Source organism: Pinus tabuliformis, chromosome 5_2 (assembly GCF_031772625.1).
Source record: "Pinus tabuliformis cultivar Carrire ecotype Pingquan chromosome 5_2, CPIR1, whole genome shotgun sequence".
NCBI lineage: Eukaryota > Viridiplantae > Streptophyta > Pinopsida > Pinales > Pinaceae > Pinus > Pinus tabuliformis.
Genome location: NC_142306.1, coordinates 141,600,617 through 141,672,705, shown reverse-complemented (window position 1 = coordinate 141,672,705; position 72,089 = coordinate 141,600,617). Strand labels below are relative to the sequence as shown.

The 72,089-nt window shown below is 35.0% G+C and overlaps 3 pseudogenes; 2 read left to right on the top strand and 1 right to left on the bottom strand.

The window, feature by feature from the left end:
- The first annotated feature begins 16,999 nt into the window (after nucleotides 1–16,999).
- On the top strand, nucleotides 17,000–61,700 carry LOC149157906 (pathogen-related protein pseudogene; annotated as a pseudogene).
- On the top strand, nucleotides 48,362–51,310 carry LOC149157908 (uncharacterized; annotated as a pseudogene).
- On the bottom strand, nucleotides 56,197–59,185 carry LOC149157907 (uncharacterized; annotated as a pseudogene).
- Nucleotides 61,701–72,089: the final 10,389 nt, after the last annotated feature.

Genomic DNA, 72,089 nt, shown 5'->3' with positions numbered 1-72,089 from the left:
TTATATTTGAACGGTTTTATTTATTTTTAATGATTTAAGTGTATGTGTGTGTATGTACGTGTGTGTGTGTGTATGTGCGTGTGTGTGCGCCGTTAAACACAGTATTATATTAGAGATACATAAAGTTCAAAGTTGCAACTTCACAACATCAAACTACTTAAAAGGCTCAATTTCATATCATATTTTAACAAAAGAGAAACTATATTAAAGGTCTTAGTTGTATACCTCAATATGGAAGTCCCAATATCAAACAAAATTTAACTTCCATGCATACCTAGATGTAGTTTGGATGATTTTACATATGCTCAGAACCAATAGTCTCCATAATCACTGCAACTACATTCAAATCAAGGATGAGAAAGATAGAAGCATTAACTGAATTAACTGAAGAGATGGGAGACTCAGTACCCTTAGAATTTGCTTATTGTAGTTCTTCAATTTGACTTCTAAAACTATTAATCTCATCTTTATCATTTTGAATATGTTATCTCAACTCTATATGGATGTCAATGGTAGAGTAAATTTGCAACACCAATTGATGGTACTTAGTTTATTACTGGAACAAATCCTCTTGAAGGTCCTTAAGTTTTGAAGCAAGAAGGGGGGAATTTCTCTTTCTATTCATGTTACCTTTGTATGCCAAGATCTTCATAACCTACACAATAATTTACAACTAGAGAGCCACCATAGGCGTTAATGATATGGCCAAAATCCAAAACCAAAAGAAATTCTCAACCACCAAAATGGAATGGAACCAGGGGCCATGTTTGCAAACAAATTTGATCCAAATGAAACTAGGAGGGAATGCCTACAAAAGGATATGACCAACTACAACACCATCAAGATGATAGCGGGATCCCAATCAATTTTTATAGTCCAACACATTGAAGCTCCCAAAACTTGTAACCGCCGTCCTTGTGCAAGGAAAAATATGACAACCCAATGCATCCATGTATACCCATAAATATTTGGAATACTTTAGTTTATTAACACAATCCTTATTCACTTCCACCTCAAGGAATGAGTCCATATATTGCAACATGTAACCCCTCCTATACATCAAATTTTCCATGAACTTTTTGTAATTTATTCTCTTAGAGGTGTACCATCCCACAAATTCCTTTGCTAGGTGAATGTCCTACCCATCATATTCCATGATTGAAATTGTGAGACACAACGTACCAACTAATAGGGAGGGCATGAACTTAACTCCTACAACCACCAACTAACATGAACCTACATTTTCACCTATTGTCATGTCAGGATCAAACGATGAGACTCATGACCATTGATTTATAAGAGTCCATCTTCATGCATTATTTCCAAACTTGCTAACATATTTGCTTTAGAATTGTTTTGCCTAAATACATACATTACTTGAAAATCAACCATAGAACCAAAGCTAATCTAATCCTTTTGAATATGGCATTAAGTTTGAGACCTAATGTAGATGAGTTAAAATGAATATGATAAACTATGACTTTGGAATCCTCCACAATGACTAGAGTATGAGTATGAAGAAAAGTATTTAAAGAACTCCCTAAAGGAGGTGTAAGCCTCTGCTTGGTTTTTGGATACCTTTCCAAAATTCTAAAAATAAAATAGTTCTAGTTGTCCTTTGAAATGCACTAATAATCTACCTATCCTTTATATACAATTTCATATTTGTATTTATTTCGTAATAACATATAAAATATTTTCATTTAAAATAAAGAAAAAATATTTATAAAAAAATAATATCATAAAAATATAGTTAAGTGATAAGTATTAATCCTAAATAACAATTACAAATTAAAAAATTCCATAAAATATAATTTATTAAAGCTTTATAATATTTTATATTTATGTACTATTTATTAATATGAATTAATAAAAAATAAAATAAAAATTAACATATATTTGATGAGATTCATGTTTTTAATAATTATTTTATATAATTTAACTCAATTATATTTAATGTAAATGTGTGATATATAAATTCATTCATTTTTCAAATACCAAACTCTTTTGTACTCTAGATATAGATATAGACATATTAAGGCATATTAACAATGTGAAAAGATTGAATTTCTATTTACTCTTCCTAATTGTTCACCATTATTCTTATTATTTTTTTCTTTCCCCCTAATCAACATAAGTTTTATCTTTCTAATTTTTCTCTTTTATCACTCTTATTATTGTTTCATTTCCACTTGATCAACCTAAGTTTTATCTCCCTTATTTTTCTCTTTTATCACAAATTTATATCCCTGCAGTGTTTCTAAAAGTAAAAGAGTAGCTAATCTTTATAATTTTATATGGAGCACATTTTCATTTTTTTTAATAGCAGTAATTATATATAAGTTTATAACTACAAAAGTTATTGGGCATAAACCATGTTGGAGGTAAAAGTAAATGCCGTGTTTCAAATAAGCTAGTCACTATATCTTGATAAGTAGATAGTTTTTAAAAGGAAAAGTGAAAATATGCCTAAATTTTAATAACATGTGTTAAATATATTGTGTTTAATGTTTGATTGAAAAGTATCTTAAATAAGAAATCTAAGAACAACTCGGTAAAGCAATTGCCAACAACATATTAACTCATTCCACCATGATTATGAAGCTTCCAATAAATGCCATGCTTGAAAACACACTTGAAAAATGACCTATCACATATTTTAACCATTACATCCATTTTAATATAAATAATTTAACATTTACACTTATTTAAGTTTCAAATTTTTGAAATTAAACTAACCATTATTACCATTAATAAAACTTTTATAAGATGTATTCCAAAACATTTTATCCATTTCCTCACTTGGTCTCTATATAGATTGTGTTAGAAAAATTGAGAGAGAAAAGAAAGCAATTAAACACGCACTATGTTTTATTCATTTCACAAAAGTTACATATATAGTATATAGATCATTGACTTTGACAAATCTGGATCACGACTATAACTCATACATAGGAAACAAGAACATTTGGACTTACTCCTCGTGACTCATAGTGACAACTACACATGACATGGAAACATTACTTTCAACACCCTCCCTTAATGCTTACATGGAAGCATTACTTTCAACACCCTCCCTTAATGCTTACATGGAAAACGTTGAAAACACATATTACAATAATAATATTAATCTTTGTTTGACTGGTCTTCATCAGCACTTACACCCACTCTGAAATCTCACAAACACCGCTCTTTCTTCACTACCACATCTTCGAGTTGTCACTTGATCCATTTAAGACATAACCGCTTTAGACCATCTTTGATGTACTTTGTAGAATTGACGCTTCTCAACCTCCCAGAGCACGACGCGTCAGTCTTGATACTGAACCATCCTATGGACATACCTCCATCTGTTGAACGCATGGTCTTTTGTTGTATTCCCCGGTTATCTAGGAAGGTTGTTTGGGTACTGAATGTATTCAAAAGTCAATTATACAAGGTGACCTCTTAAACACATAATCAAATTAACCTGTAAGTTGATGTTCCTATCTCCACACGATGCCACCAGCTTATAATAGATTATACATAATCAAATTAGTGATATGTTCTTGTGTCACCATATGCATCAAGAACCACCAATTTGAAAATATGTTAATTTGTTCTATAATTGGTTCTTCATTTGATTTTTCACATTACACTTGGACAATAAAACTGCAACACACACGACATAATAAGACTGCATATAGATTCATAAATCTTAAAAGAGTTTGAGAGACTTAGAAGTGTATTATTCCTCACTCTCAGGTTCTCCAATTTTTTTACTTTTAAATAAAAACATAAATATCACACTACCACTCATAACAACACCATTTTTATTTTATTCTATTATTAATATAACTATGCCACCATCTTCAAAGCATATCTTGAACCTAAAATCGCCCAAATATTAAAGCTTTTCGATCAGAAATACTTGCTCCGTAAAATTGGTTCTTCTACTCTCCTTAACCCTACAATTACACAGGTAGTCACTATGTTGAGTTATGTCCAACATCACGAGCTGCCAGATCCACGAATCCACACAACATAATATTTGCCATCAGATATGTGACCTTCATTAGAGGAATTTCGAGGTCTAAAATGGGCCTTCTAAGAAAAAAGTACAACCAAAATAAACTTTATAAGAACCAATAGGATTCAATATGATGATGTCAACCATGGGGGATGATTCATCGCTTTTGGAGTAAAAAGATAAAAATATTAAAAAAATAATAAAATAAGACAACTATGTTTTCAACTCGTGTTTTCAACTTATCTCCCTAATGTTTTACTCAAATTTCAAGTGGGAGTACTCGATGGATGCAAAATTTAATTCCTCATCCAAATAGTACCCATGTTGCATACTTTCAATGGACCTTGCTACACGAAAAATGAGAAATACATGAAAACACGTTATTACAACCACGTTTTTCATGTATTTCTCATTTTTTGTGTAGCAGGGTCCATCGAAAGTATGCAACATGGGTATTCCTTGGATGAGGAATCAAATTCTGCATCCAATGAGTGTTCCCATTCGAAATTTGAGTAAACCCATAGGGAGATAAATTGAAAATACAAGTTGAAAAAGCAGTGTTTTCTTTTTTCCCTCTAAAATTTGATGATGTAATCTAATCTTATTTTATTATTTCCACTATTATTTTATAATTTCCTTAGGAGGCCCATTTTAGACCTCAAAATTTCCCTAATGTGGTCTCGATCTCTGGAATGGTGATTGAACCAACTGACTTATGAAAGCTCCCTGACATATTCATCTATGCAGTAGCTAACGCGGTGGAATGACCATTCGTTAGATAATTTAGAGTTAACTGAATCTTCAATAGTCGTAATTCTCTTCCTCGTGGACGCAATGCCCCAAACTTTAATCCAAATCTCTCCCGTGAGCACATTCAGAGATGGATCCACACAATGCATCAATCGTGAATATTGCATAATACCCATGACTTGTGGCATCATGGCATCAATGACACATTGCATAATAGTGGCAACACCATCCAAATTATCAATTAATGAAATTTTGTGTTCGAATCCTGGCATAAATGTGATTTCTTCAAAAAAACTGTCTACAACTCTTTCACAACATGTTTGGATTCCTTTCTTTAGCTCGCAGCGACTTGATGAATCTGGTTGATGGGCACAACACACAGTCAATTGAAGGCAACAACAGTTCCAAAGTAATATAATGTACAAGAAAAACGATCTTGAAGTTATTGAAATAAGTGGCAGGATAGACCAAAAACTCGACATTGATGGTCCTCATCCTCTCTGTGCGCAACTCGATGATGCCTACGAACAGAACCAGATCAAGAAGCATACACTCGGCTCTCCAAAAAATGTTACACAGACAACAAATAGCAAAGATCCCTCAATTAGATTCTTAATAGATGTGAAATATTTATCACCCCACTTTTTGCCTCAAAAATACATGATATGGCAGCAATAGATCGAATTCAAATAAGCTCTGTTCCTTTTTTAAAGAAGATACTTAGCTTTGATCTTATTTTTCTGCAAGTAGGCAGCTCTCTAACTTACACACATACAAACACACATCTGAAATCACTCACACAGACAACAAAACTATTTAATCTTCTCACACAGTAGTATATCACATAAGCCTACTCTATGTATAGAGAATTAGCATTGTTCAACATTCCATGATCACAACCCCTCTCTTGAGAGAGTCAGGGTTGAACTTGCTCTAATACCATGTTAGAAAAAATTAGAAGAAATTGAGAGAGTGATTGCACCCACAACACAAATCACACTCACTTCACATTTTATTGATCACAACAGCTACACATATATAAGACATAAATCTCTCACTTCAACAAATCTAGATCCTAAGAAAGTGGATCTATGACATGGATATTACACGACTCCAACTCATAACATAGCAATCAATAGCTTCTAGATTAACACCTCGGGACTCACAATGACAACTACACATGACATGGAAGCATTACTTCCAACTGATGAACTTTTTATGTAGACCTATGAACTTTATATATATATATATATATATATATATATATATATATATATATATATATATATATATATGATTAGAGGGTTTTTTTGAAGTATTAAGAAAGTTGTATTAAATAATTTAATTAAAAATTAAATGGAAAATGATAAATACATAGTTTTTATAGATTTATAACTAATGTAATTATATAAATTAAATGTTCTATACATGTTAGTAGCCATCAAAGAACTTACTTTATAATACATCTCACATTACTTAATTTAACTAAATCATAATTGTATTTTAAATTTATTATTATTATTATTATTATTATTATTATAAAAAAATTAATATATGAGTTAAACATCTGTATTTTTATAAAAACATGTAACAAATCCTTAACCATAGAGATTTATCTCCTCTGTACCATGGAGATTCTTCACTTGTAAATAGACTTTGTTATGACATCATGGGTCAATATCATGTCTTTCTAATAACAATACCCAAAAAACAATAACACTTGTTCATATAACATTTTTTAAAATAAAATTGCAAAAATAACAAAACTATTTTTAAAATAAATCTCAATCTTTATTATTAAAAATATTTTAAAATATTTCATAAAAATCAAATCAATGCCATCCACCTAACAATTATTAATAATTAGATTAAAATTATAAAAATTCTACTCCAAAATAAAAACAAACATCATTAATTATAAATTCAATTATAAATATTTATATTTAAATAATTAACTATCATTTATTTTAAAATCATTTTAATATTTCAATACAACAATATTTAAATATATCTATTTTAATTCATAATAAAATTATTTCTTTAAAAAATTACTAACAAATATAATATCATATTTTCCCATAAATAATTTCAAAAAAAATTAAAATTCCTTTTATAATATTGTATAAAAAATATGATATCATATCACATCATAATATATTGGAAACATTATCATTTTACCTAAAGCCAAACAATGTATATATTGAATGTCTCCAAAATGTTTCCCTTCTTTAATATTGTATAATAATTATGATTAATATCACATCATGATATATGGATAAATTATCAATTCATGAAAAATTATCATTTTGCCTAAAGGCCAAGCAATGTACATGTTAAATATGTCTCCAAATAATTTTTCTAATCTTTATGAAAAATGAAAATTATTATTATTTATAATAGGTTGAAAATGTGCAACATTTCAATTGTATATTTAAAAATATATATAATTCCCACACATTCATAATTTTGATTTGAATTCCTAACATGAATTTTATATAAATTATAAAATTAAATTAAGAAAAAAAACAAACAATTATAGATAATTTAGAAAATTAAAATAGGTTGATCGTCCATCTAGTCAGAGTTAATGGAGAATGAAATCGATGGTGTTTCCCGTGTGGTCTCAAATGTACAAACAATTAATTTCCAGTAATAAAAAGTACTTAAAGTATGTAAATATGTCAATTTATTAGTTTATTTATGTTTGATAGTTAATGGTAGGTTAATGTACCTTAATACATAAATATGTTAATTTATTAACTTATTTATGTTTGAAGTTAATGTAGCTTAACACACTTTAAGATTAATCACTCTATTTTTTATGGAATTAATTGAAGAAGTAAATTTCCCTGCATGGAATCTTTTTCATATAAATCTTATTTCAAGAATCATAATTATCATTCTACTTTAATTTCATTTTTGGAATTGGTATTTTGCAAGAGAAAAATGTTATGAATGAGATATAGATAAAGAGTTATGAAACCTAATAGGTTAGGTTTTATTTGATATTAGATAAAGAGTTATGAAACCTAATAGGTTAGGTTTTTTTTGAAATTAGATATATGTAATGAGAAAATGTATTCACATATCAAAAAGAACTTCAAATAAAAGAAATTTTATAATGAATTAAATCATTTTTATGAGTGTTTTTATTATATAATGGTCTTTTTATATGAAAATAGGTCTTTGAAAAATTTGAACTCAGTTTATAGTCTTTGGCACTGTGTTCTGGATATATCTGTGTCTCATATATATACATTTGTCTCATATAAACATACTTGTGTGACTAGCAAGAGTGGATACCTCTGTGCCTCTCGCATAAATATACATCTGCGGTGATGAGACAGAGCAAATGTTGTAGAATCAGACCAAGGGTATAAACTTTGCAGTGTTGATCAGTCAAAGTATCAGTGGATTAAAGGACATTATAGTGAATAAACCTCTGTGGTGGTACACTTCGGTAAGATGTCTTTTTCAGTTACTCTCTCTACACTTCGTCTGCGATCTTCAGCATATTTGAACTGTGTCTACAGTCTTCGACATTGTGGCTCTCACATTTGAACTTTGTGGCATATATATGTGGCTGTCACATTTGAACTTTGTCTACGGTCTTTGACATATTTGATCTATCTGCAATCTTCGGCATGTTTCAACTATGTCTACGGTCTTTGACACTGTGTTCTAAATATATATGCGGCTCTCACATATATACATTTGTATTGCATAAACATACTTGTGCAGCTAGCAAGGCTAGATACCTTTGTGGCTCTTGCATAAATATACCTCTAAGGTGAGAGACATAGCAAATGTTGCAGAATCAGACCAAGGGTATAAACTTTGCGGTGTTGATCGGTCAAAGTATCAGTGGATTAAAGGACACTATTGTGAATAAACCTCTGCGATGATTCACTTCAGTATATTGTCTGCTTCAGTTACTCGCTTTGCCCTTCATTTGTGGTCTTTGACATATTTGAATTCCATCTACGGTCTTCGGCACTGTGTTCTGAATATATATGTGGCTCTCACATTTGAACTTCGTATATGGCCTTCAACATATTTGATGTATTTGTGGTCTTTGGCATATTTGAACTCTGCCTGCGGTCTTCAACACTATGTTCTAAATATATATGCATCTCTCATATATGCATTTGTCTCGCATAAACATACCTATGAGGCCAGCAAGAGTGGATAACTTTGTGGCTCTCGCATAGATATACCTTGCAGTGATGAGACAAAGCAAATGCTGCAGAATCGGACCAAGGGTATAAACTTTGCGGTGTTGATCGGTCAAAGTATCAGTGAATTGAAGGACACTATAGTGAATAAATCTATGTGGTGATTCACTTCGGTATATTGTCTACTTCAGTTACTCGCTCTGTGGTGATTTATACGAGCCTGTGTGGTGATTCACTTCATCTCTGTGGTGCGAAACTTATTTTCTGATTATGTGGTGCGGTGATTTGATACAATACCTCTGCAATGCGGTCTGGCTGGTGTGGATACATCTTGGTTGTGGATACATTACTATTGGTTCTCTGACGCTAAATACAATTCTAGCAGGTGCATACGTTTCTTCTTATTTTCTTTTTTTAAGTTTTGCTTATTTACACTATGAGTACTTCCCTACACATTTCTAAGACCCCCTCTAGCAAAGGGAGACCAAGTAAAATTACTCTAGAGATCTTTTATGAGTACATTGAATCTTTAGAGAGATAAAGAGAAAAAGAGAAAACCAATTTAAACTAGAATGAACCACAATGTTTGATAAGAATCACGAATCTTCAAAAAATAAAATAATCACACTCGAGATTGAACTCCAAGGAATAAAATGTAGGATTCAATAAATGGAACATAATAAATAATCAATGGTTAAAGAAAATGACACCTTGAAAAGCAAGATTAAAAATCTAAAAGAACAACTAAATAATAACCCAACCCTAAATAAAACAAAGAATAAATTAGATATTAAACCCATAAAAGTGGAAATTAACAAATTGATTGAACTCAACCATGAGCGCCATAAAAGAGCCTTACATATTATAATTGTTGGTATAGAAGAACAAAATAATGATGACACATTAGAAATAGTAAAAGAGCAATTAAAAACAAAATTTCAAATTCAAACAACTTATCTTACAGAAGAAATACGGGTAGGAAAGATACTTGGGCATAAACACAAACTAATCCAAGTTAAGGTAAGTTGTAATGACCATAAATTAGATATACTCAGGAAATCCCCAAGCCTAAAAGGAACATGAATCTTTATAAATGAAGATATTATTTCAGAAGACCTAGCTGAACTTAGGAAAGAAGTCAAAAAGCTCAAGGAGGCAAGAAAATAAGGGTAATGAGTTATCATTAAGAATAAGAAAGTTATTATTAGAGATAGAGTCCAAAATACGAGTGATAAATAGGGACTAGCATCACCTTGAATCCTCTACTGGAATTGTTGCGGTTTTCCATGGTGTAAAGGACCTATGTTAAGTTGGATCCTGGGGGATATTAATCTTATTCTTTTAGTTGAAACTTGGGAACATGACGGATCTAGGGTCCCTCACCTTGACAAATTCATTCTTTGGTCAGCTTGGAATAAGAAATACTCCTGGACGGATCTTGGTGGTATAACCTATTATATAAGTAGCATGGTCTCTTCTCACATCCAACTTCATAAAATTGACCCCTTCAATCATTACATTTGGATCAATATCTTTGATTCTAACACCAATAGGATTTTTCTTGAAATCTACTATTTCACTCATATCGACTATACATCCTACAAGAAAAACAACTTGGATAATAATTGTCCTTTCAATACCTTAGAAAAAGACATCCACAATGTATAGAATGAAGGTAATATCCTTTTACTTGGTGACTTCAATGCTAGAACTTTTACTAACCAAGATATTATATTAAGTAACAGCTCTAACCCTGACCTCTTGTGGCTTGATGAATATGGTAACTTAGCTAATAGATTGAAGAGAAACTTTGAAGACATAAATGAGAAATTATTCGACACCTAGCTCCTCAAGCTTTATAGTTATTAGCACTTGATCATTTTCAATTGTATTAACAAGTGGCCTTCCTCCAGTCAAATGACATGTTTCCATGGGCTGGGTAGTAGTTTCGTGGACTATGCAATTTCTGACACCCATGTCTTCAACCATATTACAAACTTTGAGCTACTTAATGATTACGAGCCTGACTCTGACCACAGGCCTTTGTCTTTAACCCTCAATATTGTTATACATACCAGTCACATGCAGGAGACTAGTGAAAGCCAAAGACACACTCGCTTTGATATAAGTAATATAGACCTTTTCTTAAAGGATTTAGAAAGGGATTTAGGCTCCCTAAGTTATAATAACAACATTGATCAAATTTATTACAATTTTACTGCTACCCTTTCCATTACCATTAAAAAATTCTCTATTGAGGTTTCGTATAAGCAAAATAACAAAACTTCCAACCCTTATTATGACAAAGACTGTAAAATTGCCAGGAAAGTGATTAAATACACTCCTAATGAAATTGTAAAGCTCTGAAATATAAGTATGCACAAAGCTCTCATCAAAAGGAAGAATAGGTCATATATTAATAAGAGACGAGCATCTTCTCCACCTTTCTAAAGTTACGCCCGTAAAGTTTTGGCAGAATGTGCTTGTCTGTAAAACAAAAGATAATCATTCGGTCCCTTTAGAAAATTGGAACAACTATCTTAATAAGTTGTATGCCTCTCCGGACACCATGGGCACCATCTTAAACACTTGTATTAAGGAATATATTTTTTCTCTCGAAGAGATTGAGTCTGCGATTGATAAGCTTGCTAATGGGAAAGCTAAATATATTAAAGAATAGCAAGCCAATATTTTTAAAATGGGAAGATCTATCCTCATTCCCCATCTCCACAAGATTCTCAATTTAACAGTAAAGCATGGCTTCCATAAGCCTTGGATGTAAAGCCTTATTGTTCCTATCTTTAAAAATGGGGACAAAAGTATTCCCACTAGCTACAAGACCATTACGATTAGCCACACCCTAGCCAAACTATATGGGCTCATTTTGGAAAAGAAGATTAGACTTTGGATTGAAAACCATGGTAAAAGAGCTAAAGGCAAAGCTGGTTTTAGGAGACATCACTCGACTATCGACCATCTTGTAACTCTTAAGATTATTGCCAAGGAATGTCGCAATAGTAAAGTTGATCTCTTTTGTTGTTTTGTGTACTTTAGAAAAGCAGTCGACGTTGTTCCTCGGGATAAGCTTTGGGAAAGACTTTAAGAGATAATGGTTCCTCCTAAGTTGAGGATTGTTGTGATTCGCCTCTACGAGGCTGTTGTTTCCAATCTTAAGACAAATGAAGGGTGGTCTAAAAAAATTAAATGAAATATTGGGGTTAAGAAAGAGTGTCCCCTATCCCCTACCCTTTTTGGAATTTACATCGATAAGCTAGAGGAGTGGTTGGAAACTGCGGGTTGCAATGGAATCGACCTTGCTAGTATAATCGTTACTCTTCTCCTTTATGATGATGATATTGTTCTTCTTGAAAAAATCCATGATGACTTAGACAAATGACTTAAGGCTCTTAATGACCACTGCTCCAAGATGGGTATGACAGTTAATACCAACAAGACTTAAAGTCATGATAATTAAATCCAAAAATATCACCCATGGTAATTATGTCTATGATAACTATTGCTTAGAGCATATTTCTTCTTATAAATATTTGGGTATTGACAGCCCTTGTCAACTCAATTGGAATTACAACATTGAGAAAAGGGTTCTTAGAGGTTGGAAAGTTTATTATGAGCTTGAAAACAATTATAAGTTGGTCAATCTTTGTATTTGGAGTAAAATATGGTTCCTCTTTGAGACTCTCATCACTCTTGTTATATTATATGGATGTGAAGTTTAGGGTTACAGTATATCCAGAGAGTTATGGAGAAAGATTGAGATGATTCAAAAGCAATTCATAACATACGACCTCAAGATCAAGGGAAATACTCCCTATCCTATCCTCCTAATCAAAGTTGGCCTTTCCCCCATTGAAAGCGCGACTATGTTTAGATATCTGATCTATAAGAAGAATCTTTACAACATGGGATCCAAGAGGCTTCCCAAAATTGCTTCTAACTTTAGTCAAAACCCCCACCTTCGCCTCAAGTGTGGATGGCGTAAGGATGCCCAGTCTTGGCTTAACCATTGGGGGCTAATGGAGGCGATCATCATGGGAAGAAATGATAGTGTCAAAGATACTATTACCTCCAAATTTAAGGATAAGTTATGGGATGATAAGGAGCTACAGGGTAAAACGAAGCTAAGATACTATAATGAAGTGATCAACCCCACCCTTTGATAACCAAAATTGTCTCTTTATTTTGACTAGCACTAAGAAAAAAATGAACATTGCTAGAATAGGAACTAATTCTCATGAGCTTTGAATTGAAACCAAGCGGTGGTCTACTCCCAAGGCTCCCTAGGATGATAGAATCTGTCAAATTTGTGATACTAAGAGGGTGAAAGATGAAAAGCACTTCCTTTTAGACTGCCTGACTCTTACTCACATCTGCTCTCAATTCCCTAACATCTGCCACACTTCCAATTTTCTTGACTTGCTAAGCTAGCCCAACTATAGTGATTTTGGATCGTTTCTTTCCCTTACTTTTTATCATAGAAATCAGAGTTTGAAGAATCGCAATTAGATTCTTCTTCTTTTCTTAAGGTCCGATAGACAACATTGGTCTTAGTGGATGTTAATCATCATCATCATCATCATTATAATAATAATTATATACTCAATTTAGGCATCTCCATCAACATGCCCAATAATATCTCCATGATAACTCACCTTTAGACTATGAAATCTTCATTCATAACTTCTCTTTATGTCGTCATGTTTGATTCATGCATACTTTTTTATTCTTGGTCTATTACATCAAATTCATTGAACTTCTTAATTTAAATGTATTTATAGTCATAATTATGAGTTGTGGCTTCATAGTCTCTTTAACGAATACTTATTCTTCAATCTTTTTAATTATGTTCTTTATCTCCATATTTAAAAATCTTTATCATTAACTTTCTTCAATTTTGTCGCATTTACTTTTTTACCTATAAAATAAAATACATTTAAGAGATTATCATCAACTACAATTAATTAAACAATAACAACTTTATCAATTTACAATACACAAAATTCTTTTATTAAATTAAACATAAGACCATTTACAATATATATAATCTATATTTTTTTTTTTATACTTCTTTGCTTCACTTTGAAGGTATACCAATCTCTTGAGAATGATGAATAGATAACTAAATATTGAAAATTAACACATTAATGTACTAATCTCCAAATTGTACTATGTTTTAATTTGGTGTGGAATTCACTCTTAAATCTATCTACATCTACACCTATTTTCTACCTTGAGGGAGAGCCGCCGGAAGTCAATAAAATACTAGAAGTAGTATCAGCGAGTGTCCCATTTTTTTTAAAGGTTCACATTTACGAGAAAATGACAATTCAAAAGTTTAAGAAAAAATAAATAAAAATTTTCTACCAATTTCATAAAATAAAATATTATAAAACCATAAAATAAAATATTATAAAACCATAAAATAATGGCTATATTTCCTAACGAATAATTCATTCATTAATGAAAAATTATGTTTACTCGTATTAGCTCTGACGTAATATAGGGTACCTATTCACAAAATCAAACTTATTACATAGCTCATTTTCAAAGAATCCCACCAAAGTGTTGATATATGCACAATTTTAAGTATTATTTAATAAAAAAATATTTATATATATTTTTTAATAATAAAAAACATTAATTTTTTTTTAATTTTTATATGTTTTGTGTTGTAGATATTATTGCTCAAATTTAATGTCTTAAATATTATTTTTATAATAATGTATTTATTTATCTTTTTAATTAATTTTGAGTTATGTAGGTAAATATTAACAAATTTATAAATTTAGTAGCAATTTTAATTATGATTTAATGACAAATTTATAATATATTTAATTTTTTTGCCTTTACAATCAGTATGTGTTATGTAATAAAATTTAAAACTTGTTATCAATATTAATTACAAATGTATGGTTCAATGATAATTTTGAAAAACAAAGGATAAACATGAAGTCAATTCAATGATATAAATCATTTTCCTTCACATTAACATATTTTATTTCTGGATGGATACAATGATATAGATTATTTTTCTTCACAATGACATATTTTATTTATGGATGGATATCTAACGTGTTGATTCATCCATGATTTATCCATATCTTTTTCTTCATATTCAATGAGGTCATTTTTCATTTTTCATATTTATATTGCAAATGTATGATTCAATGATAATTTCATTTCCTTTGTTTTTTTTGCCTTTACAATTCGTCATGTGTTATATATGTGTATACATTGTAATAAATTTGGAAACTTGTTAACAATATTAATTACAAATGTGTGGTTGAATGATCATTTTGAAAAACAAGCAATAAACATCAAGTTAATTCAATGATATAGACAATTTTTCTTCACATTGACATATTTTATTCCTGGGTAGATATCTAACGTGTTGATCCATATCTTTTTCTTCATGTTCAATGAGGTCATTTTTTTTATATTCATATATTTCATTTATATAAAGATATATATCATGTTAAATCATAGTTGGTAACTCTAAATGTGTCATATACCCTAGATATTTACTATTTGTTATTATTTGAACACTTACTATGTGATTTTGGTATCTCTATCATTGTAATAAATATTTAATGTAAAAAATATATATTTAATTAATACTTGAACATAAATTTCTCAACAATTTACTAATCTCATTAAAACAATGGATAATTTGAAATAATGTTTCTTTATTTTCACAAAACTATGCTTATTATTTTCATTGGAATAAAAATTGCACTAGGCTTACTAAAATTTTCTAACATCTATGTTGTTGAGTTATAGATAACAAAATGGATGTTATCAACATTATACAATCTAAAATCGATATTATAACATTGATGATTGTATCTCTATTCATCCAATTTTCTACATCATTAAATCCTCATTCTTGTATTTTTCACAATGATTTTTCTCTTTCTCGATTTTATGTATCTTTATCTCACTCTTTCATTTTCTTCTTATTTTTTCAAGCAACATTGATATTAGTGTAATGATAAATTGAAAACCCCAGATGTTGAAAATGCTCGGTAGTTCTCTTTTAGTCTAGATTGAATATTAATTTCAAGATCAACAAGATGTACCATTTACAACATTAGTAATATTTTTTATAAGTGGTGAGAAATTTAAGAAAAATATGGAGAATATATAGTTTGAGTGGGCTTAATGGTTAAGAATACATATTACATTTTAAGAGCTCGTAAATTCAAATCTAAAGTGGGGTAGAGTATATATACCTCCCTAAATTTTAGGACAAAGTATATCCCTAAACATTAGAATAAGGTATAATATGTACATCTTTATTGATTCCTAAGGAAAGTGAAATCTAACAATATAATTTTGAGAAAATACCTACCAAGTTGCACAATTCAATTCAAACTTTTTTTTTCTACAAGTAGGAAAACTTATCATAACTCAGTTGTCAAACCAGCAATGAGGACAGCCGTAATTGGTTGTTATCCCATAATACAAGCTAACTCATTACTTTTATTCAAGGAAAATCATGCCAAATGGAACAACGAGCTTGGTCCGTAAGGGAGCAAGCTTTCACTCCTACCAAATTCTTATGGGTCTTGGACGGTTAACCTATTTCCTTAAGTCAGAGGAAGACAAGCTCTTAGCAAAGCAGAAACAGTTTTATAACACACTTCAAACCCAACCATTCGATTCAAACTGAAAAATATAATAAATATCTACCATATTTTTTTTAAAATACACTCAAAAATATACTTCAAAATGAGCCAAAACGTTTAGCTAGTATATTTGATATAGTCACATAGTGCGATTTAACCTACCCAATCATTAATTGCCTCGATTTGAACGTGTCCAACACTGATTTAATGAATTATGATTTTGATGACTTCACCATGATTCTGCATGGTAAAGGAAAAAGGAATTTACAAAAGGAATAGGGTGTAAAACGTGAGAGGACTGGCCGACAAACCTAACCTATTTCTGGTTCGTTGGGCTTATAAATCTTGGGTTGTGTCAATAATGGGAGCTCAAACATCCCCATCTCATCTTCTCTTATTTGACCAACCAACAAATCAGGATGTCTACTGCATCTCATGATGAAGTAGCAGCAACAATAGCAGCACAAGTTGAATTGGATCCTTATCGTCTTCATATGTATGGGGGGGCTGAGAAGCATATAGCATGGAGGCATGGAGCTCCACCCTCTTATGATCAGGTCAACAAGTTATTTGAAGAAGGCCAAACTAAGGTTTTCTTTTGTATTCTCATTCTAAATCTGTTTGTCTTCTACCATTTAGTTCCTGAGTTTGATATGATTTTAAAGATGTAGTAACCATTTAAATCCATATGTATAGGTATGGCCAAAAGTTTCCTTGGAAGAAAATGTCCAGAGGTTGGTCAAAGCATGGGAGATGGAGTTATCTCATAAGACAAACATACAAGATTTCAAATCAATTGACTCTTCCATCTTCTCTATAATTTCCCTCAACCAGAGTGGCATGTCTCTCCACTAGGCGTTCTCATGAACTCTCACTCATGTGGGAAAATTCCCTCAACGAGAATGGCATGTCTCTCCACGAGACTTTCTCTCTATAGGAACTCTCACCCAAATGGGCATTCCTTCAGCATGACAATCTAATAAAATATCACAAGATGTGGCATCAAGTATCCCTCAACATAATGGTAATAAGGGATCTCAACTACAAAAACATCATCTAAGCAAATCAAGAGAAAAACATGGCATCACTGCATCATTTACCTCCACTTTCGGGGATGTCCAAAAAATGAAAATCTCAATTGATGAAATGGACTATGCCATTGAATTTGTGGCATGAAATCATGTCAAATGACTATAAACTTTTCCCCTTTCTAACACCATCAAATTATGGACCCTCGGGAATCTTGAAGATTCCCTAAAAGATTCCTTCTTGAAGATGGCCGAAAAATCCGTTGCTCAGATGAATATTCTTAGCACACCATTGCACTCCCTTCGAAATTCTGTGAAAGATGACTATAAAGTCGGTATCATTTTGTCTCTGTCAAAAATTAGCCTCCAAGGGAATCTTTTAGATTCCTCAAGATTCCTTGTTGTTGGACACCTGAATTTTTGTTGCTCAAATGGGGAAACAGACCACGCAATTGGACTCCTGGAGAGAAAATGTACAAAAATGATTATCAACTTGTCAAATTCTGACGCTGGCACCACTCGCCCTCTAAGGGAATCTTTCTGGCATCTCCATGATACCCTAGCTCCTAGTTCTGTTGCATCTGGTTTGCTTGTGGTTCCACATGTACATGCTCCTATGTCTCTATTTGAATGGAAAAATGAGGGTTTAAGTAATGTTTTCGAGCGGAGCTTCCAAGCTCACTATCATGGCGTGTCAGTTGTGCGGCTAAGTATCACAGTGAGGTCGACGGTTCCAACCCCCCACCCCCCGACCACATATCAAACTTGGCATGTTTTTTTAACATATATTTTCAGCAGTTTATGATAATTAGGTTGGAAGTTACATAATGTAGTCATTGTTTGTGACTCAATCATGGGGTTTACAATATAACGCAGCAACAATTGGTAATGTTTAACTGTCGGTGTTTTATAGTATGGTGCATGGTAACATATGCGTTGATGGCGGTCAACATTGTCACAATATGGTAGTTCAACATATGTTGTAATTTGGTTAGGTGTTGTTCCGCCAGCAGACCGGGCGACTATTAAGTTGGGCGGTTCGACCCCCACAGGAACATATGTGGCATACTATTACGGTTGGTGGGTCTGCCACTGCATTAAATATAACATGGTGGTTATTTGTTGGCTCTAGGGTTGTGTGATGGGTTAGGTGGTAGGTCTGCGCACTTCAGCATTCTCCCTTTTATTACATAAACATATATTGACCATTGGGGTGGGCGGGCCTCACCCACACTTTTTTTTATTATTTGTTTTGATTTTTATGATAAACTAAACAAACAAAAAATTCGTCGATTTCAAGGGTCACTCGACAAATTAATGATTCAACAAATTCACCATTTTCGGTGGTTAGATTTCGTGCACCAGGATTCTGCCAAATTTTTTCCTTGTTAAGATTGTCACTTGGCCAAGTTTGACCAAAACTTTGACTAGCTATAACTTAAGCATACGAACTCGGATTTGAGTGTCGTTAACACCGTTGGAATAAGGGTGATGAGCACTACGATCTAGTCTTGATTGCACTTCAATATGAGGAGTTTGATTTTTTATCTTTTCCATAGCCACTGTTGAATTCTGAGTGTGTTTGGAGCCATCTAGATCAATGGGTAAAATAATTGAGCATAAAGGTAAGTTAATTCATGTTACAAAAATTATTAATGACCATAATTATGGTATAGTCATTAAAAATATAAGTCTAAAAGGGCTAGAAATAATTATAAATGAAAACCTCTTTCTAGAATACCAAGTGCAAAAGGATAAAAAATTAATGAAGGAAAATTAATAACAATTAGCAATAGAAAAGTTATTATTAGGGATGGGAACCAAAGGATAATAGCAAATAGGAATTTGAGACACTTAAGATCCTTTTTTGAAATTGTTATAGATTTCCATGGAGCAAAAGGCATATGTTAAGGTAGATCTAAAGTGAAATTGATATTGTATGGCTTATTGAAACTAGGGAGCATGGACAATCTAAGGTCTCTAATAAAAGGATCTCTTGTATGTTTCGTATAGAACAAGAAATCATATTTCCGAAGGATTAGAGGCATAGCTTTTTACATAAAAAGGAACATGTTTCCTAACATTAGGCTTCACAAAGAATACCCTTTCATTTAGTGCATGTGGATGGATATTTTCATGTATTACGCTAAGAAGATTTATATAGCAATATGTTATTGTTTCCTATTAATTTTATGTTTTATGATAAAAACTCTAGATAAACATTGTACTCACAATGACTTAGAACAATATATTTAGTCTAAGAAACGAAGGCATTATCCTCTTGTTAGGATACTTCAATACTATAAAACTTAATTAAGTTACCATTTTAAGGAAAGATTCCAAGCCTAGTCCTCTATGGCTAGATGAGGACTCTATGGCTAGATGAGGACCTTATTTTTCCTAGTGGATGCAAAAGAAACTATGAAGGCTTGATTGAGAATTTGTTTGGTACCTAGCTAATCAAACTCTATAGTTCTCAAGATCTAATAATTTGGCATGGTCCAATGAAGTGGTTAAACCCCAACCAAATTACTTGTATTCATAGGATTGGCAATAGTGTTATTGATTGTGTGATATTCGATATCCTTGTATACAAAAAAGTAGTAAACTTCAACATCTTAAATGACCATGAGCATGCCTCTTATCATGGACCTTTAACCCTATCTTTAAACTTTGTCATGCATAAAATCCTCACTGAAGACAATTTTGATAGTCAAAAGCACTTGATCTTCGATAAAGATAAAATTTATTTTTTTAATGGAATTAAATACCAAATTTAATCTCCTAAGAAATAAGGGTTATTGAAGAGCCTCTAATATAAATTTATGACAATACTCTCTACCTTCATTAGTATTTCTCTCTTAAGGTGATGTGTCAAAAGAAAAATAGAATAACCAATCCTTGGTATGATAAAGAGTGTAATATTGTTAAACAAGTATTTAGGGATGCTTCTAACTATTCCTTAAAATTCGATAACATAAATGGGTTTCTCACACACATTGTAGCATGATTTCTTTTTGATGCTAGAGGCCATCTAAAGCCTATTTGTTGATGTATTTTTGGTTCAAAGATGGATTGCAGTCAATTCTATTTTGGTTATGTTCACCCTTACATGCTATGTAAATGAGAACTTTTGCATATTTGTGTATAATTGGTTCGAGTTCATATGGATGCACATGAATGTATATGTTTTTCTTTAAAATATGAATATTTTATGTATTTTTGGTAAATTTGGTTCGATCACTGGTTCAATTCTGATAACATTGGTAGAGTGTGGCCTTTGGAGATTCACCATATGTCAAAGATATTGACTCGAATGATGGTGAACCAAGACTAGTCTGTTTACCATGCATTAGATGGACCGAAATTATGGTGACTAGTTGATGCTAATGGTGTACCATGTATCAGGAGTACCGACTAGGCTTATGGTGATGATACACCATAGGTTAGAGGTACTGACCAGAATTATGATAACTTGTTGATGTTATTGATTTACCATGTGTCGAAGTTATTGACTAGGATTATGGTAATTGGATGATACTGATGATGATGAATAGTTATAACCTTTTCTTAGAGAAATTTTGTCAGTGAGAGAACACCTAGATAGTCATTACAAATAAATGATTAATTATCTCAATCCTTCTCTTTATGAATCAACGACTCTTTAATTTAAACAAGGGACGATCTTGGACGTCTCATGCATGGGGTAGTGTGAGCCTAGGCAGATGGAGGGTGATGCATCAAAATTTAAAGACTAGATTAACGGCATGGAATATTGAATTATCCCAGCATGAATGTGAATTTCGGAATTAAATGCTACTATAGCAGACTATATCAATCTTAACTTTGTAATGGATCATTTTGTTTAGGAATCACATAAGGAGAGTTACTAAATTGAAGATCTTGAGTGGGCTGGTGGATGAAGTATAATGGAAATTTGGGGTTATAAATGGTGGATGTGTGCCCCTCTCCTCTCTGTATTGCAATTTTAAGTTTATCTTTGCATGAAAGAAAGGATTTTCTATGGGCAGGGTTCTGCAATGGAGCAACATCCATGCATAGATAAAGAGGATATTGTTTATCATATTTCCCAACTAGCCACTGATATGGAATTTATTACCACTCTTATTTCAAGGAAAGCAGACATGATTCTATATGAATCAAAGCACACTTTACTCTGTTGAACCAAAAGTTAAGTCTACTATAAACCAAGTTGGAATGACTACAGTCGACCTACAACCTTTTGATTGCTAAGGTGGATGACTTGACAAATTCCTCTTAAGCAAAGGAGATTGGGGTTTTGAAAGAGATATTTGAAGAATATGATGACATGCAGAATGCATCGTCAACCCAACAAGCAGAGGTAGATTCAAGAGTGACTAGCGACCTCGAAGGTTGCTCCTCCTCCTCACTCTAGACCTCGTACCCTAAGAAGTGAAGGCACTCCTTCCCTAGGATAAATGTTGTTGGATAGTTTATTTTTTTATAGATTTATCTTATGTTTTGTAAGTATGTATAAATTTTAAGAATCTTTTGGAGGATCTATAATCAATCAAATAAAAATTGTAGTTTGTAGATGTTAATCTAAAAGAATATTTCCTTTTGGAAAATTTGGAAAGTCAAAAAAGAAAAATATGTTACAGATGTAAAAAGTTATAAAAAGTTATGGCTTTCAATCCAGATTGGCTAAATAAAAAATATATGTTTCTTAAAAAAACTCAACTACCTTAAATAAGAAATCCAAGAACAACTTGGTACTCCAATCGCCAACAACAGACCAATTCATTACACCATGATTATGAATCTTCCACTAAATGACATTATCAAAAACACACTTGACAAATGCATAATCCATGTATTTCACCCATTACATCCATTTTAATATAAAAATTTAACATTTGCACCTATTTAAATGTCAAAAAAAATGAAACACTTGAAATCAATATTATTACAATAAATAAAACACTATAAGATGTATTCGAAAATATCTTATCCATTTCCTCACTTGGCCTCTATATAGACTTATCGGCTTTTTATATAGATATGATCAAAGGTTATTAAATAAGATTAGGGTTCTTAGTTTTTTTTAAATTAAAGGGTTAAAAGAGTTTTATAAAACAATTTAATTAAAAATTAAATAGAAAATGATAAAACGATTCATAACTAATTTAGTTATACATGAAGTATAGAACATCATATCTAAAGAGATGAGGGATTCTTGGAGCTCTGCAACCCTAATGACCTTGCGGCCATGAGGTAGGCGGCACAGAAAACCTCGAAAACAAGCAAACAGGCACGAAAAACAAAGCGGACAGGAGGCTCAAAAATGGCAGAGGAGACTAGGATGGGAGAGATCCCCTCCTACAGAGATGCAACAGTGGGTGAAGGAACAAGTAATAGTAAACCGGAGGATGAGAAAAGGACATCGGGACCAGTCCTTGGAGCAAAATGGCAAGCCGGGAGCAAAGGTAAATGCCTACCATGTGCAACAGAAAGGTTAATATTTGTTATCCCTATGAACAAACTCGAGTGTTACCGAAGTTACATGAAAGACCATGCATTGATATGCAATTTTATCAGTGTCTGGCCGTCTGAGAAAGACTTGACAAGAAGGATCCAGCAGAAATGGCAACCAGGCGGCCACATTGAGCTGAAGCTAGCTACACACTGATTCTTCACAGTAATATTCTCTAACCTGCAAGACAAAGAAATTTTTTTTGAAAATGGCCCATATTTCCATAACAATGCAGGTTTATTTATGAGATATTGGGAGCAATGTTACAACCCAGACAAAGAGAAATTCCTAGCAACACCAGTATGGGTTAGACTGTTTGGGTTACCTATGGATTTTTGGGACCCAGAAATCTTGGAAGGAAAACGAAATTCCATAGGTAGCTTTGTTAAAATAGCGGAATCAACTAAGAAAGGAAGATATACCTCCTATGAAAGAATCTGCATATACATGAACATTATGAATCCCATACCAAGAGCAATAGAACTAGAATACCACGAAGAGGTATGGCAGCAGGTTCTGGATTATGAACATATACCTTTTAGATGCAAAAAATTCCATGAATATCGGAACCTCTGCAAGGAATGTCCCTTAAATGCAGAAGAGGAGGAAAGAAAGACTAAGAAACAAAGGAAAAACACAAAAGATAATGAAGGGTTTCAAGAGATTAAAACTAGGAAAAGACCTGCAAAGGACACCCCTAGGGAAGGAAGAAAAGAGTAGCCAGTTAGAGAAAAAGAGGCGAACAGGTTTGAAATACTGTAGGTAGAAGAAGAAGATGAAGAAACATGAGGCATGGACTACCAAGAGGAGAAAGAACAGGAAGGAAGAATAAATCAAGAGGCAAACAACACCAAACAGAAAACCCAAAGAGAAACAGGGGAAAAGGGGAGAAAAGAAAAGGAGGATAAAGAGGAGAACGAAATAATGGAAATAGATATGGGTAAAGGGGAAGACTCAACAATAGAAGAAGAAATTCTGAGGAAATTATTGGACAAATGGAGGAACCTGGATGAGAGGTTTATCCCAGAAGAGGATAAAAAATTATACAAGGAAATCTTCAAAAAATATAAAGAAAAACAGGAGCAAGGAACTACAGGCATGAATGGGCAGTTAGGAACACAACATGATAACAGCCAAGAACAACAAAGTAAGGGAAGAGGAGGAAAAAAATAAGGAAGAAAGAATCTCCAGGAATCAATACAAGTAATGGGAGAAATGTTAGTTAATACAGGAAGAGCAGTACCGCTCTCAGCGGTCTTCCACCAAACCAACCAACCTACCCAATGATAATCACATCATGGAATATCAGGGGGCTTAACAACAAGGGTAAGAAAAGGTACCTGGTAGAAAGGATCAAAAAAAAAAAACCCCAAATTATGATGCTTCAAGAAACAAAAATAATGGGGGGGGGGGGGGGGGGGGGGAATGGAGGATATTCTAAATAAAATCAAACCTACCTATAAATGCATGACACTAGATGCAAAAGGAAGTGCAGGTGGTATTGCATTTTTGTGGAACCCTGCAGAAGTTATTGCAAACCACTGGATAGGAATGAAGAGGATCCTCTCAGGGAGATTCAGATTGATAGGACACAGAGAGTGGTTCTTAGTTTCGGCAGTTTATGGGCCACACATACTGGTGGAAAGAGAGGCCTTCCTAACACAGCTGCAACGGTTGGGCAACATGCACATAGAAAAATTGTGGGTGATAGTGGGGGATTTCAATATGGTCACCTCCATTGAGGAAAAGAAGGATGGCCTACAACGGGAGGATGCAGACATGGAAAGATTGAGGGAAACCCAGGTAGCACTAAAAATGATGGATATAAACACCATCAATGGCAAATACACTTGGAATAACCAAAGAGGAGGCAGTAGACAGATAGCTTCCAGATTGGATAGGTTTCTAGCAACAGAACACTTTCTTGGGAAAGACATATTCTACGAAGCAACTATCCTACCATGCCAAGGATCAGACCATTGGTCGATAAAGCTGGAAATTGTCATGAATACTCAAAACTAGCACAAACCGTTCAGGTTTGAAGCCTTTTGGCTGCGAGATCCAACCATCATAGAAAAGATGGAAAACTGGTGGCAAAACAATGAAAGGGAAATAAAAGGAAAGAACAAGATGCACACATTCCAACTGAGATTAAATGAGCTAAAAGGAAAAATCAAGCACTAGAACAAAGAAGAATTTGGCAACATTTTAAAGGACCAAGAGAATCTCAAAACAGAAATGACAAGGATACAATAGAAAATAACAGAAGATGGGAGAACAGAGGAGTTAGCGTAGGAAGAAGGAGGCAGGGAAAATTTTAAGAACCCCCCCTAAATTTATAAATATAATAAATGGGCGAATCTCCATGGTATATAGGAAAAATGGAAGGCGATTTTATCAATAATATAATATGTATATATAATTTTTTGGCGAATCTCTCACCAGGCATGGCCAATATTTTACTCAATTATAAAATCTTGTAAGATCTTGGTGAGTCTTTCACTAAATAATAAAACTTTGTAAAGTCCTAGTGAATCTTAGCATAGGCTACATGCTGGTTTAATTCCCCCATTTAAATAGGCTACATTCCAGGTGAATACCATGGGTCAATACCATGTGCCATTTTGGTGAATACCATGGGTCAATACCATGTGCCATTTTTATTTTTATTAATTCTAATATTAGGGTTAATAATGGTTTTTTGCATGGTATTAATAACAATCTAGTCCATGGTATTTGTCCCATAGTATTTTGGCCATAGGTTTCACCTAAATATAACCCATTTTTTGAGTGTTCGTAAATATAAGGTGACTTATGGAGTAAATATAAAAAAATGTTTTATTTGTTTACCATACCTCTCGTTTATTTATATTTTTATTAATTTACCATACCTCTTTTACAAATATGGTATTTGGCCCATAGGATTCACTTAAATAAAACCTCTTTCTTGAGCCTTCATAAATATAACGAGGGTTATGGACTAAATATAAAAAGAGGTTTTATTTATTTACGATACATCTAGTTTATTTATATTTTTATTTATTTACCATACCTTTTGAGTAAGTATAAAAAGACGTTTTATTTATTTATTTATTTTCTCGTTAATACTATGCTATGCTATTATTTACATTAAAACAGAAAAACGGTTACAGCCATGAAGTCATATGCCAGAGGCCGGGGATGGCACTCTGGACTTACAGTGCTCAAAAAACCACCCATACACGGTCCACACCACTAGATTGATTACCCACACAGGGGCCTTGACATGAAAGCAAATCACCCACACAGGGGCAGCATCCTTGAGACTAGACACCCACGCAGGGGTGCTACCACAGAAATTGAATGCCCACGCAGGGGCTTTAGACCTTAGTGTAACAATGATAGCAGAAGTAGTCATTCCATTCAGGGGCGTGGAGGAGAAAAAGAAAATCTTCATCAAACTCCCTCGCAGGGGCGTGGAGACACACTGAATAGTAGAATTCGCATACAAAACAGAGACATTCAAAACATACCGGCTGCCATAGCGGCTTACCTGACGTTCCATAACAAAATCAGAGCAACGTAGACAAGGAAGAGAGTGAGCGAGCGGACGACTAATCTTCCGGCTCCTCCTCATATATCCACCATAATCCTTCCGGGGGGGCAATCGGCCTTGGCTTTCTTTGACGAAGGCGCTGACTGAGTCGCTGGAGGGTCGATGTCTGGCCTCGGGCGGTCCTCCGGCAATCCTTCAGTAGCCCTGGAGCTCTCGGCCTGATGAAGCTGTGGGCGGGGCTGCTCCCCGACCTCCTCCACCGGTTCTTCCAGAAAAAGGACAGAGACATGGGCATTAATGCGCGAATTGGCCTGGGAGCTGTTAAAGGAGAAAACCGCGGTTCCAAACGCAGGAAGAGGATTGGAACCCGCTTCAGGATTGCCAGAACCCGCTTCAGGAATGCCAGAATCCATGAACTGGCGCGATTGCGAGGGATTAGCTTCTTCAACTCGATGACATAAATAGCGGCAACAGCGAGAAGAGACATTGTCGATGGATGGGCGCGAAGTTCCGCCTCTACCAGAGCCTCGACGGCTGATGAGGCGTTGCCGGAGCTTAACCATGGTGGCCTTGGATACCAGATAGCGAAACGGAGCAGGGTGAGCAGAAATGCACCCGTCGCCCACACTAGCAAGCTTGCTCCCAAATCCAAGTGCAGCGGGGTGCCTTGAGCCAAACCTCCATAAACTGACAACCATAATCCCAATTCCCCCCACTGTAAATGATCCTCTGCAAAATATTCCTTACCTTCATTGTATTTATGCTTCTCTGCACTGTCTCGGCCCTCTCCTACCATAACTGCACACAGCAACCAAGGCTGTAATCCGGACCAGGCATTAAATTGCCGTCCCTTCCCTCATCAGCACCCACGCTTGCAATCCCCGACGACTGCTTGCAGTGAATGCCCAACTTAACCTTGGTACCGCCTATGGTGACCAGGTGGCGGTCCCATCTCCTCGCCCGTGGCACCCGCATCCGGGGAAAGACGTTTTATTTATTTACCATACCTCCACTTTACTTATATTTTTATTTGTTTACACCCTTACATGTATATAAGGTGACTTATGGAGTAATATAAAAAATGTTTTATTTATTTACCATACCTCTCATTTATTTATATTTTTATTAATTTACCATACCTCTTTTATAAATATGGTATTTGGCCCATAGGATTCACTTAAATAAAACCTATTCTTGAAAATGGGCGAATGGATTCACTTAAATAAAACCTATTCTTGAAAATGGGCGAATGGAAGGTTGTAAGTCCTAATTTCAAGGGCTAAATTTACCTTTTTTACCCTCTCCCTTAAAATAAGGTGGGTTATTTGAGGCGATTTGTAAAAATGTACTATGATACAAAATATTCACCCACTAAAAATTTAAAACCCCTTAATTTTGCCAAAGGGCGAACATTCGCCCCTAAAATTATCCTTGGAAGGAGGGGTGCTAACAAGAAGGGAGGAAAGAAGAAAACAAGAGGAAATTCTATGGAGGCAAAAGTCAAGAGTTCAATGGTTGAAAGAGGGTGAAAGGAGTACAAAATCCTTCCATAGAGCCATGCAGCGACATAGGCAGTAGAACAAAATTTTCTCCCTAAAAAATACCCAAGGTAATAGGGTAACTCAGAAGGAGGAAACGGAAAATTTACTGATACAGCACTTCAAAGGCATATTGACGAAGACACAAAGCAATAGAGAAGAGCAGATAGAAAAAATAAGTCAACACATTCCTAAAAAGGTAAACAAGAAGCAAAACATGGCTCTCCTAAGGGTAATTACTGAGAAAGAGGTAGAGGATACAGTAAAGACATTGGAAAAAAACAAAGCCCCAGGCCTAGATGGATTTACAGCAGAGTTCTTCCAAGAAACATGGAGTTTCATGAAACAATACATTGTAGACGTAGTGGAAGAATCAAGATGTAATAAAAGAATGCATCCAGCATGGAATGCAACTTTTATAGCATTAATTCCAAAGGTAGAAAAGGCTAAGGAGCCACATGGCTTTAGACCAATAGCCCTATGTAATGTAATCTATAAGATTCTAGCCACCATAATGGTAAAAAGATTACAACCAATTCTCCCAGAGCTGATAGCAAAAGAACAAACAGGGTTTGTGAGAGGAAGACAGATAGTGGATGGGGTCATAGTCGCTCAAGAGGCAATACATTCATTAAAGAAGTCGTGAACTAAAGGAATGATGATTAAACTTGACTTAGCTAAAGCCTACGACAAACTCAGCAAAGCATATGGGTTTGATGACAGATGGATAGCGTGGATAATGTCCATGATATCCACTCCAAGCATGTCAATACTACTGAATGGAACCCCAACAGACACTTTTAAGCCATCCCGTGGACTCAGACAGGGAGACCCACTATCACCATTCCTGTTTATAATAGTAGCTGATGGCTTAGGCAGATTAATTAAAGCAAGAGTAAGCATCGGGGATCTTAAATGTCTCAGAATATTGGGGGAACAATTAACTCTTACACATCAACAATTTGTAGATGATGTAATGATGTGCAATCAAGCAAATCTTAAAGAAGCAAAGAAACTGGTTGAAATCCTAGCAGAACTCACAAATGCATCAGGAGGAGAGGTAAATAAGGATAAAATAGAGATATTCTTCTTTAACACCCCAATGGTGGCCCAAGCATTCTTAGCCAGAACCATGGGGTTAAGAATTGGCAAGCTCCCAACTAAATACCTGGGAGTACAACTGAGTGACTAGCAGAGAAAAATTGTGAATTGGAAAGGATTGATAGGGAAAATTCAAAAAAAAATGGACAATTGGACGTTTAGAACACTCAATATACCGAGTCATCTCATCCTACTGAAGTCATTCCTCCAGGCTATGCCAGTTTATTAGATGGCTAGTCAACCGATCCCTAAGACCATTTGCCAGAAAATGGTGGAAATTTCAAAAAACTTCCTTTGGCAACATCCAAGCAAAACCAAATAATGGGCCTTGCTCTCATGAACATGGCTAAGCAAATCAATTGCAAAAGGGGGCTTAGGCCTGATAGATCCCTACATATTAAACCAAGTCATGGGAGCAAAATTATGGTGGAGGTGGATTCAGGAAGGGGCAGATTTATGGAAATTATTATGGGGAAAGCAATATGGGTTGGCAAGGTCACCCGAAGGCAAACTCCAAACCCAACAAGAAAAGAAAGGTTCAGCCATATGGAACCTTGCCAGTTGTAACATGGACTTGATAAGAGACCACAGTTTTTGGGAAACTAGAGAGGGGGACAAAGCACCCTTCTGGCAGGAGGCATGGCAACAGAGAGGAGCCTTGAATCAGGAACCTTAGATCTGAGACATCCAACAGTACACCACACAAGCAGAGGAAGATGCCATCAGAAATTATTGGCTCCTTGACTAGGACGGTTACTGGAGAAAATGGAAGATGAAGAGAAACTGGCCCGAAGCACCAGAAACAGAACAATGGACAAATTACCAAAATGAAATGGCAACAAGGAAAATCGCAATTAAAGGACCAGATATAATAAGATGGGGTAAACGCATAAAATGCATGTTTACTATCTTAGAAGGATATCATATCAAGGCAGGAAGAATCAGAAATCCAGAGATAAAAAAAGGGAACATAATATGGCAGTTAAAAACTTGGCCAAAAGTGGCATTTTTTACCTAGACAGTGATGCACGAGTGCGCCTTGACCGGGGACCAACTGAGAAGGAAGGGGATGCTCATACGCTCGTGTTGTGCCCTATGCCAAACCCAAGAAGAAACCATGGATCACATCGTAAACTCCTGTAGCATCAGCAACAACCTGTGGCAGAACCACCACCAGCTTTTCGAGTCACTGAAAGGAACATAGGTAGTATAAAAGCAACAATAGAAAAGTGGAGCAGCAAGCCATGCTGCAACACTATACTGAAGCGTGCCTGGAATCTGTCCATTGGTTTCCTCCTATGGAATCTATGGAAGGCACGAAACTGGGTTATATTCGGAGAAGAAAAAAAAGACAAAGAAGAAATATGGAGCCAAACCATGAAGAACATAAGAGAAACAGTAATTCTTGAAAATTGGATCGAAGAAGATTAGAAGACAGAGGCAACCGAGACCCGCATTATGAACCGCCTACAAATCAAAGTAAAAAATACAAACAGGACAGAGAAGGAACATAAGGTAGGCAATTCAAGAGCTGAAGAAATCTATAGGAAACCACCACAGGGCTTCACTAAGCTGAACTTTGATGGCACGGCAAAAGGTAACCTAGGGGAGGCTGGCATAGGAGGGATATTCAGAAATGATGAAGGGGAGATTAGACGAGACTACGCAATGAACTGTGGGATTGCCACTAACAACGAGGCGGAATTCCACGCGCTAAACAGGGGAATAGCAATAGCGATTAGGGAAGGATACCAAAGTCTACAGATCAAAGGCGACTCGATGTTGGTGATAGAAACAATTAAACAACTCCAGGAAGGAATACCAACCGAAAAACAAAGCAAAAGTTGGCGGACAACATGGATAATAACCGAAATCAGTTAGCAGGTAAGGAAGGTCACATACATTATACCATCCCATGTGAAAAGGAAAGGAAACGCCCTGGCGAACCTCCTTGTGAATTGCGGATTCCATAACAGAGAGCAGCAGTTGGACGCGAGCGTGGATGAAATTTACCAGAAAGAAGAAATGAGACATGTAATTTAGGCAGCAGAAGAAGACAGGCGCCAAAGTGAGTGTCTAGAGAAGTCGCTTGGAGTGGACGAGAGGGACGAAGGACAAAGTCAGGAGCAAGTGGGACAGAACAGGTCTGACATGGAAGAGCAAAGGACAGACAAAAGGACGGAGAGGAGTAGGATGACGAAGGGGGGTAGAGGGAGGACAGGCCTGGAAATATCGGGGGCAGAGATGGAAAGGTATGGAAGAAGCGAGGGCAGGACAACAAGTTCGAGGATGGGCAACATAATAGTGCCAAATGGCAGAACGGAGTTAGCAAACGGATGGCAAGAGCAGCGAGGAGAGGAAAGTATTAAATGAAGGACGGAGGACAGGACATTTGGGTAGCATCCCAAGGCAGATGGGAAGGGAAGCGGGCCAAGACAGGAGGGAAGGGTGGAAAACTGGTGGTAAATTTACGAAAGGAAAATAGCAATGGGATAAAGCCAAAGGAAAAGGAAAATCTTACACTTTGCATGCGGACGCGTAAGAAGAAAGGTGGTGAGAGTGAAAGAATAGGTAGCAAACGAGAGTCGAAGGAGACAACGAAGCGAAGGAAGGTAAATGGGTATGTGAAATCTCATCCTCAATCCTGTGAAGAAATAACCAGATTAAATTATAGAGTAAGCATAAAGATAGTTATGCAGATCTGGGTTAACAATAGAAATTATGGTAGAATTTATAGAGATAAGAAAGAATGTGACAGTGAAGAACCCTTGGGGGGCCGGAAAGAAGGGGAAGAGTATGGGTAAGGTGAGGGAGAGAAAGGATGCGCATGGTCCAATTTTTCAAAACGCTCTTAGTAGAATTGATGCCTTAGTAAATAACAGACCAGGTAGTATGCATGTTGTATGGAATAACGACAGTGGGAAAGGGAAAACCCAAAATCCTGGGAGGAATGAGTGGCACCTCTTGGTGAGGGGGGAAACTGTTACAAGCCATGAAATGGCATCTAATTCCGAGAAAACCAACACTGGGAAAGGGGCATGAAAACCAATTAGTGCAAGGGGTGACCCCTTGAGAAAGACTGAGCACTCAACCAACGAAAAGTTTTTTAGAATGCATAACGTAAGTTGGGGTAAACAAGGACACCCCAAAGCCAAAAGAACAAAGGAAGCTATCGTTTTGCATAAATAGGAAGGAAACCAGAGGGAGGAACCTTAGAGAGGAATAAAATGTTGGAGCAGGACCAAGAAGAGGGGGGTAGGAAAACCCAGGATGAAAATGCAAATTCAATTACTAATACTGACACTTGTACTCATTCTATGATAGGTCCAACCCTAGGAAAGGGTGTAATCGCAATCCAGAATGCACAACTACAAGCAGAGAGAGCTAAGGAGCGGAAGAGAAGAAGAATGGCTCCTAGGCGTAGTAAGAGGATAATTAAAAAAGAACAAGGCACCAACAATGTAGGGAAGAAAAGGGGTCGGCAATCGGACGGAGCACAAATGAAGAGAATCATTGACTCCTTTATGGAGGGTAATCCGAAGGAGGTAAGAGAACAAATCTGGAGCTGGGAGAGAGATCTGCGAAATAACCTTAGGTGCAGAGACTTCCCCATGGATGAGTGGGAAGGCATGCTGCAGGACCCGGGGACCTCAAACGGCCATCAATCACTCTTCAAAAGGACTCTGAAACAATATTGGATCATGAAACATGTTCTAGCTCGCGCCATGACACTTCATCAGGAACACATGGAAGGGGAAGTCCTGGATAAGAAGGAAATAAGAAAGGAGCCAGACCCTGTTCGAATGGAAATTCTGAAAGACCTTGCGACAATCCAGATTCAAACCTACAGGAATAATCTTGCATTGGGCCGAATTGAGCAGACTCTATCAGAAATAAAGTTGAAATTGTTCAAGGGACATGAGCTACCAGGTCCTGGGGTGAAGGAGCTAAGTTTTGGAGCAAAGGTTTCAATTAAGATAGCATCCTCTGATGAGGATTAGTTTACTTTGTCTTCTGTCTTTGAATGTAGTTAAAATGCAGAAAAGAAGCAATTTTGTTATGTTTTGTAAAGACGATAGGGATAATCTCTCGAGAAGTAGGTGGTGTGTAATGAACTTATTCAAATTTTGGAGTGGGTATAATGCTAACTAGTGGTCACCTAGTTTCCTTCGGGCAGGTGACTGACCGGAGAACATGTTTGTAAAAAAATTTCAAAAAGTAAATATAGAGAGCACTACATTGTTTACAAAATAAAATAAAAAAATAACTAATTCAGTTATATAAATTAAATGTTTGATAAACATTAATAGGCATCAAAGTATTTATTTTGCAAGACATTTTATATTACTTTAAAAAATTTAAAAATAAATAAACATAAAATTTAATTAAAATATAATTGTATTTTAATTTGATTATTATTAATAATTATTATAAAAAAAATATTATGAAGAAATGAGCTCTGTGGTTCCTAGTTCTCGGCGGCTAGGGTTTCCCTAGCTATCGCAACTCTTTAAGTTCATATCCGAAGGTTTTTCATAGATTCGAAGACTGAATCGTGGTTCGTTGGTCGGCTCGTTGGATGTGTGTGGTCACTGGAAACTAGTTTCTGCAGATCAAGATTCCTTGGAAACTAACGTTGTTGCTTCAGTGGGATGTATAGTTTGTTCAAGCTCGTTTCTTGATAGGCGTGATATTGCAGGCCTAGGGACATCAATTTGAGCTTGTATTGTGGGAGGCGTTGTAGATTTGGAGCAAGACTCCCTTTGTTGGACAATTTGTTTCTATTCACCATGCCATGGAGGAAGTGGTTTCCTTAAGAGCCATGTTGCAAGCACAAAAACCACAAAGGTCCTTTTCTCCCCCAAAAAGAGTTGGGAAGAAATTAGTTAAGATCCTTGTAGTGGAACTCTCTCCTTCATATACATGCAAGAGAGCTTTAGCTCTCTAAAAAAAAAATGTTTGTTAGTAAGTTTATGGGCTTGTGGTCGAATCCAAAAGCTATTGAAACCAAGATCGTGGAACAATAGGCCCCCAAGATTTATGGTAAATTAACTTTATTTCTAGTAGGTAGAGGCTTTTATGTCTTTTTTCTTCTCAACAAAATGGAAACAGATTTGATTTTCATGTTAGGATCGTATTTCATGGGGTCTAGAGGCATCTTCATCACTCCATGGACTCTGGATTTCAGTCCAGATTTTGAGATTACCGTCATGTTGGTGTGGTTTCGACTGCCACACCTCCCTCTTCATCTTTTCTTGGGGGGAGCGGGGGGGGGGTTGTTTTGGGGTGTTATGGACTAAAAGACATAGGAAACAAGCTTGGTCGTTATCTGGATAAAGCGAACCACAAGGAGGTCAATTTTCTTATGATGGAATATGTGTTGAGGTAAGGCTCAATGAAGGTTTATTGGAGGCCCCAAAGATAAATCTATGAGAATTGAGCCATTTCCAGGAATTAGACAATGAGTGGATTCCTTTCAAGTGCAATGAATGTCATACTCATGGGAACTTTGCCAAAAATTTCCCCCAACAAAAAAAGGACAAGCAAGCCCAAGCCCCTATTTCTAAAGAGGCTAGTTTCCAACTAGCACAAAATGAAAGAAGGAATCGACAAAACAAAGTTGCAACCACAAAAAAATCTGCCAAAGCAGATCTCGTGCTAGAACCTTCCTTCAACAAAAATTCTTTCGAGGCTCTTCAAGATCCAGAACAAGATGGAAATACCCCTTTGGATAAAACCCCAATTGAGTGTCAGGGAAATACAGAAATGTCGGTAGAGAGTGCAGTGCAAGCTCCTTCATGGGTCGCCTCTCCAAATTCAGAGTTATACTTTTGAGGAAATAACATTGGCATTGAAACCCTCCAGACTTGTGGAGATGAAGAGATCTATCCCAAAGATTTACCAAAAAGTTATGATAGTTAGAGAAGCTCATGAAAAATCATGAACGAGAGCAGCACTGAAAAATCCCTCTCCTCAAATACAGTGGAACCACCTCTCACAAGAGGTAGGAATTCCAATAAAGAAAAGCGAGAACATGAAACATATGCTAACTTGACTTAAGGATCCCAACTCCACGTGAACGCTTTGTTTAAAAAGCCTCTCAACTAACTCAATGTACTATTTTTGTATACTCTTATGCTTGAAATATGTAAATTTACTCTTATAAACATGTAGAGGACTCAATTGTAGTTTTGTGGAAATTAATGGGATTTGTCTCCCATGAATTTAGTCAGTACCTTAGTGGAAGATCCCATGGAAGAAAATTATTGAAATTTAATGAAGTTCCTGAATATTTGTTGTGACCAAACATGGATTTAATACAATATTTACTCACTTTTATTTGAAAAAAAGATTATAAAAATAATTAATATATGAGTTAAACATATGTACTTTTAAAAAAACATGTAACAAAATTCTTAATTATGGAGATTCATCCCCTCTTTATCATGAAGATTCTTAACTTGTAAATAGGCATTTTTACAGTATTATGGGTCAATATGATGACTTTCTAATACCAATACCCAAAAACCATAACTAATATTCATCTGACATAGATTCATATGACATCATTTTAATTAAAATGGTAGAAAAGAACATGATTACTACTAATATTCATATAACATAGGTCATATGACATCCCTTTAATTAAAATGGTAGAAAGAGTACAATTACTTTAAAAATAAATCTCAACCTTTGATCTGTGATTATTACTAATTTTTTTTGTGGCAACGTGAGTCCTAAGATGAATGGTATGCCTAATCCATGGCTTGAGTAGTCGTGACCCAGGGGTATCTAAACCATCAAAATCACCCATGGATCACACCTATCCTGGAGAACATCAACCCTTAACATGGATGGATTTTTTTCTCACATAGTTTTGAACTGGTGACATTTACATCATGGAGTGCCTAAACAAAACACCCTTACTAAAAATATTTTAAAATATTCCATGAAAATTAAATTGCTAACATCCACTTAATAACTATTGATAATTAAATTAAAATTATAAAACCCTGCTCCAAAATAAAAATACTCATCAAGAATTATAAATTCAGCTATAAATATTTATTTTTAAATATTTAACCATTATTTATTTTAAAATTATTTTAATTAATTTAATAAAATATTATTTCAATTTATTTATTTTAATTCATAATAAAATTAATTCCTTCAAAATTTACAAATAAATATAATATTTTTCTTTATAAATTTTATTAAAATAAATTTATAAAATAATATACATGTTTAAAAGTCATTTTGTATAATATTATATAAAAATTAAGATATAATATCACAACATGATAAAGAGTTTAGATTATCCATTCGTGAAACACTATCGTTTTGCCTAAAAGATGTACATGTTGAATATGTCTCCAAAATCATTCCAACCTTTAATCTTCATTTAAAATGGGAAATTGGGAATTATTATTATGTGTATTAACAGTGGTTAATAATGTTAGTGAGTTAAATAAGAAAAGTGTGAAATTATTAAATTATTAGCTTAATGTTTTGTAATAATTTTTTTTAACGGATAAGTGATATAAATGATTTTTCCATATTATAATATATTTATAAGAAAATGTAATTGTATTTTTAATTTGAGTTTATTTTTTAAATTTAAATTTATTAATAAAATAAATAAATGAATCTATTTTATTTAAACTATTATTAAAAATAATAACTGCAAGAAAATGTAATTGTGCTTTTTAATTTGAGTTTAGATTTTAAATTTGAATTTATTAATAAATTATTAATAAAATAAATAAATAATCTATTTTATTTTAAATTATTATTAAAAATAATCGTCGTTTTGTATGCTACAACATATGCATGCAGATGCTTGCGAGCTAATGTTGTACAGTTATATGCTTCTTGTTTTAAGAGAAGACAGAATTTATGTTAATGTGGTTTTTTTTTTAACTAATAAAGTATTTAATAATATATTTGATGGTATATTATAATAAGAGGATTGTACAAAATGGCATAAATATAGTATAGATGTTATTTTTATAATTTTTTGAAATTTATATTTTTATATATTATTTTTCTGTTTAATAGTTTTAAAATAAATTCCAAAATAAATCTCATACAAATAAATTCCAAAATAAACTTCATAAAAATTGTTTGTTCAATAAATTAGTCTATTTCAAAAATAAATTTTTGAAGTTCAAAAATTCAAAAAAAAAAAAATTGAAAATTTTCAATTTAATATAATAATTTGTGATTAATTTTATTAAAAAAATAATAATATTATTTTTTACTAAAACACAATTGCAATATAACTTACTGTTAGTAAGTATAAAAATTAATAATAAATTATTACACTTAAATATATGTACATGTAAATTAAATAAACATAAAATTATTTGACAATATAATCTAGAAAACTAGCCTCAGTTACTTGTAAATCTAATTAGAGCAAATGGGGAATGAAATCAATGATGTCCCCAGTGGTCTCACATGTGCAAACAACTTTAAACCTATGAAAAGTATGTAAGTATTCATAGTGTTAATTTATTTACTTATCTATATATGAGGTTGATGTACGTTGACATACCTTAAAATTATCCATAAATATATCGACCCTCTCTTGATGTAAATACTCAAGTAGTGAATTTATTTACATGGAATCATAATTAACAATTTAACTTCATTTTTGGAGTGGGTATTTTGCAAGAGGAAAATGTTATGGATGATAAGATATAAGGAAAGAGTTAAAAAATATAATAAGTTTTATTTTTATTTTTTGGGATTTAGATATATAGTAATAAAATTTATTTATATATTAAATAAAAAATATTATAAATTTATAGAAAAAAAATTATAAAATGGAAATTTTATATTTTTATATGTTTTTATTATATAGTTGATTTTTATATGATAATTGGTGATTATAACAACTATATAATAATTATATTCAATTTAGTCATTTTCATCGACATGTTTAATAATATTTCCATAATAACTTAACTTTAGCTATGAAATGAAAAGAACAGAGAGATGTGTGCACGCACAAGCAATTATCTTTTCTATTATATAGAATCATTCAATTACATCATGTATTTATTGTATTAATGACATCCAACTATTTCTAAGATGAGGGATTGTTGTTGAGAAAATATCTTAACTATCTAATTCACTCAACAAACTAATCTTACCTATTTTCTAAAGTAAGTGTTATTTCCAAGTCTCCCCTTTAACTCTTAAATTATTATACAAATTACACACATTAGTTTGATATGGTCTTCATCAACAATTACATTCACTCTAAGATCTTGCACGCATTCCCATTTTTTCACCACCACATGAGCTACGACTTGATCTCCATTTGAAACATACCCGCCTCTGACCATCGTTGATGAATTGTGGAGAATTGACATTTCTTGACTTCCCCGAATAACAACCCAGATATTGAATATCTCTATGGACAAGTTTCCATCCTAGTAGTATCCACCGAAATACACACTTCTAATTATATAGGTAACCTGTCTAAGTACAGAGCTTATCGAGCAGTCAATTATGCAACTCACTTCTAATTATATAGGTAACATGTGTAAGTACAGAGCTTATCCAGCACTCAATTATGCAATTGGACTTTCTTCACACACACTTACATACACACATTGATAATATCTAACTAATACTAGAACTGATAGTTGTTTTATAAAAGCATGAGAGGCTTTTTATTAAATCTATTATCACTATCACAATCTAAGAAGTCCTCAAGGTTGGCCTCTGGCAAGTCTTCAATGGTAGCTATGTTGGTTGATTCCTTTAATTTTCCATTTAAGAGATCTCTGACACGAGTTTTACAATTGAATGTTGTGTGTCCATGTTTTTGACAATAAAAACATTCTACTGAGTTCTTGTTTTTATTGACTCTACCCTTTGAGAATAGTGTCATCTCATCATGTGAGTTGTCCTCTGTGTTACATGATTTCATCCTCTTCTCTTATGCTAAGAGTAATGCAATCATTTCATTTAATGATCAAGAGGAAAATTGAATTAAGGTGAAAATAGCATTATCATAATTTAAAGATAAGTTATTTAACAAGATAGCCTTGACATCTTCTTCTTCTATTTTTTCCCCAATTTCCTCTAACTGCCTTATGAGTGATTTTAAATCATTTGCGTGTGTAGACAATAATACCCCATCATGCATTTTGAGTTTAAATAACTACAATTTCAGAAAGAATTTTGCATTCACGGCATTTTCCCTAAATATCTTAATTGTTCCCATATTTGTGAAGAGGACTTTTCTAAGTTTATAAGGTGAAATTGTGAATCTGACAAAGATAGTCATATAATAGACTTAGCTCTCTCTTCCCTTTTCTGTCATTCATTTAATTGTTTAAGATCTTGAAGTGTTGGTTCCAATCCTTTTACTAAGCTCCATAAGTTTTTATGCATCAAATTCATTTAGACTTTCCCCTTCCAAATATAAAAATTTATAAAAATTTGACCCATTGAATTTTTCAACTACTATTTGCTCCATTTTTTAAATAAACAACTACGGTAAAATTATTACCTCGTGCACTAGCTCTATTGCGTACAGCTCTTGCGGTGGATCTCGTACACTAGCTCCTGTTGATTTGACCAAAGGTGAAGCCTTTGCAAATGGTCACAGTGTCATTGAGTTGATCTCCTCGCTTGCCAACCGTAATTACATCCACGCAAAATCATTCAAGATTGTTGCATCCCAACCAACTTTATGTATGATGTCTCTCGGTTAAACTGTTGTGACATATGGTTGAAACGTAGTCAAACGTGTTGCTGAAACTCCAGAAATTAGTAAGATGCAGCAACTAAAGGTTGTACACGTGACAACCGTAAGGGAGAGGTGGAATCACGTTGGCCTTCTGCAATTAATGTGAGGATACCTGATGACAGACAGGCGTGAGATTTACAATCGTCTGCATGAAAAAGGCCAGGATACGCTCTTTAAAATGCATTGTTCCACATAGCACAAAAATAAATATTAAATTCACTCCTCTCACATTTTCCCGGGCTCTCCCTGTAAGGAGTTAACCCAGAGCTATCATCTCTGATACCTAAAAGAACAAAAAGAACAAAGAGATGTGTGGCTGTACAAGCAATTATCTTTTCTATTACACATAATCATTCAATAACATCACATCATAAAATCATGTATTTATGGTATTAATTAGATCCAACTATTCCTAAAATGAGGGATCGTTGTTGACAAAAGATTTCAATGGTCTAATTCACTCAACAAACCAATTTTTTACATATTTTCTAAAGCGTTATTTCCAAGTAAATCCTCATCCGTAACTTCTCTCTATGTCTTCATATTAAATTTTTATTCTTAATCACTTACATCAAATTTATTGAATTTCATAATTAGAAATATTTATAATTATAAGTATGAGTTATATCTTCATAATCTCCATTAATGAATACTTGTTTTTCATGTTCTTTATCTCCATTTTTTAAAATCTTTATCTTTGGCTTTCTTTAATTTTGCTCGATTTTCATTTTGTATTCGCAAAATATAAACATTTTATTTGTTAAAACACATATAAAAGATTATCATCAAATAAAATACATGAACCAACAACTTTATCAATTTATATAAAAACATAAAACCCCTCATTAAATTAATTATAAAACCATTTATTTTTTTGTAATTTAACTTAACACATATAATCTATTATCTCTTTGATGTTTCCTGATGCCACTTTGAAGGTATACTAATCTATTGGGATGATGAATGTGTAACTAAATATTGAAAATTTACACATCAATATCTAGTTTTTATGTTAAAAAAAATTTCATACTTTTTATATTAAGGAAAATTTTCTATTTTTAAATAATACACACTTTTATATAATTTAGAATATTTAATATTCACTACTTTTTCTCATTTATATATTAAAATATTTTTATGATTTCTATATTTTTAAATTTTTTACAAATAATACTTTATAAATCATTATCTGCTCGGGGTAGCTCAAGTGGCAATGGCCATGGAATGAAATCTTACCGAACTAGAGATCTTGGGTCCGAATCTTATACTACCTTCCCCGTTGCAAGTTGAATAATGGACATATAAAATGGAAAATAAGACTCTTACCAAGTTGAACAAAAAAATACTTTATAAATCATTTAAAAATTCACCATTTTATAAATTGTTAATATTTTATATAAAATCATGATATATAGAGTCCATTCTATATTAAATGACCTAACCTGTCAACCTTGGAAAATCCATTCTAATATTATTAAAGAAAAAAAAAAACCCTTTCAAAATTTCTATATTACCAATAATGGCAATACAAATAATACGTTTTATACTTTCTATCTTATTAATCACTTTAATACAAATAATATTTTATAAACTATATAAATTTTTTATAAATAATTAATATTTTATATAAATTTATAATATATATGAAATGAAGAGTCCATACTTTATCTTATCAATCACTCTAACACAAATAATAAACTATGTAGAAATTTTATAAATAATTAATATTTTATATAAATTTATAATATATCAGATTCCATCTTATATCAAATATCAAATGAAATAATGTGTCGACCTTAAAACATAAATTTTATTGTGAATAGATTTCCAGGGAGTAGTAGAGTAAGTTTGTGTCTTATGATTTTGATTAAAACTTCATGAGCAATTGCAAATTGACACCATAATTTCTACAAAGGTGTGGAAGGTGTTCATTCAAGCACCTTCCTCTGCACTCCACACAATCATCAGAAGAGCACCAATAATCTTCATATTCATTGCGACATAGAATTGTTTGTATATGCACGTTTTTATTTTTGGAGATTGAGAAAGCTACATATAATACTCAGATGTTGTAGACAAAACTATATATTTATAGATTTGATTAAAAATTTTCCTATATGTAGTGCCATGTTTCGAACAATATTGCATTGATAATATTGTAGCCCCATTAGTTTACGCAATGCGAAGTGTAGTGGCATGGACTTTCAGTGCGCAAAGTTTCCGTCGCACCTCTGCAACTCTGCACAATGACAAATCTTCCACATAAGGTAACATCATAACAAATAAAATAATATATTTCACCCAATGAGAAATGATAACAACATTTTCAAGTTTTTATGTACATGCTTTTGAACACAGAGTAATTGATTGTTCATTTTTTTTGTAAACGAAGATTTGTTTCTATCGTTAATCGTTCTGAATGCACTTACTTGATATGTAATATTCCATTTAATACAGCTACTTAATATGAATTTGAAATAAGACGTGGAAAATTACTCTATATCTTCAGTGGTTTAGGGCAACTACCGTAACAGTTGCAAAGTTTCATATCTAAGGGTTTATCTTTCATTGTCCAAAGTACGAAGGTGTGGCTTATTGAAACAATTGTGGAAATACAACGTTTTGAAATAACGATAAAACACAACAACATTTTCAAATGACGACAAAATTCGAACTCTGTACAAAGAGGTAGAGACTATGCTACTATACAATTATCACCCTTGTTTATATTAATGATTTTCCTTTTCCTATACTTTATTTTATGTGGAAAATGTATAAATTTTAATTACACAAAAAAATAACACATATTCAAGATTTCGATTTCCATTCAAAACATCAATTTTACATTAAAAATATAAATTTTAAGAAATAACAAACACATACACACACATATATATAAGGTTGCTCGCTCATCTAGTTAGAGCTAATGGAGAATGAAATCAATGATATCTCTGGTAGAAGTATGTCAATTTATCTGCTTATTTATGTATGAGGTTGATGTACCTTGAAACGCCTTAAAATTATTCACCTTCTGTTTGTGATGGAATTAATGGAAGAGGTGAATTTAACTACATAGAATCTTTTCTTGAATGGAATTTTTTCATATATAAGTGATATATGGAATCGTTTCTTGTATATAAGGTTTATTTGGAGAATCATAATTACCAATCCACTTGAACGTCATTTTTGGAGTTGAAATCTTATGAATGATAAGATATAAAGAAAAGTTAATAAATATAATGAATTAGGTAGTTTTTTTTTTTTTTCAGGGAATTAGATATATGTAGACAAAAAATTTATTCATATATCAAATATAGAACGTTATAAGTTATATAAAAGAAATTCACATAACAGAAGTTTTATACTGAATCAATTCATTTTTATGAGTATTTCTATTATACAATTGGTCTCTTTATATAACAATAAGGGTCTATAACAACTATATAATAATTATATATTCAATTTAGACATATTCATTAACATGCTCAATAATATCTTTATGATAACTTAACTTTATCCTTTGAAATCCTCATCCATAAATTCTCTGTGTATCATCATGTTTGATTTATGCATAAATTTTTACCTCAAAGTTATTAAACTTTGTACTTTAGATGTATTTATAGTTATAATTATGAATTATGTTTTCATATTCTCACTTAATTAATACTACTCTTCAAACTTTTTCAACTATATTGTTTATCTTTAATTTCCGAAATCGTTATCTTTAACCTTCTTCAATTTTATTCTAATACTTTTTATTCTTACAAAATGTAAAACTATATTTACTTAAAATACATATAAAAAATTATCATAGACAAACAACTTTATCAATTTACCAAACATAAAACCCCTTATTAAATATAATCATATTATATATTCTATAATCTATACATGAAACTCATGGCAATATATATAATCTATATATTATCCTAGGGAACTCATGACAATATATATAATCTATATATTATCCTATGGAACTAATGGCAATATATAATCCATATATTATCTTTGATGTTTCATTTTGAAGATATACCAATCTATTGAGAATGATAAATGCATTACTAAATATTGAAAATCTTATACATCAACGTCTGCATGTTAAATTATCAAAGCTTTTCAAATAATCCCTTTACTTTTTTATAAGTCAAAATACTTATATTGACAACCTCTTCCATTTTATAAATTAAAAAAAAATTCATAACTTTATAGTATTAATAATTATAATACCATTAATACTCTATCAATCAATTAAAAAATCATCATTTTATAAATCCTTAATATTTTATGCGACGTTATGATATATACTAAATGAAAAGTCCATTCTCTACTAAATATGAAATGCTTTAACGTGTTAACTCTGCAAATTCAATTTAATAATTCTAATATAAATAATATTATATTATTTTTATAAATTATTTAGAAATACAAATTATTTGAGAATTTATAATTATATTGAAGATGTTTTTAAGATGAGTTTGGTTTGGCAGATTTAACTAATAGTAGAGGTTCACTTTCTTTTTCTTTTATCCAACAATTTTTTAATATGTGGCAAAACACGACAATTAGAAAGTTTCAAATTAATTATGCTTTTTTGGACAAGATTTCACAGAGTGTGATTACTATTGGCATAACTACTGCTATAATTGAGTATTTCATATTTTTAAACTCAAAAACATAAGTCAAATTGGGAAAGGCTCCAAAGTGTTTATCACAAGACGTTAGCACGAATCGAGACAATTTAACAAGCCCTTGCATGATACAACAACCTTAAAAATTAAATATTCGAGCGCCTTCAGTGACAACTGCAAGCCGATAACCCATTTTAAAGCCTACAATGTTGTTCAATATTTTTAATAACCAATGAAGATACACCTATTTTATCCCTTTCTAAGTCGTAATTTTCAAAACAAAATGCATATTCAACCAACATTATTATTAATAACAAATTAGGATACGCATTACATGCATCTTTCACTGAATATTGTATTATCACTAAATCATGATCCATCCATTGAAACCACTTGTTATTTAATATCCATTAATATCATAAATGGATGTTACCCCTAAGGACAAACAAAGTGCAACAATAGTCAAAATACTTAGTTACTCCTAGTTGTGCACAAGAGTGGCTAATCGTGGATGAGAATTAGAGGAGGGGAAGGGAGGAAGTGGAATAAGGGGTCTAAGAGGTCATTGCAATGCTGGGGTGGTCATGTTGATTCTTGCTAATTTTGTTTGTAAGGAAAACCTTATAGTAGGAAACCATCTCACAAGGCACATACCTTCTTTTCTTGGATTTTTAAAGAATCTGAAGTTGTTCTTTTGGGTGAGAATTCCTTTTCCAAAGCAATTTCTCCAAAGATAGGCAGGTGCAGTGAGTTGAAAATTTTGGAATTGAATAGAAATGTTCTTGAGCGATCGTTACGGTTAGAGTTGGTTCAATTGCGGAGTCTACATGTGTTAACCCTTTCTGAGAATTTCATCACTAGTTCCATCCCTAAAGAAATTTCCAATTGCACAGAATTGACAGATTTCAAATTAGATACAAATAACCTCAATGGATCAATACCATCCGAGCTAGGTCGATTGCAGAATCTCAAGTTGCTTCACTTGTTCAATAATTTGTTGAAGGGTTCCATCCCTAAAGAACTTGGTCATTGTTAGCAGTTGATAGAATTGAAGTTGAATACAAACCAACTAGAGAATTTGATATCATTTGAGCCGAGTCAATTGCAAAATATGGGGTTGCTCCCTTTGTTCAAAAATTCTCTCAATAGCTCTATTCCTAAAGATCTTAGAAATTGCACACAATTAAAAGAATTGGGGTTGAATACAAATCAACTGTAGGGATCGATACCATCTAAGCTTGAATAGTTGAAACATCTAAGCCTACTTCACTCGTTCGAAAATTTGCTCAGCGGCTCCATCCCTAAGGAGCTTCACAACTGTACACAGATTACAGAATTGAAGTTGAATACAAATCTATTACAAGGATCGATAGCATTTGAGTTGGGTCACTTGAAAAATCTACAATTGTTTCATTTGACTGAAAATGTGCTTAATTGCTCTATCCCCAAAGAACTTAGCTACTGTAAGAATATGAAAAAATTGAGGTTGAATACAATCATCACACGGGGACTACACCATCAGAATTGAGTCAATTACAAAATCTCAGGTTGCTTCACTTATTTGAAAATTCTCTCAATGGAACCACTCTTGTGGAGATTTTACAGCTAGAGAATCTAGAAGAAGTACTTATGTATAAGAACAACCTTGTGGAAAACATATCAGTAGTTGTTAGCAACTTGAAGCGTCTCAAAAGATTGGATCTCCACCATGACCAACTCCAGGGGAAATCCCACCTCCATTAGGTGCAAATCAAATCAAGTAGATTGAAATTGACTTAACATGGAATCGATTCAGGGGCACATTGCCGACAATGGTATGTAATTTAGGCAAGCTAAAGGTTATTTCCATTGGAAACAACTTGCTCCAAGGATCTATTCCCCCCAAAATTGGCCAATGTCCTAGTTTGAAATGATTGATAATTAATAACAATAATCTCAGTGGTGTTATAGAGTGATATGAGGTTCAACGATAAGTTTATGGGATGTAACCCACGAGATGAGGGCTAAAATCTCATTGAGTATATATATGACCTGTTGTGTCTTGGCTAGAAGAGTAGGCGATCCCATAGCGAACGTCTGGGCTCTTGTTGAGGCAAATGTTTCCTGCTATTGTGCGGCTTGCAGGCGGTTGCACATAGCCTAGGTTTATAGTGGCAACCAGTTAGATTTGATCCTGGGTCTATTCAGGATAACTCTCACCAATTACCAATTGTTCTAGATTTAAAAAAAAAAACAATAATCTCAGTGGTGTTATCCCATATTTTCTTATTTCAAAGCCTTTTATGATTTCTTAGGTAAATTTGAGTGGCAATCATCTGGAAGGAAAAATCATCTTGAGCCTGGGAAATTTAATAATCTCTGATATATAGACCTATCGATGAATAATTTGATGGGCAGCATACCAAGAGAATTTGGGCAGTTGTCAAATCTAGAAGTCCTGAAGTTATCCTCAAATCACCTCGATGGTTCTCTGCCCCCTTTAGGTAATTGCAAACAACTTCATTTCCTTGATTTGGGTTTTAACCTTTTGAATGGTTCAGTACCAGTTGAGCTCTCAAACATTACCAAATTGGAGCATCTTATTCTCTAGGGGAACCAACTGATTGGAAGCATTCCAAAGGTCTTCTTCAAGTTACAGCAACTGCGAGAATTAAATCTTGGAGGAAACCAACTGGGAGATTTTATCCTTCCTACACTCGGTAACCTTACAAGTCTGTTGATTACATTGAATTTGAGCATAAATAGATTTACTGGGTAGATTCCACCATAGTTAGGCAGTGTTAATAAGCTTAGAAGCCTCGATTTATCTTACAATAACTCCATCTGCCATGGATGGTCTTGTTTCATTGAAAGTACTGAACATGTCCCATAATCACATAGAAGGACCCATGCCAAAGTCATGGTTGAACTTTCTAAACGTGTCCCCTGCCTCATTCTTGGACAATTTAGTACTGTGTTTTCCAGACAACACCCTTCACAAAACTCGTTGAAGAAATTAGAGCATCCAAACCCATTATGTGGCTCAGGAAACGAGTTGTTGAATTGGACGAGATCGATTTCCATCTTTACATAATATTTTCTTTATTAAAAATAAGAGTTTTTAATGTTTAGTGATTTAGTTTTTCAAAATAATAGAATTCCAAATCTGTTATTCCTTCGGTGCACCTTTGCACCTTTAAAAACCATTGTTAATTTTATAAATAGTGAATATTTTATATAAATTTATAATATATATTGATTTTATAGATACACTATATCAAATTATCAGAGGCAACCCATCGACCTTAAAATGAAATTTTATTTTATATATTTAAGAACTTTTGATATGTGGCACACAGTACGAATTTAAAAGCTTAAGCGTAATGTGCAAATTGCCTTTAAAATTCTATTCCTGTATGGCATTTCTATTTTGTATCAAATCACAATCCATGCAGTGACGAGAGCATTGCAAAGCACTGATAGCACTAAATAGAATCCATGTTTGACTTTGACCATCAATCAGAATCCCATGTTTGAATTTCAATCCAAGAACTAATCTCCAAATTGAACATTTTTAAATTTAGAGTGGAATCTACTCTGTTAAATCTATCTACATCTCTACCTTGAGGGCGAGCCGCTGGAAGTCAATAAAATAAGGAGTAGTCTACCTAGCCGGTAGAATGGCCCTTTTTCCAGCACCGGCCAGAAAATCGTCCGGCTCCGGCTACCGGAAATCTCTCCCTCCTCCGCCACCATCTCTCAGCTCCACCACCCTCTTTCTCCGCCACCTTCCCTGACCGCCCTGACAAAAAAACAGGATGCAGTTAAAGCGCCTGACATCCCTGACCGATCGGGGATGAGCTGGAATTCACGCGGGGAGTAGAATCGACGATTCGAAATGGTCACTCCCAATTCTGGCATGAACGAAATTATAGTGGGCTACAGAAGCTTTTAGATGCCGATTAAGGCTGGGAACAGGGGAATTCAGTAGTTTTTTGAGTTGGGTTTTCGAATTTTTTGTTACAGATCGATCAATATCTGGGTGTATATTCAGTGTGCATGTAACAGAGAAAATATCAATGCGTTGTGGAAATTTATCGGTGGAAGGCGAAGCAGAAGAAATCGTTGTCTCGCCAAAGGCCTGTTCCCGGCAAAGGCATGGGAAAAGGTCGAACCCTTATTCTTCGAGAGGGCTTGACAAGTTCAAGAGTGTCTATGCCGAGCTCTCTACCAGAAGAGAATATATTTCCAGAAAGACTGGTGCGCCAAAGGCCCTGGTGAGGTTCGCTTATTCAAAGAATGGATGGATCCCGGTTGTGGTGAGAGGCAGAGGGGTAATTGGGAAGAAAAGCAGTGGTGCGGGTGCTGCTGGGGTTTCGATCCTGGGACCTGCTGTGAACAATAATGGACAGAAGGGTGGGGAATTGAGGAAAAAAGATGCAGGAAATCAGATTAATGGCTTGTCTGAGAGTACTTCGATTTCTGTGTTCGATCCGAGCAGCCATAGGTCGATCATGCCATGGTCTTGGATTTTCAAGACTACCGCTTTTGGGGTTTTGGGTTTGAGTGCGATATGGGTTAAAAAATCGTCCTTTCCTGCGGCCGCGGCTATGGCCTTGGTAATGTCATTCGGTAGTATGATGTGCATGAAGAAATATATTTTGTCTGGGGTTTCATGGTTCGCAACGTTTTTCAGAAACCCTAGAAACCCTAAAGCTAGTCAGAATGGAGGGCGTGTCGAGGCAGTTGCAGAACAAAAAGACATTGATAAATTCAGTAGAAGAATCCCAAGACCAGTCCTTGCTATCAGTGTGCCTAGCAGCCCTGCGAGAGCTCATGTTCAGCGAACCCTGATCTCCGTTACAACTTCTCCTAGGGTTGTGAAGCCGAACATCAGCAATCATGAGCACAAGCGTCTTCATCATCAATCTAAAGTTAAAAAATTCAGAAGGTATGTGTCCATGGATAGTCGGCCCGCCAGACCCACGAGAGAGTATAGCTTCTACAGGAGGACCAGACCGGCCATGACTCACAATACCAGAGTGGATGTAGCTGCTATGATCACCACGCTGCTTTGTTTGGTTTTCTTCGGCCGGCTCTGTGCAATTTTCTTCACATGTTCCTGTTGGTATCTGCTGCCAATGTTGGGAAAACATTTGAATAAGGAGAAGTGATAATACCGGGACTGTGGATCTTCATACCAGTGAGAACGGGAAGAAAGCGATCAAGGATGGATTAGTGCAGGGGAAGGATAATTGATAAGATAAGTTACGTTATGTGATGGGGTTTAACATTTAGAAGAGGCATTGATTACAATAGAAACAGTAATAAATGGTGGATCTTGAGACTCGAAGAAACCATGGTTCCCTTGTTTTGATGGAGTAGATCTTCATGGGAAAATACAGGTCGATGGTTCCAGAATTGATTGCAGCGGCCTCGACAGTGTGGATATTAGATTGGCCTGGGTACAGGAAGGTCAATGTGAATACAGTGTTGTTGAGGAAGGTTGGATCAGCCTGAGTACAGGGAGGTCAATGTGAATACATTCCTGTGGAGGAGGCATAATTGACAAGGTTAGTTGTGGGAACTATTTTCCCCTCTGTGCAATTTTCTTCACGCCAGAGATCAATATTCAGATGCCCGGACATACTTCAGGTAGTCTGAGCCTACTACTTACATCAATGCTCCACTGGTTGGCGCCCTTGCATTTTTCCGTGGTCATCCTTCCTAGCCAATATGTGAAAATTAATGTGCACCAAATTCCTCTCACAGAATTGAATAGTCTACCTAGGCTGTAGAATGGCCCTTTTTCCTCATTTTCCGAAGAAGTTAGATAAAAGTGTCATAGTGCACAATGAAGCAGTGTCAAGTTAGTGGTTCAGGTCATTAATTGACAAGAGGAGGGATCATCTACAGCACAAATGACATGAGGAAGGCATCAAAAGCATGGACAACACCATGATTTCTTATGTAAAGGAGACAAATGTGTTGGTTGGTATGGACAGGATGTAACCTCTGCTCACTATTTTTCTGAAGGCATATGAGGTTGGTTGTGCTTGTGTGATGCATTACCCTTCTGGTTACTTGCTTATGGTGGCCAACAACTCTTTTCTATGTTCTGGTCTAGTTTCAAGACTTCACTGATTTGAGTGCTATGAAAACCAAGGCCAGTTCTCGACAATGGAGCACCCCACTCATCAAAACAGTTCTAAGCATATCCAGTTCTGTTTCTAGTGGTTCAATTTGTTGGCTTTGAGATGCCAAGACAATGCTCTGTACATGAATGGCTACAATCAGCCTCTGTAGGTGATGTCCACTTGTGAGGGAACTTTGGACGCTGAGTTTTTGTACTCAAGAAAGACTCATAATTATGCCGTGGATTTAATGTATTATGGGGGAGCATTGAAGATACCGATATCAATAAATCTGTTGTTTTAACATTTTAGGAAACGTTTTAATGGGTAGTTGTATGTCCTGTCAGGGAGTAATCTAGAAAGTTCCTTGTAAGTAATCTGGAAAGTTTCTTGCAATGTACCCAACATAGAGGCATGGAGTGTATAAAAGGAAGCTAGATGCAAAGTAACAGATGGGAGATTGGGTGAGACAAGATGCTCCTCATGGGCAAAGTTTATCCTTTGTATTTGTTGTAGGGACAGTTGGTTAATGAATTATTTGTCTTTGTTATTCTCCCTAAATCTGTGTTGTCTCATCTGAATACATTTTTGGTTTGCTAGCAACTTTTCTTCTGTGGTTTTATTACATAATATAATCTAGTTTAACTCCGAGTGTTTATTTTGGAACACTTGGTCATCATCTTCATGATCCTTCATGCAACAACTTATATCAGGAAAACCATCACTTACCTATTAAACACAAATAATGTTCATATAAAAGTTTAACAGTGATATAGAACCAAAACAGATCGCCAAATTCTAAAGTGCATTCATTGACCTTCAGGCATGTGACAATACAAACAAAAATTGGCATGCCATCAATTAACTTGAAGGACAGAGCTTCACATGCAAACAAAGATTGTTGAAAAGCTAAGTTGCACAAAATGTGGAAATGTGTACAAGTTTCTGAAAAAAGGAAATAGAAGATCTGAGATGTGAAGAGAAATGACACACTTCAATTTTATGCATCTGATACACCATAGGCATCAACTTCAAATAATATCAAACAAAAAGTGCAAGGTATAGCACTTGCAAAGAATGTTAGGTAAATGTCTAGGGCCTATATATCAACAAATGAAACAAGACTTTGTAGAATCAACACATGCGGAATCAAAATGGTACATGGAAATATAGTGTGTACCTAGTGCATCTCATACAACCGCAGGCCTCATCTTTAAGGTCAAAAACTAAAAGATATTGAAACTAGTGCAAAGTGAATATCAAGGACCTGTGTATCAACAAACTCAACTAGATTTGACACTAATACATGCAAAAATTCAAAACAAAAATGATACAAAAAATATGTATCACATATACCACTCCTTTGGTGTTTAACCTAACAGAGCAAGTGCCACTATGGGATCAAGACCCTCATGAAGCAAGTCAATAAACTCAAGAGGAACAAGAAAATCAGACTGGAGAACAAGCTTGAGAAATCGAAGTTGGAAACCAACAACTCAATCAACAAATAAAACATTTATAAAATGACACCTCCAAGCCACCCTTAAGGAATGGAAAACCTCCATAAAGAGAAGGCTGCTATCAAAGATAAGCAACCTAATATATTTTGAAGAAAAAAATTGGAAAAATGAGGCAGCAACCCATCACCAATTCCTACATAAACAAGTTGATGAGCATTAACCCTGGGTCCAAGTGGTAGAGTGAAGAAGGCTCCCCCAATTGTGGAGACTGTGGTACAAAACAAGTTTGCATTAAAGAGGTTGTGACAGGCTAAGGAATGGGAAACCTCCATAATGAGGAGGCTGATGTCAAATATAGGCAGCCTAAGTTATTTCATAGTAGGAAAATTGGAAAAATGAGGCAGTGGCCCGTCAACAATTCATACATAAACAAGTTGATGACCTTAAATCCTGGGTCCAAATGGTAGAGTTGAAGAAGGTTCCCCTGATTGTGTAGGTTGTTGTGTAAGCCAAGTATACAAAAGAGTGGATCCAATGCGCTAAGTAATTGAATCTTAAGAGTCTATGACCTTCCCTCTCTTTTTTCAAATCCTCTGTAGATTTTCTTTCATCCATGACATCATTGATTTGAAACATCAACCTAGAAAGGGGTTGAATAGAAATAGACTCTACCCACATGAGTTGGTTCTCCTCGTCAGAGGGAAATTCCAAGAAGAAACCTGCTTCACTACCCAAAAATATTTTTCTGGATGTTAATCTTACAATATTGCAAGTAGAAGAATTCAGATTAGCCAAAGAATGGTTAGTAACAAATAGGAAAGAAGACAATACTTGTGACCTTAGGTAGGACTCTCCTTTTGCATGCTGGGATTGCTAAATGAAGGTCTTATCAGGTCAATTTGGGTGGGGGGAGGAAGGAATTTTATCTACATTGGTTGTTGGATCTATAATGGTTCTATATGGTCCTCTCTAGACACTTTTTACGATATGATTTCTTTGTAGGACCTTATTTTCTCACTTAAACATGAGGGAAAAAGGATCAAACTGGACTAATAAGTTCTACATGTAGTGCTAACTCTGAGTGACTTGATGTTTGCCAAAAATAAATCACCAACAGGCTGTAAACAAATTCTTCTCAAAACACCCATGCCCACTGATCTTGCTATCTAATATGCTAAAAATAAACTTGGGAATAAAGTGTTGTCTACTATTTTAGATCCTTAAACAAGCCCAAAAGACACTAAGACATACCCTATGCAGGACTGTAGTGTGCAAGTGATGGGATTATTGCTGCACAATTATCATGTAAAAGTTGTCACCCTAAATTTTCTCTTCCACAATAACGTTGTTGTTCAACAATCATAAGTCCCAAACCTTCTCTAGATCACTTCTCCTTCACAAATATAGCCAATGTCACGTTAAAACCATGGAAAAACCGATGAAACAACATCCTCAATGCACAAATCCTTTGGAAGGGTTATAAGTGAGCTGCATTCCATTTCCATGCTGATTTGACTTTGTTGCAGGCTTGTTCCAAGGGTTTGGCATTAGATTTCATTGATTATTGCAGGGTTCTGACCCATTGAATGCTCATAAATTTGTCTAGACTCCTAGAGGCTAACTGTGGGTGATTGCAGGTCTAGCATTCACTTGGGCAAAGGTTTTCTACTTTTATTTTGACTTTGGGAACTCATTGATACATCAATCTTGGTCTCTAGTCCTGTCCGAAAGGCCTAGGACCCTCTCTAACCCTGGATGCAAGGAGTTTGAGGGCTGATCTATATCCTTTTGTCACATTAGGGCTAACATAATTGTGGTTCCAGGTCTGTGTTGCCTTGAGGAGGGATCACAATATTCATTTATGGTCTAAACATTAATTTTGAGGGCTCGCATTGATATAACAGTCATCAAGGGAAGGCCTCGCATTCCCACCTTTGTTGACTGCCACAATAACCAGTTCTGAAGCAATACATTACAGTGACCTTAATCATCAAAATTGACACCTAATAATAAACCCAAAAACATTAATAAATTAAAATAACCCATAATAATTGCAAGATAAATCACAAGTGTTTTGCCTATTATCTTATGCATGTTTTATGACTGATTTGATTGTTACAGGACTGATATCATTGTTGCAGAAGCCTGAACTGAACTTACAGTGGTTTGATCTCTCTTCACAAAGGCATCCTTGCATTGTTCTTAGCTCTAAATTTGGTTATTACACATCTTGTGAATGATCTTGAGAGCTGATTTCATCACAGTAATAAGTAGATACAGTGGACTAATATTGGTATATCTTAGGGTCTGGTGCATTTATTAGTCCTACATTGGTTTTCTCATACATTATTGTGGCAGTCGAAAGCATAACAGATTGGTAATTGCATTAATCGTGATATTGTCAAGGTATCAAGGGTAGGCTTCTGTCTCTTAGCTAGCTACTATCCTATTTCATTTTCTGTTGTTCTCTTATCATTACATAGTCATAAATTGCATTTCGTGATTGGAATTCACATTAAGCTCTTGCTGCATTTGCCTCATTTAAAATCACTGTTAATCACATCTCAAAGTACTCATATCATGGTGCTTGCATAAGTTTGAAATTTCTCTTGTTTACAGTTGACATCTCCATAAGTGGAAGAGAATCATAATAAAGATCACCTAATCACCTTGGCATCATTTCCAATGCTGCTTCATTGAGTGACTTTGAAATACTTGTTTAATTGATAATATTGGTTGCAAGTGGTTTGGTGTTGGAACATAATTGTGAGCTCAGTGAAACAATTTAATCTGCGTCTTGCAGTTCTCATATCGTCTTGCATCATCTCATTTAGCATTCTACTGAAAACTGTGGGCTTCTAATCTTGTTGCATTTACAATTATCCACTATTGCTCTTGTACTTGGTCACATTGCTGAAATATTGTCATATCATTGAAGTACAAGCTTTATTCATTTTGCAAGCAATATTTCATATCTCTCATATTTGATATCATGCCATCACATCGTACTAACTTTTCCATTGCAGCAGTTACCTAACTTGTGACTTGGCATTCTACTTGCAACTGTTTCTAATTTGTAATTTGAGCAATGTTATGAAGGAACTGGTCTCTTTGTTCAATCTTAAGTGACTCATAAATAATCTAATCGAATATATCTCACATTGCTCATTAATCAAACTTGTCACCTAATTTTAATCAAGTTACTGAGATAGGTAGTTGCATGTCCTAGAACTTGTTGCACAAATTTCTACAGTAGCACTAGTTAGATGCATTTGTATGAGATGCACTAGGTACACACTATATTTCCATGTACCATTTTGATTCCGCATGTGTTGATTCTACAAAGTCTTGTTTCATTTGTTGATATATAGGCCCTAGACATTTACCTAACATTCTTTGCAAGTGCTATACCTTGCACTTTTTGTTTGATATTATTTGAAGTTGATGCCTATGGTGTATCAGATGCATAAAATTGAAGTGTGTCATTTCTCTTCACATCTCAGATCTTCTATTTCCTTTTTTCAGAAACTTGTACACATTTCCACATTTTGTGCAACTTAGCTTTTCAACAATCTTTGTTTGCATGTGAAGCTCTGTCCTTCAAGTTAATTGATGGCATGCCAATTTTTGTTTGTATTGTCACATGCCTGAAGGTCAATGAATGCACTTTAGAATTTGGCGATCTGTTTTGGTTCTATATCATTGTTAGACTTTTATATGAACATTATTTGTGTTTAATAGGTAAGTGATGGATTTCCTGATATAAGTTGTTGCATGAAGGATCATGAAGATGATGACCAAGTGTTCCAAAATAAACACTCGGAGATAAACTAGATTATATTATGTAATAAAACCACAGACGAAAAGTTGCTAGCAAACCAAAAATGTATTCAGATGAGACAACACAGATTTAGGGAGAATAACAAAGACAAATAATTCATTAACCAACTGTCCCTGCAACAAATACAAAGGATAAACTTCGCCCATGAGGAGCATCTTGTCTCACCCAATCTCCCATCTGTTACTTTGCATCTAGCTTCCTTTTATACACTCCATGCCTCTATGTTGGGTACATTGCAAGAAACTTTCCAGATTACTTACAAGGAACTTTCTAGATTACTCCCTGACAGGACATACAACTACCCATTAAAACGTTTCCTAAAATGTTAAAACAACAGATTTATTGATATCGGTATCTTCAATGCTCCCCCATAATACATTAAATCCACAGCATAATTATGAGTCTTTCTTGAGTACAAAAACTCAGCGTCCAAAGTTCCCTCACAAGTGGACATCACCTACAGAGGCTGATCATAGCCATTCATGTACAGAGCATTGTCTTGGCATCTCAAAGCCAACAAATTGAACCACTAGAAACAGAACTGGATATGCTTAGAACTGTTTTGATGGGTGGGGTGCTCCATTGTCGAGAACTGGCCTTGGTTTTCATAGCACTCAAATCAATGAAGTCTTGAAACTATACCAGAACATAGAAAAGAGTTGCTGGCCACCATAAGCAAGTAACCAAAAGGGTAATGCATCACACAAGCACAACCAACCTCATATGCCTTCAGAAAAATAGTGAGCAGAGGTTACATCCTGTCCATACCAACCAACACATTTGTCTCCTTTACATAAGAAATCATGGTGTTGTCCATGCTTTTGATGCCTTCCTCATGTCATTTGTGTTGTAGATGATCCCTCCTCTTGTCAATTAATGACCTGAACCACTAACTTGACACTGCTTCATTGTGCACTATGACACTTTTATCTAACTTCTTCGGAAAATGAGGAAAAAGGGCCATTCAACAGCCTAGGTAGACTATTCAATTCTGTGAGAGGAATTTGGTGCACATTAATTTTCACATACTGGCTAGGAAGGATGACCACGGAAAAATGCAAGGGCACCAACCAGTGGAGAATTGATGTAAGTAGTAGGCTCAGACTGCCTGAAGTATGTCCGGGCATCTGAATATTGATCTCTGGTGTGAAGAAAATTGCACAGAGGGGAAAATAGTTCCCACAACTAACCTTGTCAATTATGCCTCCTCCACAGGAATGTATTCACATTGACCTCCCTGTACTCAGGCTGATCCAACCTTCCTCAACAGCACTGTATTCACATTGACCTTCCTGTACCCAGGCCAATCTAATATCCACACTGTCGAGGCCGCTGCAATCAATTCTGGAACCATGGACCTGTATTTGCCCATGAAGATCTACTCCAGCAAAACAAGGGAACCATGGTTTCTTCGAGTCTCAAGATCCACCATTTATTATTGTTTCTATTGTAATCAATGCCCCTTCTAAATGTTAAACCCCATCACATAACGTAACTTATCTTATCAATTATCCTTCCCCTGCACTAATCCATCCCTGATCGCTTTCTTCCCGTTCTCACTGGTATGAAGATCCACAGTCCCGGTATTATCACTTCTCCTTATTCAAATGTTTTCCCAACATTGGCAGCAGATACCAACAGGAACATGTGAAGAAAATTGCACAGAGCCGGCCGAGGAAAACCAAACAAAGCAGCGTGGTGATCATAGCAGCTACATCCACTCTGGTATTGTGAGTCATGGCCGGTCTGGTCCTCCTGTAGAAGCTATACTCTCTCGTGGGTCTGGTGGGCCGACTATCCATGGACACATACCTTCTGAATTTTTTAACTTTAGATTGATGATGAAGACTCTTGTGCTCATGATTGCTGATGTTCGGCTTCACAACCCTAGGAGAAGCTGTAACGGAGATCAGGGTTCGCTGAACATGAGCTCTCGCAGGGCTGCTAGGCGCACTGATAGCAAGGACTAGTCTTGGGATTCTTCTGCTGAATTTATCAATGTCTTTTTGTTCTGCAACTGCCTCGACGCGCCCTCCATTCTGACTAGCTTTAGGGTTTCTAGGGTTTCTGAAAAACGTTGCGAACCATGAAACCCCAGACAAAATATATTTCTTCATGCACATCATACTGCCGACTGCCATGACCAAGGCCATAGCCGCGGCCGCAGGAAAGGACGATTTTTTAACCCATATCGCACTCAAACCCAAAACCCCAAAAGCCGTAGTCTTGAAAATCCGAGACCATGGCATGATCGAGCTATGGCTGCTCGGATCGAACACAGAAATCGAAGTACTCTCAGACAAGCCATTAATCTGATTTCCTGCATCTTTTTTCCTCAATTCCCCGCCCTTCTGTCCATTATTGTTCACAGCAGGTCCCAGGATCGAAACCCCAGCAGCACCCGCACCACTGCTTTTCTTCCCAATTACCCCTCTGCCTCTCACCACAACCGGGATCCATCCGTTCTTTGAATAAGCGAACCTCACCAGGGCCTCTGGCGCACCAGTCTTTCTGGCAATATATTCTCTTCTGGCAGAGAGCTCGGCATAGACACTCTTGAACTTGTCAAGCCCTCTCGAAGAATAAGGGTTCGACCTTTTCCCATGCCTTTGCCGGGAACAGGCCTTTGGCGAGACAGCGATTTCTTCTGCTTCGCCTTCCACCGATAACTTTCCACAACGCATTGATCTTTTCTCTGTTACATACACACTGAATATACACCCAGATATTGATCGATCCTGTAACAAAAAATTCGAAAACCCAACTCAAAAAACTACTGAATTCCCCTGTTCCCAGCCTTAATCGGCATCTGAAAGCTTCTGCAGCCCGCTATAATTTCGTTCATGCCAGAATTGGGAGTGACCATTTCGAATCGGCGATTCTACTCCCCGCGTGAATTCCAGCTCATCCCCGATCGGTCAGGGATGTCAGGCGCTCTAACTGCATCCTGTTTTTTTGTCAGGGCGGTCAGGGAAGGTGGCGGAGAAAGAGGGTGGTGGAGCTGAGAGATGGTGGCGGAGGAGGGAGAGATTTCCGGTAGCCGGAGCCGGACGATTTTCCGGCCGGTGCCAGAAAAAGGGCCATTCTACCGCCTAGGTAGTAGCAGCCACTTTCCCATCCAAAGTCAATTTTCATACCGTTAAGGAACTGCCTCCTGCCTTTGAACAAGTCCGACACTTTTGATTCAATGGGTGAGGATATAAAATATATTAAACTTCAATTAATACTTGGAACATAATTTTTTCACAATTTACTAGTCTCATAAAAACAAGAATAATTTGAAATAATGTTTCTTTATTTTTCACAAAACTATGCTTATTTTGTTTTTTTTTTCATTGGAATAAAAATTGCATTGAGCTTGCTAAAATTTCTAACATTTATGTTTTTTATTAAGTTATAGATAACAAATGGATGTTTACATAATCTAAAATTAGTATTATAACATTGAGAATTGTAATTCTATTCATTCAATTTTCTACGTCATTAAATCTTTATTCTTGTGTTTTTCATAATGATTTTTCCCTTTCTCGATTTTATACATCTTTATCTCACTCTTTCATTTCCTTCTTATTTTTTTAAGCAACATTGATATTAGTGTAATGATAAATTGAATAGCTCACATCTTGAAAATGCTTAGTAGTTCTCCTTTAATCTACCTTGAATATTAATTTCAAGATCAATGAGATGTATCATATATAAGATTAGTAATATTTTTTAGAATTGAGATTCTTAAGAAAAATATGGAGAAGATATACTTTGAATGGGCTTCATGGTTAAAAATACATATTTCATTTTAAGAGCTAATAAATTCAAACCTAAAGTGGGGTTATGTATATTTCCTAAACTTTAGAAGGAGGTAGAATATGTACACCTTCATTGATTATGAAAGAAAGTGAAATCTAATGATATATTTTTTTCGAAAATCCCTACCAAATTTCACAATTCAATTCAAACTTATTTTTTTCTACCAGTGGAAAAACTTATCATAACTCAGTTGTCAAACTAGTAGTGAGGACAACCATCTTTGGTTGTTATCCGAGAATGCAGGATGACTTGTCACTTTTATTCAAGGAAAACCATGACACCTGGAACAACGCATTGTGGTCTGTAATGGGGCAGACTTTCACTCATACCATATGCTTTTGGGTCTTGGGTTGTTAACTTGTTTCCTTACATCGAAGGAAGACAAGCTCTTAGTAAAGAAGAAGGAGTTTTATAACACACTTCAAGCCCTAACAATTCAATTCAAACTGACAATTCTAATAAATATCTACCATATTTTTGAAAAATACACTCAAAAATATAATTAAAAATGAGCCAAAATGTTTGACTAGTATATTTGATATAATTTCATAGTGAAATTTAATCTATCTAATCATTAATTGCCTGGGTTTGAACGAGTACAACACTAATTTAATGAATTATGATTTTGATGACTTCAACATGATTCAGCATGGTAAAGGAAAAAGCAATTTAGAAAGGGATTAGAGTGTAAACCATGAGAGGACCAGTTGACAAACCTACAATATTTCTGGTTTGCTTGGCTTATAAATCTTGGCATGTGTCAATAATGGGAGCTCAAACATCCCCATCTCATCTTCTCTTATTTGACCAACCAACAAATTAGGATGTTTGCAGCATCTCATGACGAATTTGTCATAGCAACATTGGCACAAGTTGAATTGGATCCTTGTCATCTTCATATGTATGGAGACGTGGAGAAGCATACAACATGGAGGCATGGAGCTCCACCCTCTTACAATTAGGTCAACGAGTTGTTTGAAGAAGGTCGAACTTAGGTTTGTGTTTTACAATCCAAATTTATTGTCTTCTATCATTTAGCTTATGAGGTTGATGAGATTTTACAGATGCACTGAGCAATTAGATCCATATCTGCAAGTATGGCCAAAAGGTTCTTTGAAAGAAATTGTTGAGAAGTTAGTGAAAACAAGGGAGATGGAGTTGTCTCATAAGACAAACATACAAAATTTCAAATCAATTGATCCTTCCATCTTTTCTATGAGTGTTAACGGTAATATTTCATATATATATATATATATATATATATATATATATATATATATATATATATATATATATATATATATATATATATATATATATATATGAGTCAAGTAATTAACATATAGACCTCACTTGTCTTAGTGTGTGGTTTGAAGAGACAAAGTAATAATAATAGAGGCATGCGCTTTTCCCTGTGAACTGTGAAATTGCAATAAGGCCTGTGTTATCGGGAAAATAGACCCTCGATATGGGAAGCTACAATGCACTCATTTAAACATCTTTTCCCAAGGAATTTAAATACTACAAGACGTCCATGGAAATATTCGAGTCCTCTCATGATATATTTCGAACTTTGTTTCCCAGAGGTTTTGCTTGGGAAGTGGTTCAAGTGTATACAAGCCCCCCACTTGTAACATTCAAGTTCAAGCACTGGGCCATCATGGAAGGACCATTCAAAGGTCATAAACCAACATGAGCAACCTTCCAATTCATTGGAATTTCTATTTCTAAGGCAAGCACACTCTGCCCATATAGTGCCCCAAACAAACTCATCCTTAATGAATCCTAATATCCATTATTGTACCCAATCGCTACCAATGTAAGATACTCTTCCCACTTCTGTCATTGATGCATAACATACATTTTCAAAATGTCCTCTAAAATCCTATTGACCATCTTTGTTTGTCCATCTGTCTGCGGATGATAAGTTGCGCTAAAGGCTAACTCTGTACTCAATATTGCAAATAACTCTTTCTAGAACATGGAAGTGAACTTAGCATCCCTGTCTGACACAATTTTCTTCGAGAACACCATGCAACCTCACTATATATTTAATTAAGACCTTTGCTACATCACTAGTTGAATACTTAGACTTCACTAGAATGAAGTGTGTTACCTTTGTTAACATTCCAACCACAACCATGATGGAATCATGATGTCTAGATGTCCTCGGTAAACCTGTGATGAAATCCATAAAAATGACCTCCCATTTCCACTCTGGAATTGGAATTGGCTATAGTAAACCACTTGGATGCTTACAGTTTGCTTTTACCTGTTGACAATGCAAACATCTAGCCACAAAATCTTCCACTTCCTTCTTCAGATTCAGCCAAGTAGAACTTCTTCACCATTGTCAATGTCTTACGATATCCCAGATGACCTAAATATGGATTAACATGAAATTCCCTCAATATAAGCTTCTTGAGCTCATTGTTGTCTGGCACATAGATCTTGTTCCTAAACCCGATCAACCCATCTATCGTGAGATGATAATCCACATCCTGTTCACCTGTATCATGTTGTAACATGTGCCTAAGTTCCTTATACCTGTCATCTTATTGTCCTGCCTATAACATCTGACCCTATAAATCTGTCCCATATGAACTCATAGTTACTATATGATTTACCTACACTCTTCTGCCAAAAGAATCTACAACCTTATTTTCCTTTCCCTTAATGTACCTAATCTCGAAGTCAAACTCATTGATAGTGCCCAACCATCTATCTTGCCTAGAATTCAAATCCAGTCGGTCAAATAGGTATCTCAATCCACTGTGATCACTCATCAAGATGAACTGCTTTCCAAGAAGATAGTGTCTCCACATCTTCAAAGAATGGACGATCGATTCCGACTCATGATCATGTGTCACATAATTCTACTCATGCTCATTCAGTTTCCTTGACTCATAAAAAACTACATGTCCTTCCTTCATTAGGACTCCACCAAGTTCTCTCTTACAAGCATCTGCACACACACCACAAACTCTTTATCCGGATCCACACTCTTTAGAACTAGAGCATTTGTCAACAATTGTTTCAACTGCTTAAAACTTGTTGCACATTCCTCTGTCCATTCAAATTTCTTCCCTTTTCACTGCAATTATGTGATAAGATATTCAATCCACGAGAAGTTCCTAATGAACCTAATGTAGTAACCTGCTAACCCCATAAATGACCTTACCTCATCCACATTCCTAGGAGTTTCCCATTCCATGATAGCCCTTATATCTTCTGGATCTACTACTATACATTCCTTAGAAACAACATGCCCCAAGTAATGTACCATTGTCTGAAAGAAATTGCATTTGCTAAGTTTGGCATACAACTGATGCTCTCTTAGCAATCTCAATATTGTTGCTAAGTCTTCTGCATTCTCTTCCTCATTCTTAGAATATATCAATATGTCATCAATGAATATTATCACAAACGTGTCCAAATAAGGATGCAACACATTATTCATCAAGCACATAAAAATAGTTGGAGCATTAGTTAAACCAAAAGGAACTACATCAAACTCATAATGCCCATACCTGGTTCGGAAAGCAGTCTTATAGATGTCCTCTTCTTTGAAGTGTACCCAATGATAACTTGAGCTCAAATCAATCTTCGAGAACACTGTTGCTCCCTTCAACTGATCAAACAAGTCGTCAATCCTCAGCAACTAATAGATATTCTTGATGGTTATTTTGTTCAACTATCTGTAATTAATGCACAACTGGAGAGTACCATCCTTCTTCTTCATGAATAAAACTGGTGCACCCCAAAGCGATACACTTGGCCTAATGTATGCTTTGTCAAGAGTTTCCTTCAACTACAACTTCAATACCACTAATTATGGAGTTCTCATCCTATAAGGTGCCTTTGATGTTGGTTTTTCCCCTGGGACCAACTTAATAGAAAAGTCCACCTCCTTATGAGGCGGAAAATCTGAAATATCTACATGAAATACATCCTGAAAATGTTGTAAAATTGGGTACCTATTCAATAGATTTGCGTCCTCAACATCCTTACCTTTATCAATGGAAATATGCAATGCAAATAAAACACACCCTTTCCTGTGACTGTGCTTTTCTTGCATATTTGTAACCATCCTCACTGATGTAGCTTTCTTCTTACCCTATAAGATTCTTTGTTCTCCATTGTCGTTCAATCACTCAATAGCCTTGTCATAACAATACACCTTAGTTCTGTGAAGATACAACTATTCCATACCCAAAAGCATATTGTATGATCCCAACAAAAGTACATTCAAGTGCGCTGATGTAGGAATACCATTCAACTCAAATGCACAAGATCTTACCCAATTATGAACCCTTTTGTTTTTACCTATATCCAACTTCACTAACAAATATTTTTCATATACTTATTTATTCAAAGCACACTTATCCACCAGGTCAAGGTTAACATAACAATAATTAGATCTAGAGCCAATCAAAATAGAAACAACTTGATCACAAAGCTTACCATCCATCTTGATAATAGATGTCTAGTGATCATCCTACTTGTTATCCAATGTTGCATAGATATGAGGAATGATATGTCCAACAGCCCCAAATGTTTGCGCTTCCTGTGCACTGTAGATATGAGGCCTACCATCCTCATACAACGATCAATCCTTCTTGAGATGCTCCTTGCCACATATCCAACATTGCAATTGTCTTTTACCCTCACCTTTATTCTGCTACCCTTCAAGCTATGACCCATGTCTTTGTCCAACCACATTAAACTTTTTGTAACGAACCACATTCTCTTTCTCACTTGCATCCTCAGGTCTTGTTCACTTTGGTGGCCACTTGCCCTTAGCTTTTTCTTTCCCTTTCCAACCTTGTTGAGACTTTGTCTTACACTTTGATTTCTCATAACGATGTTTCAACTTTCTGATGGCTTCCTCCAACGATCTAAGCTCATCAAATCGATCATGTCTTTGAACACCATCGGCAACCCACTCATGAATCTCTGAACCTTTGCCTTCTCCTCCTTCAAATAAAGCACATACCTCAACAACTCCAAGAATCTACTAGTATATTGCTCATCATTCATAGACCCCCTCTTCAGCTCATAGAACTCCTTCGCCCTATCATCATAGTATATCTCACATAGATACTTCTTCTTGAAAAGTCTTTCAAACTCCCTCCAATTCAAGTCCTCTTCCCGAATTCCTCTAACATTCTTCACATATTCCCACCAAATGTTTTCTTTACCTTTAAGACTGAAGATAGCTATCCTGGCTTTCATATTCTCTAAATAGTCATGTAATCTGAAGAACTTTTTCATCCGAAGCAACCAATATTCTATATCTTGTGACTTCTTCATTTCTCCATCAAATGTAGGTGGCTTTGCTTTCTTAAACTCATCTCGAAAATAACCCTTGTCACTCCTACTATAAGGATGATAGCGATGATGACCATGACACATGCCTGAACCAAAACTAGAGTAATTCCCATGTCCACTACCTCTCCTATCAGGTGTGTCCAATAATTTTTCATCCCTAGTGGTATCATCAATTTATGATCTGTTTCCATCATGAGATCTTCTACCATATGCTCCATTAGTCTTGTCCTCCTGTCCATGATTGATCCTAAGTGGTCCCTGCCTCTGCAAGTCTAACAAACTATAAAGGATAACTTCAAACTCTTGTGACTCAATGATTCTGTAATTATCTTATTTACAGCGTATTATTTATGCCTTCAAACTTCTCAAAGTGTCTTCTACGTGAGGGGAATACTCATCACCATGTTTCTCATCTGATCCATAGGAAGAATCTCTTTAACTATAGTCTACCATTTTTCTAATCATATTTTAACTTCTTCTTCCTGCAAGTATATCATGTTAGCTAAACCAAAATACAATCATAACCAACATACCTCAATATAGTTCAATGGAGGATATCTCGTCTGCAAAATCAATCCATATTAGCACAATACATGTATAATCGTAGTCATAACAGTATATAAACAACATCCCAATCATCATCCCAGTTACCATGCATGATGCCACAACTATAACACCAACTAGACACAATGCATGAATAACCACATATACACACTGACATGCATAACAAATGCATATACAATTGACATGCATTCATGACAACACATCCCAACAACAACATAAACACTTCTACATGAAAACACAACCGCAACAATGACCATCATCATGCATACACATCAAGCACATATACAATCTACATGCATGCATGACAACCACATTCCGCCCATCCATTCCAAGGGGTGAACCATGCTCTGATACCACTCTGTTGTATCAGATATTTCCCAAAGAGAATGGAAACTAGACACCACCCAAAGAGAACGGAACCCACTTTGATACCACTCTATAACACCCCCCTTACACATTTACCCAAGCTAACTGAACTGTCAAGGTAAACATATGACGAAGAGTTACTATGATATGATTCAACCTCCTATATCACCTTAAGGAAGTGGAATCGACAAACCAAATCCAAATTGACCTTCCTCAGGAGCTACAAGACCCTCGGAGGCTAACTAACCACTCTAGATGCCCAACCCCTGAGTTAACTTGCTTTTAACTGGATTAGACCCCAAATTGCTCCCATGATAATCCCTTGATGTGACTGTAACCCTCCAATCACTCCCACAACAAGGCATCCATTAGATTGCAGTCTTTTTCAAGCAGTTTTGTGTCAGAAACCCTAAAATCTGAGCCACCTTTTCAGGGCTAAGACTCAAGCCTCTACCCAGAACTTAATGAAACACTCATAAGTGATAATTAACAAGAAGACAAGGCCTCGAATGAAAAACTTGAACAAGTACCTGACCCGACTCATCCTAACCATGACAAGCATTTCGCCAAACACATCATGAACATGTAATGTGCATGTCATAAATACACCTCTGAACGTAGGAATTCGATACTTATCTAAGAATTTGGTATGATGCCCTCTCACAATAGTTGCATTATCATCTATTAATTCATTCATTCATTAACATTGCATCTACTAACCAAAACATGATGAGTTTCATAACTCAAATCTGTCATAAACCATTCTCATAACTAGCATATAACCAGAGAAATATCAATGATAGAAAAACCATTAAAGCCACATAATAACAAGTACATTTACACATGATACATAAGAGGAAAATAACTCTTATTAACACATGATACGATGCAACCAATTTAGGGACTTCCACGTATCACCTATAGGTATTAACCCTGTATAGAAATTACTTGCAAACGAATTCTTAAAAAAAATAGAAAATATACAATGACGAGAAACACAAAACAAATACACAGATATTTTTCCCTTTATCTCAAAACCGGGACTACCAGATTGATTTTTTACTATATTCCTTTCAATGTTACAATACATATGTATGCATGTCGAAGCATTCATAAACCCCAATCCATTAACCCTGGATTAGAACATAATCGTAGTTCCCTTGACTGGATCTACAAAATACCATGGGAAGAAAACCATCATGCCCAAAACCATGTGCAAAACCCATGCAAAAACCATAGGTAGGTTCGGCCACCTAATATAGGGTCCAAATAAAATTCTCAGGGTGCTAACCCAGACCCTATGCAGGGGGGCTACTACCCCCATGAAACCCCTCGATTGGGAGGGATACGCACGGTGCAACGAACAACGAATAAGGGGTCCTATCGCCCCCTTGAAACCCCGCAATAGGGGGGGCTGCATCGACGCAACGAATAGGGGGGGCTGCATCGACCCAACGAATAGGGGGGCCCCCCCCCCCCCCCCACCCATGCGACTAGTCATAGAAGGAATATATCACACCCAACACCACCCGACCATATATTAGGATGAACCAAATCTTTCTTTCAACCAATCACCCTCGTACCATATTCCAAGCATGAATGTGGAACACGCAACAAAACCAACCAGGGCTTCTTCAGGCTTTGCCGTGTATCCTGCCATTATTGGTCAAGGGATTCCTAGGTTCGAAACCCTCATTTATACATCCAGACTCTACCGTGTATCCCCATATATTGGTTAAGGGATTCCTAGGCCCAAACAATAAACATACACTACCAGGATTTACCACAAGCCCATTGTTGGGTCAAAAACGGGGATGCAAATTAGAGTTTCATTTACTATCAACCCGGGTAAGTAAAACTTCGAGGAACATCCACCGTATGTGGACTTAGAGACAAACTAGACTAAGCTAGGTGAAGAAATGCCAAAGCTCCCTTACAGGAGGTTTTTCATTGGGATCTCCAACATCTATTTAGCCATTTAACAAAATGAAATTTATAAATTAAAAGACATTGTGATAAGTGTAAGAAATATTAAAGCTCCCTTACAGGAGTCTTCCCATTAATATTTCTAATCATCTTAATCAACAAAACCTAATTCTGATTGATTACATGAAATATTAAAGCTCTCTTACAAGAGACTATTCATTTATATCTCAGCATATAAATAAAAAACTTAAACTAATGAAATAAAACATCAAATAATAAATCAGATTTATTGAAGGAAACATTAATACTTTCTTACGAAAGGTCATTCGTTAATATTTCAAACATATGAACCTAATAATTTAATCTAATTAAATTCACAACCAAACATAAAATAAAAGCCTATCAAAATAAAAGTGTACTTGCTAGGCAATGGGTATCCTTCCAAGGATTCACAACACCAAAAGAGAAGTCAAATGTAGAAGATCAAAGAAGCTCTGTTTTATTCATCATCAATTGCAAATTGCAATTACAACCATTACAATGATTCTCCAAATCTAACTTCTCATTACCAACCTATAAGATACTAAGATTACAAATGAAGGGCTATGTTCTAAAATTCTAAAAATTAAGATTACAAATGAAGGAGATAATACTCCTATTTATACAAAAGATATGATAACAAACTCATAAATGTAAATCCACTATTCCCTCCTTTGATCTGGATTTCTCAACCAATGGTGACACATAACCCTATCCTCCATGATCTCCTCCATGAGGTCCATGATCTTCTCCATGAGGCCCATGATCTCCTCAAATTCGAATTTGAACATAAAGTGCCACATAAAGATGCCTTGGAAGCTTCCTTTGTACCTACACATGTCAACAAACTCATTCTAATTGTTAGGCATAAGTATATGGATATTATTTTCTAAAGTTTAACCACAAATTCACTTTAAAATACTAAGAATTAATAATGTTTTGGAAAACACAAGGATAACCCATATAATGATGAAGGTGAAGCTAATGTGATGACATGGTGGTGGAATAGAGGTGAGAAAATGTGTGAATGGAGAGAAAGTGGACGTTGAATGGAGTGAAAGTGGATGTATTTTAAGGATAATTCTTAGGCCCAACACCCACCATATACGGTTAAGGGATCACTAGGCCCTAACAAAACATGGGTGCCTTCAGATCTCTCCACCCAAACAATGAGGAATTTTCCTATCTCCACCCATAGGATTTACTGTGTATCCCTTCATTTACCGGTCAAGGGATTCCTAGGCCTTTGGAAATTTTCCTGAGACCACCCCACTCAGTTTCAAAACCATCAAGAAATCTAGCCCATCCAAGTAAAAGAACCCCACCACACCATGGTTATCTAGAAATGGAAAGGCAAGGCTGAAACCATTGTCACACCTGGAAAAACCCATGCCAATGACAACAAGAGAACCAAATACGCACATGCATGTACCATGCATGCCAAAACTAGCAAGGAAATCATACATTTAACTCTATACTTGCAAGTAATCCCAATGTAGCCACTTGATCCAACTCTTCCTTGCTTGATCTTTGATTCCCTTTTCTTTCTTTTCCTTCCTTTGTTTTCATTTCTCCAATGTTATAATTTTCCAAGATTGCTCTAAGTGTGCAAGAGTATGAGAGAGTTAGAGAATAGAGAGAGAGCTCCAAAATTGAACTCAAAAAAGGTTGTGAACTGATCCTCATAAGCCTTTAATGAGGCCTCTATTTTCTTCATTTTCCATTCTTTTCCTTCATTTTCCTTCTCACACGCAACATGTGACCTTTCACCTTCCTTTTCTCCTAATTTCCTTTATTTTCATAAACAAAATGTTGATTAATGCCTCTTCCCTTTTCAAAGCCTTTGCCATTGCCAATTTCCCCTAGCCATAATAAACCAAATGAACACCTGCTAGGATGTTTCACCCAACATTCAGCTTGGAATACATGTCCCATGACCTTGGTCTTCTTTTGCCTGTATTAAGTTTATTACATGGATTTTTAACCCATGGTTATTACACTTTCTCAACCAACTAGGGTTTACAATAATTTAGCTACATACCCTAGAACAAGGGAAAAAAATATTTTTGAAACCCTAATAGAGCTTATATGAAAATAAATAATTATATGTGCCTTTTATCATTCTTACCTTTGCAAGTGACTTCCTTTCAAGGATGAAGTTCTACCTTCTTTAGTTCTGCCTTCAAAGATGACAAGTCAAGGTGTTCTTTCTTAAGTAGATTGACTCCTTACTTCTTAGATCTCTAATAAGACACTTAATCTTATGCTCAGAACAAGTGTTTTAGTGGCAATTCGCATCATATAGCAAAGACTATTATTACACCATCTATGCAAGGTAACTTCCAACGTGACTGTCACATTTATCGATCATTGAGGTTGCATCTATTTATTCTACTACCAAATGTGCCAATAGAACCGTTGTAAATTCACTATGTTGGTTGAATGTCACCATTGTTGTAGTTATGTCAAAGCCAAATTCTTTATTGTTAGGAAAGGTCAAATGTATTTATGTGCAAGGAGTCAGATTATCATGTGGAAGCATTGTACTTCACTTTCTTTCTACACAGGATTCTCAAATCCTTTCTAAGATGATTGTAGCTTCACTACAGGTCTTCCAACTAGGCCTTAAATGCTTTTAGGCAAACTTAGACTAGGTGTGTTCTTTTCGCTAGCTATGAGAGCTAACTTTGGTTTACAAAATATATGACTTGATCACCTATGCATAGAATTCGAATCTCTGAGGTGACTTGCACAAAATGTTGTAGGTTTAGGTCTTAAAGACAATTTTGAGACTGTAAACTTTGAACATAGAACTTCGCTCTTTATCACAAGAAACTTGACCTTGTTAAGGCATATTATTTAGTCTTTAGGTTCTCCAAATGATGCTACTCGACTCCTCTTTTGGGCTAGGTCTGCAATCCAATTTCAGAGGTATGTACTTTTAAATGTGCCCATAAATTTGTTCTTATAATTTGTCTATCCTTCTAGGGAACCCGACTTTTAAATTCTTACAAGCATTGATCTTCTAGCAGCTTTTTTTTTCCTTTTTACTCCTTTGCCTTAGCTCTGATACCATGTTAGAAAATCATAAAGGTAGAAATATTTTCTTATCTTTGATAATCAATTGTGATGTTCTTAAATTCTTATTAACTTCTTTATGTTTTCTTTAACTTCTAATCATCAAGAAACTACGAAAAACATAAACATGAAGATCAAGGACACAAGATGTAGGCTCTCAGCCAGGGAAAAACCCCTCTTCTAGGGAAAACCAAAAAAACTACTTCTCTTCTTTCATGAACCAAATCAAATGAGACAACCAAGACCCTTTGACCAAGACCAAGACACCCCCACTCCACGAGGTAAACCTTCCATGTAGACAAGTCAACTTCTAGCCCATATCTTCACAAGTCAAACACAAGTCAGCTTCATCAAGGTAAACTAATTAGGATCTTAGCCCTTTCTACAACACTAAAAACTTGTCATGTACCCTCGTCCATGCACCTTCGCTTCACTGCTTCAAAATCACTTGCATGTGTGACAAGAAGGAACAAAATTATGGTCTCTTTCTAATTTACTTGTATTCATTTCTTCTTGCAAATATAAAGCCTTCATCTCTATCTTCTTCACACTTCTAATCTCCCTTAGAAACTACAGATCAAATTGATTGATGGATTCCTCTTCCAATAGGTCGAATGCATGGCTATTTATAGTAGTTCAAATCTCCTTTTGAGGTCGACTTGGTGGTGGAGTATTACATGACTAAATTACATAAAATAATTATCTTTCTTCGACACAATGAGCTCAACAAGGGTCTTTTACATCATGACTTAGACTTTGGCTTAAGACACAAAACCTAGAGCACTCAATGGGTGCTTTTGACCTAGAAATAAAATAAATAAACATGAAACCCATGCTAATAAATATTTTTTTTTTTACAAATAAGATCCTTTTT